This window comes from Cynocephalus volans, chromosome X (assembly GCF_027409185.1).
Source record: "Cynocephalus volans isolate mCynVol1 chromosome X, mCynVol1.pri, whole genome shotgun sequence".
Lineage (NCBI taxonomy): Eukaryota > Metazoa > Chordata > Mammalia > Dermoptera > Cynocephalidae > Cynocephalus > Cynocephalus volans.
In genome coordinates, this window is record NC_084478.1 from 111,675,148 (window position 1) to 111,747,236 (window position 72,089).

The 72,089-nt window shown below is 41.2% G+C and overlaps 4 protein-coding genes across 4 annotated transcripts; 2 read left to right on the top strand and 2 right to left on the bottom strand.

Annotated features, from left to right (window-relative positions):
* Nucleotides 1–11,074: 11,074 nt before the first annotated feature.
* Nucleotides 11,075–13,728, bottom strand: LOC134368196 (melanoma antigen preferentially expressed in tumors-like). Its single transcript, XM_063084740.1, has 3 exons — nt 13,439–13,728; nt 12,374–12,655; nt 11,075–11,588 (listed from the first exon to the last, which is right to left on the bottom strand). The coding sequence occupies exons 1-3, from the start codon at nt 13,726–13,728 to the stop codon at nt 11,075–11,077; spliced, it is 1,086 nt and encodes a 361-aa protein (XP_062940810.1).
* A 13,102-nt stretch (nt 13,729–26,830) lies between these two features.
* Nucleotides 26,831–27,463, top strand: LOC134367715 (igE-binding protein-like; the record flags this gene model as incomplete). Its single annotated transcript, XM_063084450.1, has 1 exon — nt 26,831–27,463. A coding segment is annotated over one exon (633 nt), but the record flags the coding sequence as incomplete, so codon positions are not given.
* Nucleotides 27,464–27,945: 482 nt separating this feature from the next.
* LOC134368197 (endogenous retrovirus group K member 7 Pro protein-like) lies at nt 27,946–28,698 on the top strand. Its single transcript, XM_063084741.1, has one exon. It carries the CDS (start codon nt 27,946–27,948, stop codon nt 28,696–28,698), a length of 753 nt encoding a protein of 250 aa, XP_062940811.1.
* A 12,910-nt stretch (nt 28,699–41,608) lies between these two features.
* LOC134368199 (melanoma antigen preferentially expressed in tumors-like) lies at nt 41,609–44,282 on the bottom strand. The gene is made up of 3 exons (XM_063084742.1): nt 43,993–44,282; nt 42,931–43,530; nt 41,609–42,122 (listed from the first exon to the last, which is right to left on the bottom strand). The coding sequence occupies exons 1-3, from the start codon at nt 44,280–44,282 to the stop codon at nt 41,609–41,611; spliced, it is 1,404 nt and encodes a 467-aa protein (XP_062940812.1).
* Between the last annotated feature and the right edge of the window lie 27,807 nt (nt 44,283–72,089).

The window sequence follows — 72,089 nt, forward strand, 5'->3', positions numbered from 1 at the left end:
ATTTCAACCAGCCCATCTTCAACTTCAGAGGTTCTCTCTTCAACTTCGACAAGCCTGCTGGTTAAACTCTCCGTTGTGTTTTTTATTTCGCTGAATAACTTCTTCAGTTCAGCAAGTTCTGCTACATTTTTTTTCAGGACATTGATTTCCTTGTACATTTCCTCTTTCAGATCCTGTATACTTTTCCTCATTTCATCATGATGTCTAGCTGCGTTTTCTTGTATCTCATTCAGTGTCCTTAGAATTATCACTCGAAATTCCTTGTCAGTCATTTCAAGGCCTTCTTGTTCTATAGGATCTAGAGTTTGAGATTTATTAACTTTTGGTGGTGTACTTTCTTGATTTTTTGTATTTCTGGTATCTTGTTTTTGATGTTTATTCATTGTGGCAGGGGGTTTCACAGTCCACTGGTTTGAGACTAATGACTAACTAGGATGTTGCTGTGGTTGCCAATTTCGTATGGCTCCCTCCGTGACTGCTCAGTTGGCATCTAGTGCCTTGTGTGTGTGGTTGCCTCAGGTCTTGGGCTTCTCCGGGGAGCCACCTTTCTGGTCAGCTTGGACTCTGTTGGGCTGGTGGGTCACGTACCACAGGGTGTGTGATCTCTGTTGAGCTTTCACTTCCTGTGCAGGACTTCTCCCTGTTCCTGTGCTCTGGCCCAGGCTGTTGGATCGTGCAGTGGCGACCCCACCGGGTGTGTGGTTTCTGTCGAGTCTCCGTCTCCCTGGCCGCACGTCTCCCCACTGTGTGTGCACTGTGCTGGGCTGGGGCGTGTCTTCTGCACCCCTCGTCTATCAGCTGGGCCTTCAAGGCCCTGCTCGGCACCGCCTCGCCCAGGAAGTCTACCAGGTTTCTGGTAGGCACAGACGACCGGTCACTCTGGGTGCCTTTGTAGCACTGTGTAGATCTTTTTCGGGGCTTGTTCACCTTTGTATCCCCCCGGCATAGACCGAATCTAGCGCCCACCTGCAGCCAGCTCTCTGGCAGGTTCAAGCGGACCTGGGAACTCTCCTACCACACTATTCCCAACCAGAAATTGGTTAGGCTTTTTTCCGAACTGGTGGCTGCAGAGATGGTATCTGCCTCCCAGTAACAGGAAGTTTACCGGGGGCCGGAGTCCAGGGTGTGGTGGATTGACAGTCAGCCCCGCCCGTAATTCCTTGCCCTCCAGACACTGGCCGGGGACGCCCCATGCCCCCAGCCCCGCCAGAGAACCGTGGAGGGAGTGGGAGGGGAGTCCGGCCCGCAGGCTCCGGAAAGTCCTGCGCCGCGCCAAGCAAGTGGGAAGGCTCAGTGACGGCCGAGACGGGGGGAGCTGCCAGCACCTGGGACAATGGAGGCAGCCCCTGGGCAATGAGTGAACCGGTGATGCAGGCAGGCGCCAGGTGGGCGTCAGCCCCCCGAACAGAGCTGGGCCAGTGGTCACTCACAGTGCTGTGCCACGTTGGGTGCTCACTCTCTGCCTCTGGTTTGTCACCTTTCCCTTTCTCGGCCGCTGCCACCTTGGGCTGTTCAGTTGCGGCGCGGCTCGGGCGCTCCCGGGAATCTTCTTTAATGTTGGCTTGAAACCTCGAATCCTGAATAAGGCAGCTGGCCGCCTTCAGCGCCGCCCCGGCCTCCGGGATCCTGTCTGCATCCACAGCAGCCCTGGCACCGTGTTCCCTTTTTCGAGACTCGCTTTTGCAGCTAAGAAACATTTCTTTTCCTGATCCACACTTCAAAGCTGTTGCCTGTAAATGAGGCAGCCTCTCCTGCCGGGGGCAAAGTGGTGGTCACCCCCACGACCGGCCAGCAGCTGTGGTCCTCCCTTAAGAGATGGTGAGAGGAAGGTCCACAAGTTTCCCGGCTGCCTGAGGCCCAGTGGCCGCCTTTTCCACCTCAGCTACTCCGCGCCAACCACCACAGCCACCGCCATCTTGAAAGTCCCTTCCCGTATTTATAATAATTTCTAAGTCCTATTCTTATAGAATGTAGATTCAATAGATTTGGATTCAAGCATTTAGTAATTAAAAGTACACTGACTCTAATGAGATCTGACACTTGGTTTTTCTAAAATCGAGCCTGAGCCATTTTGCTAGAGAACTTGCTAGCACTCTCTGATGTGGTCCACTGGGTTCATGGTAAGTGTAGAGCTAGGGCTAGGGTCTGGAGCTCCCAGACCCCTCGAGCCCATTCACAAACCCTTCACACATAGGTCTATGAGCTAGGCAACTGGCAAAAAGGTCCTTGGAGCCTTGGTTGAAGAAGGAATAGTCTTTATTCAGCACACACACATCTAGGAGCTAGGCAGTAGGAAGACAAACTCAGAAACTCAACTGCTACTGGCGAAGTCCAAAGAGAAACTGAGCAGCTGCCAGCAGAGTAAACATGCTCTATTTGTAGACATGAGCTCTGCCAGCCAGCCTGCTTCAAGCTGCAGAACACACAATAGCTACAAAACTAAGAAGATACATTGGCACACATTTGCACTAACTCCACCCACACACATCTTGTTTACAAGAAATGTGCTGCTTGACCCCTGCAGCCAAACATGAGCTGAGGGAGCCTGACTAAATTATCCTATTTTTCCCACAATCCACCCCTTCAGGGTCCCTCGCCATGCAATCTATGCATTCAAAATCTTCTGCAATGTTCCCTTAGCAAGGATAAATGACCCTTTTATTTATACAACCTATCCTCTGTTCAATATGGCTTAAGGCTTGTCCTGTAGTTTTGTCCTTTAGCCACACATGTCCGGTTAGTAGTCATCATTGGTGTGATTTTCCATGGGAATCTTGTAGTCATATTGATGTGAAGTTCAATGCACATTCAGCAGATGATCACGCCAATGTATTTATGTACTCAGTCGACTCCGGTGCAGTTCCTGCAGCCAGAACACTATGGGCAAAAAGACAGAAGGGTTATCTCGCCCCTCTGGTAAGATACATGCCAGTTTGCATCCTGAGAAATGATGGTTGCAGGAATAGGTATTTTACGTGGTTTGGGGCCCCACAAGTCCATACAAACAGAAGACTGGTAACTCTCTGACTTTGGCAGTGGTCCCACAAGATCCACCTGCCACCGTGTAAGGGGCACTCTCACACGAGTTATCTGCCCATCAGAGCACTTGTCTGCTCATCAGGAGCATATCTGCCCATCAGAGGCATTCTTTCTCCAGTTTATGCAGCACCCAGCGAGCCATCGACCACCCGGTCTTGCAGCCAGCATGCTGCATTCTCCAATGTAGCCACCCAGCTACATCAGCTGCTGGAGCTCTCTCCAGCCACCTTACCTTAGCCAGTGCATCTGTTTCACCATTGCCAATTCAACATGAGGCCTCCAGACCTCGCCTGCCCCCAAAAGACAAGCACCTTGGCTTGCTCCCTGATCAGAATGGAACAGTTCATCTGCCTCTTCAGGAGCAATCATAAAGTCCTATAAATCCACCAATCGTACCTTGCTACCTGTTTCCAGACGTTTATTGAAACGTTCAGGGCGCAATTGCTGCCACAAGGCAAACAGAACTGCATTTGGCTGCCAGTCAATTTTCTTTTTATCAACCCCTGCTGCAAGCAAGTAAAGCCATATCTGCTTACAGCTAGTCTTGCTTGGTCCCTTTGGGATAAAACCCTAACTTTTCTTGGGCGTTTGGTCTTAGCCACCTTTTGGACCCCTTTTGCTTGTCTTCTATCCTCTACTTCACCCAGGCTGGCTATCATGGTCGTTACCTTATGTATAGGATGACCAATGTATGGGTCCAGTATGGCCATCAGTGACCCGAAGGATGTTGACAGGGCATTTTGTAGCACTGTGCTTCTCATGCTGCCTGTAAAATTTTCATCGTCTGGGCCCCGAGTGTTCACATCAAACATGGACTGCCGCATCCCCAGCTCTCAAATTAATTGGGCCAATTCAGCATGTTTGCCTTTTTCTAACAATCTTGGGCATTTCTCCAGAATTTGCCCACATGGTTCAGGCAGCTGTACTCACCCATTCCATTAAGGAGTGATTACCAGGCCCTTGTGCACGCGTGCGGCTATTTTGCAACCGCTGCCTCAGGGATGGGTGCGTGCTGATGGAGGCCAAATTCTCCATTTCCTCACCACAGCATATCACACTATCCACCCCTAGGTCCCATAACCACAACAGCCAAGCAGCCAGGGGCTCCCCTTGTTTCTGCCAAAACTGTCTCCCCAAGTCAACTAACTCAACCTGGGTATATGGGACATCGGTGGTAAATTGGGTCACCTGTGAATTGCCCACTGGTTGTCTGCCCAGTCCCATAGGCTGCTTGAGTTTTACTTTCTGTTGCACGACAGGTCATAGCTGGGGACGCATGGTCTCTCCCAACTCACCACTGGGTTCGTCGTCTTCCCTGGTGTGAGAAGCTGGAGTGGCCAGTTGCCGCATGTCATCCTCCAGGTCATCTATCCGTGCTTCCAACAACTCCACTTTCTGCTTCAAATCTTGATCAGTTTGCAGCGGAGTGAGCAAAAGCCAGGCTCCGTTCAGCAGAAAAGTGGCCACTGTGCACCACACGCTCAAAGACAGCCACGTTTCCTTCCCCTCCCAAGGGGCTTTCTGCTTCAGGGCCTGATCCATGCTGCCTTGCAATACAGTGAGCAGCAACCAGATCCCGGTCAACAGGAAGGTAGCCGTAGGGAACAACATGTTCAAAAGCAGCCACATCTCCTCCTTCTCCAAGGGCCTCTTGGCACCTGTACCTTCTCAGAATCCTGTCACAGACTATGCCAATTGTAGAGCTAGGGCTAGGGTCTGGAGCTCCCAGACCCCTCGAGCCCATTCACAAACCCTTCACACATAGGTCTATGAGCTAGGCAACTGGCAAAAAGGTCCTTGGAGCCTTGGTTGAAGAAGGAATAGTCTTTATTCAGCACACACACATCTAGGAGCTAGGCAGTAGGAAGACAAACTCAGAAACTCAACTGCTACTGGCGAAGTCCAAAGAGAAACTGAGCAGCTGCCAGCAGAGTAAACATGCTCTATTTGTAGACATGAGCTCTGCCAGCCAGCCTGCTTCAAGCTGCAGAACACACAATAGCTACAAAACTAAGAAGATACATTGGCACACATTTGCACTAACTCCACCCACACACATCTTGTTTACAAGAAATGTGCTGCTGGACCCCTGCAGCCAGACCTGAGCTGAGGGAGCCTGACTAAATTATCCTATTTTCCCCACAGTAAGTCTGGCCATCAGGGCCCACAAACAACATGGGAAATACTGAAGAGACTACATCTTCCCATAAAATACTCAGATCTTCAGGCTGCAGACGAGGACAGTCCACAGTGTCACTTGAGATGACGCCCCATAAGACACATGCTAAGGCATATTGGGTGTTCTACCTGCTCTGTCACTCGATGGCAGATAGACTACATTGGACCACTGCCAAAATCAGACGGGCACAAGTACATTTTCACTTGTGCAGACGCTGCCATTGGACTTGTTCAGGCATTTGCCTGTAAAAGGGCAAATCAGGCTACTACTATAAAGGGACTGACCAAGTTAGAACACATGTATGGGACCCTGCCCAAGTAGACAGTAATCAAAGGACTCTTTTCACCAGACATGATGTGCAGGAGTGGGCCGAGGCCCACAACATATTGTAGACTTTTCATCTGCTTTATCACCCTACCACCACCAGACTCATTGAACAGATGAATGGCAGATCAAAGCCACACTGAAAATTTTGTCACTGAAGGGGACCTTGAAGTGATGGTCTCCCCAACTGACTGTAGCCATCAGAGTCATAAATGCTGCACCCACAATGCACATGTCTGCATACAACTGGTTTGCAGAATGCACACTAGTAACCAGAACTCTAAAGGTACATGTACAAGAAGGAGAACTGTGGCTCATCCAGCGGGAGGAGGGACTTGTTCTGCATTTGCCACAGGGCCTCCCTAAAATGGTATCTCTCTCAGGTGGCTTGGTATTCTCTGTCACCTCTCCGAGGGAGACAGAGATATTACTCAAAGCCCATTTGTCCTGAGCAGGGAGAGGCCCAAAAGGGTTAATTCCAGAACCTTCAAGAGAGAAGCATTCCTCAGAAATAACCCTGAATCAGATTTTCTCTCTGTCCGGGCAAGAAAGTTACAGAAAAGGAACACAGGTGGTTACAAAAATAACAGTAAGATAATTTTCATGGCAGCACTTAGTTCCCTAAGAATCTCAAAGAAGCAGCTGAAGACTTTCCCATCATTAGGTTTAGCTACACCAAGGACATCTGCCCTTAGAGCAAGCATTTTTGCTGCTGTGTTACAATTTTTTTTAATCTACAACAAAGACTTCAGCCCTGGGAAAGTTTTCTGTCTTTCCCAGGCTTACCATTTCTATGTGCTAGGCCCTGTGAAATACATTTGCTTTATTAATGTTGGTATCCTCCACAATTCTCATTCCACGTGGGGATGGCCTTACCTCTGGCATCACACTCAATCCCCCTTTTTATTCAAATGGGAGCCCTGCATTGGCCACTATAGCCTCCTCAGGATTCATAAAGAAGGGGACAGAAGTTAGCTTACTGTCATGGGTTCTAACTGAGGCCCCCATCTATATGATATGCTTGTACTTACTGATAATATCAAAGGCCAAAATGTATGGTATTGCCCACTCAGGGAAATGCCCAAACCAGGGGTGCTGTTGGCCAATGGTGATCAAACAGCAACTATGTTATTATCAGATAGAGACTTACCTTGTCTAATACCTTTAAGAACATTTGTCTTATCGCCCTTAGCTTCCTCATTTCCTGGTTCCCTTCTGCAACATCAGGGAATGACTTTCTGTCCTGGGCTGCCATCTTTGCTGAAGCTCACAACCTATCGGACTGCTGGGTGTGTGGTTTGCTGCCAATGTCCAGTTCAGAAGGGATGCCATGGAAGGTTATCCCCTTTAACAGAACTGAATGGGAACTCTGGGTGGAAATGTTGACTACTCACCCTAAGGACCCTTTAAGAACCTTAAATACTAATACAAAATCCACCACACTGTTTAATCTGAATGACACAAAATAATATGTATATTCTTTAGTTAGACAGAGAGCTAGTGTTTCAAAGGTACGTAGAACCTATCATGTTTGGGATGGACTAGGATTGATATGAGCTGAACATGGAATTTTGGGTTCCATAGCCAATTTCTACATTGAAAGAATAAATCACCTCCAGATACCTGGTCCTAGGGCCCTCACAGAGATTGGCAGATAAGATTGTGCAGGCCACTTGGGTGTTGGGAGGTGGAGTGTAGGCATGCTGGTCAGAACTCACTCTATTCTCATGGCCTTCAGAGCTCTGGCTTCAATAGTTGCCATCTTTCCCAATAGTTGCTTAGAAATTGAGGAAAGGAAAGTAACAGAAATGCTATCCTTGTGTAAGATAAGGGGAATGATGCTAGCAACCCCAAGGATAAGGAACAGGAGGCTGTGAGGCAGCTGGGAATCTTCCACCTCCACAGCGTTTCTCTCTTTGGCAGAGCTCCACTTTTATCCCAAAGTCCTTTATAAGCTTCAACTGCTCCCCCGTGGGGTTGTGGAGAAAGCAGCTGCACAGCATTCAGATGGATCGATATTCCTCCTGATCCCTGTAAGTAACCACCCGTCGAATAATAATGACAACAATAATAAACTTGTAAACTGTATGGAGTCGCCTGTTTCATTCTTTGGTCTCAGGATACCTCCTCAGTTTGGTGGGCATTATACAGGTGGCTCACACTCAGACATAAGTCTTTGAAATGCCATCTGTTATTTCACCAAGAAAACAATACACACAAATCCTGCTTTGGTTTTTTTTAACATGCTTTTCTTTCTAAGTTGGAAATGCAGTGTGTTATCATTACACAATGGAAGCAATAAAAACATTATTAACTATTTTTATTAATTATTAATTTTTACATTCTTTTCTCTAAGTCTTTGTAATACAGTATGTTATTCCAACATGTAAGCAATAAGAACAAAATTTATTTAATATTAATTATTTTTTTACTGAGTATGAAAAGCAGTATGTTATCATTTTAACAGGGAGACAGTATAAACACATTAACTACTTCTACATTCTTCTTTCTTACTAAGTCTTTAAAATGCAGTCTGTTCGACATGATGATTTCCATTCCTCTGGATATATACCCAGAAGAGGGATTGCTGGATCATATGGAAGATCTATCTGTAGTTGTATGAGAAACCTCCAAATTGTTTTCCAAAATGGTTGTACTAATTTACAGTTCCACCAACAGTGCAGTAGTGTTCCCTTCTCTCCACACCTTTGCCAGCATTTGTTATTCACCATCTTTTTGATCATAGCCAGGCTAACTGGAGTGAGGTGGTATCTCAATGAGGTTTTAATTTCCATTTCCCTGATGACTAGTGATGTTGAGCATTTTTTCTTGTACCTGTTGGCCATATGTATTCCTTCCTTTGAAAAATGTCTATTCAGTTCCTTTGCCCATTTGTTAATTGGGTCATTTTTTTTTTTTTTTTGCTGTATAATTGCTTGAGTTCTATGTATATTCTGGATGTTAGTCCTTTGTCGGAAGCATAGTTGGCAAAAATTTTCTCCCACTCTATAGGTTGTCTTTTCACTCTTGATTGTTTCTTTTGCTGTGCAGAAACTTTTTAGTTTGATATTTGTTTATTTTTTCTTTTGCTCCTTGGCTTTTGGGCTCATGTTCATAAAGCCGATGCTTTGACCTAACTGCTTAAGTGTTTCACCTATATTTTCCCTTAGTAATTTTACAGTTTGGGGTCTTATACCTAGGTCTTTAATCCATTTGGAGTTGATTTTAGTGTATGGTGAGAAATGAAAATCTAGTTTCATTCTTATGCATATGGATATCCAGTTTTCCCAGCGCCAATTGTTGAAGAGGTAATCTTTTCCCCAATGTCCATTTTTGTTGCCTTTGTCTAATATCAGATGGCTATAAGTCTGAGGAGTGATTTCTGGGTTCTCTATTCTACTCCACTGGTCTGAATGTCTATTTTTATACCAGCACCATGCTGTTTGGGTTACAACAGCTTTGTAGTATAATTTGAAGTCAGGCAGAGTTATGCCTTTGGCTTTGTTTTTTTTTTTTTTTTTGCTCAGGATTGCTTTGGCTATTCGGGGTCTCTTGTTTTTCCACATGAAAGGTAAGATTTTTTTTTCCATTTCTGTGAAGAACGTCATTGGTATTTTGATGGGGATTGCATTCGAAGAGATAACTGCACTCCCGTGTTTATTGCAGCTCTGTTTACAATAGCCAAGATATGGAAGCAACCTAAATGTCCATTAATAGATGATCAGATAAGGAAACTGTTGTATATATACACTATGGAATACTACTCTGCCATAAAAAAGAATGAAATACTCCCATTTGCAATAACATGGATAAACCTGGAGAAACTTAAGTTGAGTGAAACAAGCAAAGCACAGAGGGATAAATACCTCATGTGATCACTCATATGTGGGAGCTAAGAGAGAAAGGAAGGCAAGAAAGAAAGACCACAGTAGTCCCATGATCCAATAGAGGGAGGGAACATTCCTAGGGCTACAAATTGAAGTTGAGGGGAGAGGGGGACGGGGAGGGAGGTTGGGGGATAATTGGAAGGGGACAAAGGGTACAAAAGCAATTTCTGGTAATGGGTATGTCCCTAATAGGAATCTGGTCACAACATCATGGGCAGGATGGGGGACAATCATCTTTGTACCTCACAAATATTTGAAATTAATTAACTAATTAATTAATTAACTAATTAAAAAATAAATAAAATGCAGTCTGATTTCATTTCAACGAGGGAACACTATACATTAATTTTTAATTTGTTACTTTACATTCATTTCTCTTATTAAGTCACTGACATTCAGTCTCTTGACATTTCAGCATGTAAACAATTAGAAAAAATTATTGACTTTACATTTTTCTTACTAAGTCTTTGAAACACAATGTTTTACCATTTTAATGTGTAATCATACAAACAGATATTTAATTAGTTATTTTAACATTCTATTCTCTTACTAAGTCTTTGAAGGGCAGTGCTTTCACTTCAACGGGTAAACGATATGCACAAATTATTGCTGTAAGAGCAGAGGGAGCAAATGCATATGGAGCGATGGGTACCATGAAGGGAACATACATGGTACATTGAGAGAGAGCTACAACATGGTAAAGTAAGGGAAGCAAAGGAAGTAAGGGAAGTACAATAAGTAAAGGGAAGTAAGAGAAAACCTCTCCGAGGAGGTAACATTAAAGCCATGACCTGAGTGTTGAGGAGCTATCCAACAGCATAAAGAGGCCAGCGTGGATTGAACAGAGTGTGTGAAAAAAAAAACCCTGGGGTCCAGGGGGTTTAAATAACTTTCCCAAACGCCCTAAGAAAGAGTAGGGGAACAGACAAATCATAGGAACAGCTGTATTCTGAGTGGCTGGAAGTAGGGGCTTTGTCTTATTTGCCTTTTTATTCTCAGCACCTGGAACAGTACTGAACTAATAAGAGATCCTTGGTGAATGGGTGTGATATAAGGAACGACTGAGCCACAGGGTACTAAGACCTAAGAAAGGAGGTAGCAACGGACTGATAAAGACATCAGTAGATATGGACATAGGTTTTTGTTTTGTTTTTTTCCTTTTAGATGCAAATAGTTTCTCATAAGCAGCCTAAGGCCATCATAAATATGAGAAGTTTAAAGGACCTTGGAGGGTAAAATTATTGGCTTCAATAACCACCAGCTATTCCAAAATATCATCAAGAAAAGGTTTCAACTCTTTTGACCTGTGTCAAGTACCCACAAGTGAACCAATTAGTCTGGACAGGGAAATGGTATACCATGACTAGGTCAGCCAATGTCACATACCCAACACTGTGGTCAGGAGCAAGGAGGAGGATTTGGAGGACAATGGGTAAGAGACCCATAGGAACTCTCAAAGCCCTCTGTTTTCTTTAGAGTTCTTTATTTTTATAGAGGTCAGTTACACATGGAATCTTCCTAACACCAGTTTCCTGGAACTATAAATTTTTACATATGTGTCTCTAAAGCTTGGGCATCAGGTGAGAACACTACGTGCTTTAACGGCCACACGTCAGTGTTAAAAGAAGTCCTTGTACCGCAAAAATCACTCAGGAGAAGTGGTCCAGCGCATGTCATGCCTCTTTACCGCCTGCAGCATCGCCTTCAATTGGGCCTGCACTTCAGAAAGCTTCTGTTGGTTCAAACTGCTAAGATCATGTAATTGTTCATAGCAATGGACAGGGACAGAATAAATTACACGCTTCAACTCCATCAGGTTTGTTAAGTGCTGCAGAAGACTGGTGAGCACACGCATTGTAATGGGGTTGGAGGCGAAGCTAAAGACACGGAGGTGGGAACAGCGGCTCAGGGCCGGAATGACAGCAGTGAGAGTAGAATCAGTTATCAGGCAACTAGTTATCTGTAGATACTCCAGGGTGCCTGAGACACTTGCCAGCAGAGTCTGGAAGGACTCAGAAAGTTCCCAGGATATCTCGACGTTGCTGAGACTCAGCAATCTTAGATGGGTGGCTGCAGGGCTCTGGGACAGGACAGTGATGTCTCTGTTAGAAAGTCGACAGAAAGAGAGATACAATGCATCCAACTGAGGTGGCAGGCATCTGTAGACAGAAAACAGAAAGTTATTTCTGCTCAATGAGGATTGGACCAGGACAAAGAGTCCTGAGTTAGAGGTATCTACGGCTCTAGAATAAACTAACTTGCACATATGTTGCAACAGCAGTTAACAATGTAGGCTTTGGAATCAGACTCTAAGAAAGTTACTTTTCTATTTGGAGATACAGTTTTTAAAATCTTTAAAACATGCACAATAGCAACTATTATGCAGAGTTGTTTGAAAGATTAAGTGGAAAAAATTTTAGTGCACTTAATACTTACAATGTAATCAATGGTGGATTTAGTTGCGGGGATGGATCTGGGAAAGCAGTCAACTAAGGATTCCCTTTGACCAAAACCCAAATGACAAGTTCTCTATTCAGGACCTAACGCTTGGGTAAAATATAGGAGCAAAATGATCTGGCAGTGTTAACTATTGTGGCCAGACCACAAGGAAATGCATCAGTGCTAGAGCATAAATCATTTCCCCATCTGAATGCCACCCCTTCCTCCCTAAAAGGCTGTAAACTCCAAGGGGAGAAGGACTGTGTCCTTTTTACCAATGTATCTACAGACTTATCATGGTGTCTGCACATGGTCGACTGACTGAATGAATAAGCACAGCTTACTTTTCTAGTTTCTCTAGCCTGGCCAGTTTCATATTCCCAGCAGTGGCCATGTTGAGGTGGAAGAAGAAATGTGTTACGAGGAGATTAGGAATATCCCAGAATGGTTGCTTGAGGGACATTGGCGTGGTTGAGGGAACCCAGGTGTTCCCCCAGCTCCTCACCTGAGCAGTTTGTGAAGGCGATGTGTGTGGCAGTAAGACAAGCTGATCTCCTGAAGGGTGTCCATCTGCACAAGATGGTTGAGAAACATCTCAAAGCTTCTCCTCATAAAAGATGTAAAAGGGATGTGAGACATACTAAGCCTGTGGAGGTGGGTCATCTGAGCCAAAAATGTGGTGATTTCATTCAGATAAATCTCATCCACTTCCAGGTGATCAATGCATCCCATATCCAGAAACTGCAGGACACATTCACAAACAGGCATTTTATCAATTTGCCTATATCTGCAGCAGAGGTGCAAAGTCCCAAAGCTCTGCTCAACTTTACTCCGAAGTAAAGAAAGAAATCGCGCCGTTCTCCAGGTACCATCAAGGGAAACATCCACTAATAATTCCATGGATTTCCTGGATGACTGAGGCTCAGACTCTGAATTTACAGTTCCGGGGCACCTAACACTGTGCTGGGCTTCTTCTATTTTCGTGATAGAGTGCTGAGAGTAAGCACATGAATGAAAACAGAAAGGGAATGTGGTCCTGATCTCAGAGCATGTGGTCCTGCAGCCTGGATCCTGCCTTAAATCTAGAATCCTCAGTTTCGGCCCCCTGTAAGAAGAGGAGGAGACAGAATATCTGAGAGGCAGTTGATTTTAATACAAACCAACAGGATCAATCAGGGGAAGCAGAAACAAAATCCCTTTATCCCTGGTCTTCATTCCATACACCATTTACCAACAAGTCTTTTTCCACAAAAATTTAGCATCTTTCTGTCTTTTCCCCACCTTTTTTCTCTTCTGATAATCCCCAGCCTCAATGCCCATTTCCTTCTTCTGTGTAATCATATCCGATAGGTAAATCTATTAATAGTATCCTCAGTTCCTTATATACCATAATCAACTCGGTAAGACATTAGAGTCCTTAATGTGACCCCAAATGTTCCACTGACTGCTTCACAGAGATCCTCAGGATTCACCAATAACTACTTTTCAAAGACGGTTAAGCCCTCTCCTACTCCAGGCTCCAGCATACCCTCCTGCTGACTCACTGTGTCTCTATTATACATAGTCTTACCTGAAAGAAGAGATCTGGGCAGGAAGGATCTGCAGGCCATCAATCATGGCTTCCAAATTATCATATTGTGACTCGCATACTCTCAATGTTCCTACGTGGAGACAGGGAAAGGGCCAAATCCTCACCATTGCCTTCAGTACCTTCTTATGACCACCCAAGAACGCAGCAGTGAGAAACTGAACGAACGTGTCTCTTGGGAGCTCTTCAAGGGCATGGATAGCTGCAGGCTCATTACTCAGCAGACTTTTTGTAGCAAGCTCTAGTAGTGCGGCTGGGGTCTTTTGGTCCATCTTTATGAACCTGCTTCAGAGTGAAGAGGAGAATAAAACATGTATTTTGGCCACAAATGCATAACTTCAATCTAATTATAAGAAAACATCAGACGACCCCAAGTTGAGAGACATTCTACAAAATACCTGACCGGTATCTTCAAAAGTGTCAGGCTTCTGAAAGACCAGTGAAGACTGAGGAACTGTGAACCTGGAGGAGAGTAAGGAGAAATGACAGAAAAATACAACGAGGTATCCTGAATGGGATCCTAGGATAGAAAAGGACATTATGGGATAACTGGTGAAATTCAAATAAATTCTGTATATTAGATATAGTAATATTGCACTGATATTAATTTTTTTAGTTTCAGTAGTTTTTCTATGGCTATATGAGATGTTAACATTAGGGAAATCTGGACGAACGCTCCCTGTACAATTTCTTTTGCAACTGTTCTGTAAGTTTAAAATTATTTCAAAACAAAGAATTAAAAATGGACCAAATCTGTGGCTAAAGGGATGGTTTTCTATAAACCACACTGTTTAATAGTTTAACCAATTGAAACAAAGTTAGAGGGATGGATAGAAAGATGGATAAAGGCTCACTACATATCGTTCATTTCCACAAATTGTGATTATACCCCGTGCCCCCCACCTATAATTACAAAATCAAATTGCTTTAGAGAGGCCATTATAGCAAAGAAATGAAACCAGTCATCTTCAACATGCAGCTGCTCTTCAGATGAGAAAATCATTTTTAAGCATAAAAGAAATGAAATACAATAGAAAGGGAAATATCTCACATTTAAAACGCTAACATATCAAAATTAACCACAAACAAAACCAAGGTGCAAAGGAGAAGCTTAACTTTTTGAAGAAGACAAAGGCTGTTTGAAGAATTTTAGAGCGCGCATGAACTGATTATCCATGCAATTGGAGCTAATCACACATGAGGACTCATAGAGGGTGGAGTGGAAAGTGGACCACTGAACAGCTGGACGGCCTTTCCTTTTAATCCGTAAACCTTGACCATAGGTAATTTACGCCAAAATGGGTTTAATTTACAAAAAAAATATTGCTGTAATTAACCTAATTGGATGAAGAAGAGTCAGAAAAAACTTGGGAAGCATCCAGGACCGCAGCAGTTGGAGTCCCCAGGAACTTGCCGCAAACAAGGCCCCAGCCTTGGTGGCCCCCACGTTTTAACCGTCAGTTTCTTCTCCAGGCTAAAGCATCCTGGAGAGGACTTCCATTGGCTAACCCTGGGTCACGTGACCTGCCTCGACCAATCAGTTCCATACAGGGAAGCGGGGGGGCCAAGCTCGTGGCCTGCGGTAAGGAGCCGCGTTCCCTTCAGCTCAGAGCTGGTGGAAAGATTCTGAGCACGTGCCTGCCCCACCGGCTAAGATCTTCCGGGAAAAGTGTCACTGCCTGTGGTCTGCGCACTGCCTGGCCAGGGCTTCTACCAGGCAGGGTCTCAAGCCCAGACAACTAACGCCCAAATTTAGTGGACGTGTAGCAGGGGGTGATAACTTCAAAATGAGTAGGCACTCGATGACAAAAGGCTATCAGGCAGTGGTGTCCCTGGTTCTCTGGTGTATTAAGAAGGGAATCGAGACCAGACCAAAGACAGGAAAAGTGTGTTCTGACCTCTGTGCAGTGAAGCCAGCATAGCATTTACACTTGCGCCTGACAAAGACAGCACAAAGGAGAAAACTTCCACCCGTCTAATAATGGTACTATCAGTTGCAGGATATTTGTTTACATGTCCAATCCTCACCTCTCACTCCTGGTTCCACTTCTTCCCTATCTGGTTTTTATTTCTCTTAAACAGAATTTACCACCTTTGGGATACCATTTATTTTACTCATATGCTGTCTTTGTTTTTTATTATCTTGTCTCCCGTGCTGGAAAATACAAATTCCAGGAGGGCAATAATCTTTGTCCATTGCTCATTAATGTATTCTAAGTGCCCAGAGCAGTCCCTGGTTCAATGGATACTTGAATATTTGTGAAATGAATGAATGATTTTTTTCTCCAGCCACACTAGCTTCCTTTGTTCCTCTAACACATACTCACCAAGCATACCCCTATCCCATTACGAGTTTTCCTGTAACACTCTGCCCCCACAGGTCCCTATAGCCACCTTCCTTATTTAATTCACACCTCTGGTCACCTTATCAGATGTGTCTTACGTTTCCTCGTGGCAATTACAATGCGATTGATAAGTGGATGATTATAATAATTGTCATTGGTCAAGTTATCAGGATTGAGGGTCAGGAGGTCTGGGTTTCTTCCCAGTCTCTATCTCTTGAACGTATTTTGCGAATTCCAAGAAGTTGCCGTAAGCCTTAAACCACACTGCGCTTTAAATTGTGCTTCAGTGGAAAGGAACAGTAAGCCTTGTCAATACTATTTATCAGAAGAATGTTAAAGACAATATAAATCTTTAACTCACTGTGAACTCGGTATTACTTTTTAAATGATACAGAGTTGAAGTGCTTAGGGTGTCAAGAAGAAAAAAAAAAAACCCTTGGAATGGATGATTAGAAAGCCTGTTCTCCTTCCCTCGAAGGACAGGACACCAGCCCAACCTAATGTCAGATACTGCCTGGGGAACCCTGAACAGAAAGCAATTTTGAAAGGTGAGATTAGAGTGCCCCTTGTACTGAGGGCAGCCAGGCAGGGTAGGATGAGAAAGCACTTAACCCTGTCTCTAGGTGAATCATTGGTTGGTCAGAACAGCACAGAGACTTTTTCAAAGTAGAGCTTTGGGCCAACCCGGTGGCTCACTCGGGAGAGTGCGCTGCTGGGAGCACAGCGGCGCTGGGAGCGCCGAGGCCGAGGGTTCGGATCCTATGTAGGGATACTGGTGCGGTGACAAGAAAAAAAATAAAGAAAGAAATAAAATAAAGAAATATAATTCGAATTTTAAGGTAGTGTTGTTTTTTTATGTTTCCTTCTCTCTTATAACCCCTAAAAGAATTTTTAAGACAGACTTCTCATTTTTTTTTAAAGGATGTAATTTATGGCATCTTGTATATTTATATGTGCTAAAATTACACTTTTTCTAAACCTTGGTGCTGCAAATATAGTTTAATCAATTTATGGAAAATGTTCAGCAGACGACTTATTTGGAAATTTAGGCCTCACTGAAAAAACAATATTAAATCTAATCAGAATTACTCTTTGTAAGAAAAGCTCTAATTTCATTTTTCAGTTTAATTAAATTGTGTGAATGACTCCTTATGACATCTTCCTTCTGAATCGTAATTCTAAGGTTAGTAGTGAGATAATAAGAAAGAAAGAAATTTAAATAAAGGAAATTTACTTTTCTGCCGCAAAACTTTATCTCAGGATCCATGCAATTTCAATAGGAAAGGAATGCACCATAGATTCCAGGTGGATGAGGAGATTTTTTAACTTTTTATTTCAAAATAACCGTAGATTTACATGCAATTGCAAGAAATATTGCATCGGGATCCAAGGTACATTTTATCCAATTTCCGCCAATGCTAGCATATTGTAAAGTTATAGTATAATATCAGAACCAGGATACTGACACCAATGATATCCATTGATCTTATTCAGATCTTCCCAGTTTTACTTGAGTGTGTGTCTGTATGTGTGCGTGTATTTAGTTCTATGAAGTTCTATCACATGCACAGGTCCATGTATACACCACAATAGACAAGGTAATAAACAGTTTTATGACCGAAAAAGTCCCTCGACTGGTGCCATTTTATTACCACACCCATCTCCTTCCCAGAACAATTCCCCATACCTACCGCCTGGAAACTACAAACTGTCTCCATTTCCAATATTTTGCCATTACAAAAATAAATAAATGGAATTGCATGTAATTTGGGGGATAGGCTTTTTTTTTTTTTTTCTCACCTTAATTCCCAGGTGATCCATCAAAATTTCTGCATTTGTCAAGAGTCTGTCACTTTTTATTGTTGAGGGGTATTCCATGGTACACATGCAACACAGTTTGTTTTGCCATTCATCCGTTCAAGGACATTTGGGTTATTTCCACTTGTTAGCTATTTACAAATAAAGCTGCCGTGAACAATCATGTACAAGTTTCTGTACGAAATTAAGCTTTCAATTCTCTGGTCTAAAAGCCCACAAGACAGATTTCTGGCTGGCATATTAAGTTCATGTTTAATTTTTAAAGTAATTGCCATGCTGCTTTCCAAAGTGGCTGAAACATTTTACATTTCCACCGGCAATGTATGAGTGATCTAATTTCCCCAAATCTTCAACAGTATTTGGTGTTATCACTATTTTTTTTTAGCTGTTCTAATATGTGCGTAGTGATATCTCACCATTCTATTAAATTGTATTTCTCTGATGTCTAATGATATTGGAGACATTTTCGTGTGCTTATTTGCCACCTGTATAACTTCTTCCGTGAAAAAAAAAAAATGTTTTCGTGTCTTCTGCCCATTACTAAGATCTGAACGTTTGTCCCCTCCAAAGCTCACATGGGAACTTGATTCCCCCAATTTGGCAGTGTTGAAAGGTGGAGCCTCTAAGAGGTGATAAGCTTGTGAGGACTGTGATCTCATGAATGGTTTAACCCATTTATGAAATAATGGATTAATGGTTTAATGGGTTCTCATGGGTGTGGACTGGTGATTGCCTATGCTGCCGCAGGACTCCGTAGATAGTTTCCACCAGGAAGAAGGCCCTCACCAGTTGTGCCCCCTAGACCTTAGGCTTCCCAGCCTTCAAAACTGAAAGAAATAAATTCCGTTTCTTTCTACATTAACCAGTTTTAGGTATTCTCTTACAAGCAACAGAAATTGGACTGAGACACCCATTTTCTACTTGGATTCTTTGACTGTTTATTGTTGAGTTTTGGGAGTTATTTTAACTTTCTAGATACTACTCTTTTGTTGGATAAGTGGCTTGCAAATACTTTTCCCAGCCTGTAGCTTTTATTTTCATCCCTTTCACAAGGTCTTTAACAGTGCCAAAGTTTTTAATTTCAGTGAGGTCTAATTTATTGATTTTTTTTTATTGTGCTTTTGATGTCAAGTCAAAGAACTCTGCCTAGCCCTAGATCCCAAAGAGTTTCTCCTTTGATGTTTTCAAAACTATTACAGTGTTACATTTTACATTTAAGCCTGTGGCCCATTGTGTGTTAAATTTTGTATAAGTTGTGAGGTTTCGATAAAGGCTCATTTTTACTTTTTTATTAAAGGCTCATTTTACTTTTGCCTATGGATGTCCAAGCACTTCGGCATCATTTGTGCAATAGTCTATCTTTCCTGCATTAAATTGCTTATGTGTTCTTCTCAAAAATCAGTTGAACGTATTTGAGTAGGTTTATTTCTGGGTTCTACATTCTGTTCTGTTGATGTATGTGTTCACTCCTCTGCCAGTGCCACACTGTCTAGATTGCTGTAGCTATGCAGTACGATCAACATAAAACGGAGTAATTTCTTTCACTTTATTATTTTTCATCAAGCATGTTTCTAGCTATTCTAGGGTTTGCGTATTTCCATATAAAGTTTAGAATAAGCTTCTCTATGTCTGAAATACCTTGCTGGAATTTTGATAGAAATTACATTAGACTTATAGCTCTGCTTGGGGAGAATTGACATCTTTGCTGTATTGAGTCTTCTAATCCACAACCACATATGTGTCTACATTTATTTAGGTCTCTGATTTTTTTCATCGGTGTTTTGGAATGTGCAGGATATAGGGCCTATACATGTTTTGTTACATTTATAAACCACAATTTTATTTTCTCTAGAGCATTTGTAAATGGTATTGTGCTTTACATTGCAGTTTCCACAGTTTCGTTGTTACTGTATACAAATGCAATTGATTTGTGTGTGTGAACCTTGTATCCCACCAATTTGCTGAACTTACATACTAGTTCTAGAATTTTGTTTTTGAAGAGTCTTTAGAATATATAGCATGTCATCTGAAAATAGGGATATTTTTATTTCTTTCTTTCCAATCATTATGCCTTATCTGGGAAGTTTTCAACCGTTATTTCTTCCAATACTTTTTTTATTCCTCGCTCTCTCTCTCTCTCTCTCTCTCTCTCTTCTCCTTCTACAAATCAGACAGTATGAATGTGAGCTTTTTTGTTATGTTTCCACAATTCTCTGAGGCCATGATATTTTTGTTCAGTCTATTCTTCCTGTGTTGTTTACATTAGGTACATTCTAATGACATGTCCTCAATTTCACTGGTTCTATCTTCTGTCATCTCCACTCTACGATTGATCCCATCTGGCAACATTTCTTTCTTTCTTTTTTTTCGTTTTTGTATTTTTTGAGTTTTGTAATTTCCACTCGTTTCTTTTTTATAACTTCAATTTTTTTTGGCTGAGGTTTCCAGTTTTGTCACTCATTTCAAGAGAATTTGTAATTGCTTGCTGAGGAATTATTTCAAGGTCACTTCCAAAGCTTGTCAGATAATTCCAACATCTTATTCACTTTAGTGTTGTCATCTGTAGGTTGTCTTTTATTATTCAGCATGTCATTTTCTTGCTTCTTGGTGTGGTGAATTTCTATTGCATCCTGGATATTTGGAAACCACTTTGTGAGACCCTGGATCCTAAGTTTAATCTCCACTTTTGGCATGAGTCTTTGGTGTAACACAGAGATTTGTGTTCTGATACCACACTGAAAAAATGGATTTCTGAGTTTCCTTACCTCTTTGCAGTTGGCTAGGGTGAGAGATGAACTGTTACCCCAGTTGCAGTGACATCTTTCCAATGAAAGAGGGGCACCAATTCACAACACATTGGTTGCCTCAATGTAGGGAACGTAAGCTCCATCTCCACAGGGCCTGCTGGCACTCGGAAAGGGGGAACTGGGTTGCTGACTCAATAATTTGTTGCTATAGGGTGCGAGTCAGAAACCTAGTTCCCCACTGGTCTCTGAGGACATCAGGGGAAGAAGGGGGAAAGCAGAGTGTCAACCTACCCTGCCTGCTGTCACCTCATTCCACCCTGATGAGAGGTGGAGGAAGAAAGAAGCTCAGCTCTGAATCAGGCCTAGCTCACACAGGAGTGGTAAGAGGGAAGGTGGAGTGTTGACTAGCCCCACCTCATACCACCTCATTGATGTTGGATGGGTGTGGAGGTTCAACTTTCTACTGGCCATCACTGACACCAGAGATGGGGATAAATGGAATGCATACTAGTCCCAACTTGCACTGCCTTGTTCAGGATCATTGATGTTGGGTGGAGGTAAAGGCTCAGCTTGTTGCTGGACCTCACTGACAATACCCTGACAGGGGAATGGGATCATGACCACTGGCGTCAGAGAGGCTGGTTAGGGCAGAAGATCAGCTTCCCTTTTGGTCTCTAAAACCTCAGGAGTTAGAGCTGAGGCTTTCCACTGGAGTTTGTCTGCAGTGGAGGAGGGATATTTGCCAAAAACAGGGTTTTTGGTTTTTAGAACACCCTTTTTCTGTCTTTGCTTTTGTTTTTGTTTTGTGTAAGGGAATGGGCTTTACTTAGAGGTTCATGTCTGTGAGTGTTGGTGGTTCTTGGTTGGAGACTTCCGTAGTGCCCTGTCTGGGACATTTGGTAGGAGATAAGAAAAACAAAAGAAATCACTGCTGTGTCCTTACTCAAGTCTTGAGTGCACTAGCCGGTCTGCCTCCTCTTTCCCACACTCTGGAGTTCCATTTGCTTGTCTGCTCTGTTGTATCCAGAGTGTTTTGACGTAGAGGGACCACCTAGGAGGAGTGGACATACTCTAGCTTGGCCAGAACTGGAGGTCTCTGGGACACTGATTTTTTTAAAATTATAGTTTGATGTCTCTCGTGGACCTACCAAGATCTGCTCATCTCTTGATCATCCACTGAATTGGAGAGCAGTTACTTGATTAGTAAATTTAATGAGCAGCTTGCCTTTGTGATTGTTTGCACTTCTCCCTGAACTCCCTGATTCCTGAGCTATTATGACTCATGAGGCATTCTCAGCAAGATGTAGAGGACTAAATTCAATTTCTATGCTTTCATGTTTCCGAGTATGGTGCCTACTCAACGCTCTCAGGCACATATATATATACATATTTTTTTTGACTGTTTTTCTCAGTGGTGACAAAACACTGGCTGCAAACTGGTAAGTTTGGCTTATTCAAGTTTTTTTTTTTTCAAGTTGGATTCTGAAAGGCCTGGTCTGGTTTTCTGATGGAATTCATGAATAAAATTTTCATCTCCAGGGAAGAGACTGGTAAACTTCTCTCTCGGTTCAGTGATTGTTTTTCTAGCTTTGCTAACAAGGCTCAACAGAGAAACCCTGTGATACCTTCAGAATGTGAAATAGTGTGTTGGAAATGTATCTTTTGTTTAATTAATTCAGTGGTTTGGGGTGAGGGAATTCCAAAGTGAATGGGAAAGGACACGATTACCTGAAGAATGGAGAAAACTCCAAATAAAATGATGAAAGTGACCCAGTACCCATTCTCAGTCATCTCCATACAATGATTCACCTTTTTTTCCCCACAAGGCTTGTTTGCATATGTACTTGTGTCTGTATTTGCATTTGACTCCTTGCTCAGATTGTAGAACTGAAGTTCAAAGTTCTCTGTATGTCTATGGGTGAGAAAGTGAAAAAGTATTTTTTCCTAAGGCTATGAAGGTATAATATTTTTTCTGCACCTGAAAGGGTTTAATAAATTTGGTAAATTTTTATAATAAAATTTATAAATTTAATAAATTTTCTTACATACAAATTCATATTGTAGTCGGTTTAATTTATTACACCTGAAAATGCTTACATAATTCTCACAACAGGGAACACAGGAATTCCCAGAGAAGAGCTTGATCTTCCACTATACACACACATATAAATACACACATAAGCACACACTCAAACAAAAACCCTTCTCAAATAAACTTCACCTCAGAAGCATTTTTAATAAGAATCCTTGCGTATGTGAATCCTTAGGCGAATAAGAACAGGTATTTGTCTTCTCTCTGATGATAATGTAGAATATAATAAAAATATACATTTTATTTTTTGAATTTGTATTCTCAGGTGGAGCCTAGTTGATCTAAGTGTTTTAAATTACCTATACCAGTTTTACTGGTTATATAACCTCACATTACACCCACATAATACTACATCCAGAAAAACTATCTCAAAAATGAAGGTGAAATAAAGACATTCCCACAAAAAACGAAAACTGAGAAAATTTATTGCTAGTAGGCCACTCTCACAAGAAATATACTCAACATCACTCAGCATTTGGGAAATGCAAATCCAAACCACCTTGAGATATCATCTCATTCCAGTTAGGGTGGCTAATATCCAGAGTGAGAATGATAAATCCTGATGAGGTTGCAGAGAAAAAGGAACACTCTCACACTGTTGGTGGGACTGTGAAATGGTGCAGCCTTTATGGAAAATGGTATGGAGATTCCTCAAACAATTACAGATAGATCTACCATATGACCCAGCTATTCCGCTGCTGGGAATATACCCAGAGGAGTGGAAATCATCATGTTCAAAGGATACCTATACCCTCATGTTTATTGCAGTGCTATTTACAATAGCCAAGAGTTGGAACAAGCCTAAATGCCCATCGTCGGACAAGTGGATAAGGAAAATGTGGCATACCTACACAGTGGAATACTACTCTGCTATTAAAAAAAAATGAAATACTACCGTTCACAGCACCATGGATTGACTTAGAGAAAATTATATTAAGTGAAATAAGCCAGGCAAAGAAAGAGAAATGCTGCATATTGTCACTTATTTGTAGGAGTTAATAAAAATAAATCCATAAATATACAAACAAATCAATGGGAGGGAGGGCGGTGGGGAAGAGTGTACAACAATCAACAATTCCTTAAACATGTTAGGACATGTAAACAGATATGATGTTGATTGAGGGGGTAGCGGGAAGAGGGAAAAGGAGGAATTGATAAAGGGACATGAAAATCAACTACACTGAATATTGATAAGTTAAAATTTAAAAAAAAAAGAAAGAAAGAAAAAAAGAAGAGCCATCAGGAATGGAAGGGAAGTAGTAAAACTGTCTCTATCTAAAGATGACGTAAACTTGTACATAAAAAATCTGAAGAAATCCACTAAAAAACTGTTAGAACTAATAAACAAGCTCAGCAAAATAGGCAGATACGAGATCAGTATACAACAATCATTTGTCTCTCTAAACACTTGATTTCTAAATACTATACTTAAAAATAAAAATTAAGAAAATAAGTCCATTTACAATTGCACCAAAAAGAGGAAAATGTTTACAAGTAAATTTAACAAAAGGGTTGCAAACTTTACATCTGAAAACCATAAAAGACTTTTGAAAGAAATTAAACAAGATCTAAGTAGATGGTAAAACATCCTGTGATCATGGATCAGAAGACAAATTATTAAGATGGCAATACCCCCCAAGTCAACCTCCAGATTCAATGCAATATCTATCACAAACCCAGCAGATTTTTCTGTAGAAATTGACAAGCTTATTTTAAAATGCATACATAATTGCAAGAGACCCAGATTAGCCAGAATAATCTTGAGAAAGCACAGAGCAGGAAGATTTGCAGTTCCCTACTTCAAAACTTAACACAAAGCAACAGTAATCAAGAAACTGTGGTTCGACCATAGGGATATGCATATAAATCAATGAAATGGAGCTGAGAGGGCAGAAAAAAAAACAAGTATATACAGCCAGTTGATATTTGACAAGGGTTCCAAGGCCATTCAGTGGTGAAAAAGAATATTCTTTTTTACAAATTTTTTAGGGACAATTAGAAAGCCACAAGGAAGAAAATGAACTTGCAACTTTACTTCACATCATATAAAAAAATTAACACCAAATGGATAAAAAACTAAATGTAAGAGCTAAAGCTATAAATTCTTATAAGAAAATATAAGAATAAATCTTTGTGACCTCAGATTTGTCAAAGGATTCTCAGATGGTGACAACAAAAACATGAGCAACAAATGAAAAAATAGATAATTAGGACTTTACCAACAGTGAAAAGGTTCATGCTCTCAAAGAACACCGTCAATAAAGTGAAAATACAATCTACACAATGGGAAAAATATTTACAAGACATATATGTGATAAGGGACTTGTGCCTAGAATATGTGAAGAATAAAAGGATGAATAACTATTAAAAAATGGGCAAATGATCTGAATTGACATTACTCTGAAGAAGATATAAAACTAGGCAATAATCGTATGAAAAGATGGTCAACATCATTAATCACTGAGAAAATTCAAATGAAAAACAATAAGATACTACTTCAAACCCAACATGGTGGCTGAAATGAAAACATCGTTTAATACCAAGTACTGGCAGGGATGTGGGGAAATCAGAACGCTCAAACACTGCTGGTCGCTTTGAACAACTGTATGGAACTTCCTAAAAGAAAAAAACACAGAGTTGCCATATGACCCAACAATTCCACTCTATGTTTATGCCTAAGAGAAAGGAAAACACATGCTCACACAAAAATTATAGTTGGATATTTATAGCAGCATTAGTCATTATAGCCAAAAGTGGAAATAATCCCAACATTCATCAACTAACAGATAAACCAAGTGTGGTATATGTATTGAATATTATTCATGGATCAACTTTGAAAACACCATGCTAAGTGAAAGAAGCCAGTCGCAAAAGATCATGTATTATATGATTTTGTTCTAACAAAATGTCCCACATAGGGAAATCTAACAAGACGATGTAGATGAGTAGTTGCTTAAGGCTTGTGGAATGGGAGTATAGGAGGCGATTGCTCAAAGGTAAGAGATTTCTTTTTGAGGGAATAAAAATATTCTAAAATTGACTAGTGTGAGGAGCTGCCCGAAATCGCCATTACAAGATGGCGCTGATTTCTGGTGGAGGGCAGGGCTGCTCGGTAACACGCCTGGGCCGATTAGGCCGCCACCAATAAGGTAGGAGCACGTCCTAGGCGAGGAGCAGTCTCTATATAAAGGGCGCGGGTTCCCTCGCTCGGGGTCTCCATTTTTGGCAAGCTTATGCTCTCCCTCTCAAGATGCATTAAAGCTGATCTGCAGAAGGATCCTTTGTGTGCCGCGTCGTTCTTGCTGGCGAGACGGTAGCGCGGGACATTTGGTGCCGAAACCCGGGAACTTGTGTCATCGTCAGCACCTTCGGAGACCCCCTGGAGACAGGGAGGATTCAGAACTGCAGGAGGGTAAGTTCGGAGAGGTATGCCTGTTCTTGGTCTGGGGTTAATCCGGTTGGTTTAAAAGGTTTTGAAATCGCCCGTTGGTGTGGTCAGACTGACGTAGATAAGCAGCTGCACCAGAGACCTGTGTGAGCCTCTAGTACGTAAGGGAACGGTGCGTCTCACAGCGCCTCCCACGGAGTGGGGCGCGTTATGGGTTCCACTCAGTCCATGGTTACCGCGTTAGAGGCCGTGCTGAGACAACGTGATATAAAGGTAGGGGGCCGTGTGCTCAAAAATTTTGTAAAAGAGGTAGATCGTGTAGCGCCGTGGTTTGCTTGTTCCGGCTCCTTGACTTTGAGCTCTTGGAACAAACTAGGCAGAGACCTTGACCGCAAGTACGCAGAGGGAGACCTCCGTCAGGGCACCAAGACCATTTGGAAGTTTATTAAAAATTGCTTAGAAGATGAGGGCTGTAAACCGGTAGTGATAGTAGGGCAAAATACATTAGAGGAGGTCCAAGACAGCATGTCAGAAACTGAACGGAGTGAGAGGATGGGTACCCGCAGGAGGAGAGACATCTCCCATAAAAGAAAGGGCCCTCCCGGTAAGTCTACGGACGAGGGAGAGATTATAAAACAACAGGGTGACACTCCCGGCACATCTGCCGGTAAAGGAGGGATTTCAAAACCCAGACAAAAGTTGGAAGGGAAAGAAGGAGGCCTCTACCCTATGCAAGAGCTGGGGGCCTTAAAACAAGAATTAGAAGATTTAAATCTGGATGAGTCCGACTCCGATCCCCTCAGCCCTAGTGAGGAATCCGATTTGGAGGAGGAAGCTGCCAGGTACGAGGAGGAGAGATATCATCCCGACAGGCGGCGGAGACCACTCGGGGAGTGGAAATGCCGGCCGCCCCCAGTGGCCCCCGCACGGCCTGCGCCTTCGGCGCCTCCTCCTTATGTGCAGTCTTCTAATCCCTTCTCATTCCTCTCTGATAAAGTGAGGAAAAAGGTTCAAGCTGCCTTCCCAGTTTTTGAGGTTGAGGGCGGAGGGAGAGTTCATGCCCCCGTCGAGTACACCCAAATTAAGGATCTAGCAGAGGCGGTTAGAAAATATGGTGTAAATGCCAATTTTACTCTAGTAATGCTAGAAAGGTTTGCTGGTGTGGCTATGACACCCGCTGACTGGCAAATGTTGGCTAAGGCAGCGCTCCCTACCATGGGTCAATACATGGAATGGAAGGCGCTATGGCATGAGGCTGCACAAGCTCAAGCCAGGGCAAACGCTGCTGCACTGACCCCCGAGCAGCGAGATTGGACCTTTGATATGTTAACAGGCCAGGGCCCATTTGCCGCTGATCAGACGGCTTTCCCATGGGGTGCTTATGTTCAAGTTTCTAGCACTGCCATTAAGGCTTGGAAGGCACTCCCCCAAAAAGGGGAAGCTTCTGGACAACTTACTAAGATCATTCAGGGACCTCAGGAACCATTCTCAGATTTTGTGGCTCGAATGACAGAAGCAGCGGGGCGCATCTTTGGGGACCCTGATCAGGCTGCGCCTCTTGTTGAACAACTGATTTTTGAGCAGGCGACCCAGGAATGCCGCGCGGCCATAGCGCCCAGAAAAGGTAAAGGTGTACAGGATTGGCTCAGAGTTTGTCGAGAACTCGGGGGACCCCTGACCAATGCAGGGCTGGCAGCTGCCATCCTCCAGTCGCAGAGACTGCCTAGACAGGGACAGCCAAGACAGGGGCGGAACCAGAGAGTTTGTTTTAAATGCGGTCAACCGGGACATTTAAAAAAGGACTGCCAAGCCCCGGACAGGGATAAGGGCCCCCAGAGTACAGACTCCCTCTGTTCCCGCTGTTCCAAGGGATATCATAAGGCTGCTCTCTGCCGTTCCATTAGAGATATCAAAGGGCGACTCCTTCCGCCACTCACAGAACAACACCAAGTGGTTCAAAAAAACGTGAAGATGGGCCCCCGTTCCCAGGGCCCCCACAAGTATGGGGACAAGGCCAACCAGAGTCGAGGAGAAAGGGAGGAGAGCCTGTCGGAAGACACACAGGATTGGACCTGCACGCCTCCTCCGACTTCTTATTAATGCCACAAATGGGCGTCCAGCCGGTTCCTGTGCAGCCTATTCGACCCCTACTGCCTGGAACCGTGGGCCTTATAATTGGCAGAGGATCGTTAACTTTAAACGGTCTTATTGTCTACCCTGGGGTAGTTGACTGTCAACATAGCCCCGAGATCCAAGTCCTGTGCACATGCCCAGGAGGAGTTTTTTCTATTACCAAAGGAGACAGGATAGCTCAATTGCTGCTCCTCCCAGAGGTCGCCGGACCTTCAGAGCCTGGGCGAGAAAAAATGGGCTCCTCGGGCATGGATTCCGCCTACCTGATGGTCTCCCTAAATGAGAGACCTAAGCTAAAGTTGTGGGTTGAGGGAAAATTGTTTGAAGGCATTATGGATACTGGTGCAGATAAGAGTATTATTTCCACCCATTGGTGGCCAAAGTCTTGGCCTGTCATTAAGTCCTCACATTCTCTACAAGGCCTCGGTTATCAGGCCAGTCCTACTATTAGTTCCGCTACCTTGTCCTGGAAAACGACAGAGGGACAAGAGGGACATTTTACTCCCTACGTGCTTCCGCTCCCCGTTAACCTCTGGGGGCGTGATATTTTACAAAAGATGGGAGTTAAGTTGTCTAATGAATACTCCTCTCAAGCTAAGGAGATAATGGCCAAGATGGGTCATAAACAGGGAAGGGGTTTAGGAGCCAGGGAACAGGGCCGGGTTGAACCCATTCTCCCTGAAGGCAACCCAGGTAGACAGGGTCTGGGTTTTTCCTAGGCGCCATTGAGGCAGCACGACCCATTCCGTGGAAAACGGAGGATCCGGTGTGGGTTCCTCAATGACCATTGTCCTCTGAGAAATTGAGGGCAGCAACACAGATAGTACAGGAGCAGCTAAGGCTTGGACATCTTGAACCGTCCACCTCTCCCTGGAATACCCCGATATTTGTAATCAAAAAAAGGTCGGGAAAATGGAGATTGCTCCACGACCTGAGAGCCATTAATAAACAGATGAACTCTTTTGGCCCCGTACAAAGGGGTCTTCCGCTTCTCTCTGCCTTACCTAAAGGTTGGCCTTTAGTTATTATAGATATTAAGGATTGCTTTTTTTCCATCCCCTTATGTCCCCTAGATAAGCCCCGCTTTGCATTTACTCTCCCTTCACTTAATCATATGGAACCTGATAAGAGGTTCCAATGGAAGGTTTTGCCTCAGGGTATGGCAAATAGCCCCACCATGTGTCAACTATATGTTCAAGAAGCTCTGAGCCCTTTAAGGCACCGGTTTCCCTCCCTAATCCTGATTCATTATATGGATGATGTCCTGTTATGCCACAAAGATTTGACAGTTTTACAAAAGGCATATCCTTGCTTACAGTCCATCTTGTTACACTGGGGCCTACAAATTGCTGCTGATAAAGTTCAGATTGCAAATACTGGACATTTTTTGGGGTCTATTATCTTTCCTGATAAGATTGTCCCACAAAAGGTGGAGATAAGAAGGGACCACTTACAAACTCTAAATGATTTTCAAAAATTGTTGGGAGACATCAACTGGCTCAGACCCTTTCTAAAAATCCCCTCTGCGGCCCTGAAGCCGCTGTTTGACATTCTTGAGGGTGATAGCCATCTGACTTCTCCCAGGTCCCTCACTCCGCCAGCAGAACAGGCCTTGCGGTTGGTAGAACAGGCCATACGGGGAGCTCAATTGACACGTCTTGATGACACATTGCCCTTTTCCTTGTGCCTTTGTAAAACAAAGGGACTGCCAACTGCCGTGCTTTGGCAAAATGGCCCCCTTTTGTGGGTCCATCCCAATGCTTCACCAGGGAAAATCATTGATTGGTATCCCGATGCTGTGGCCCGGCTTGCCTTACGTGGACTTAAGGCCTCTCTCACTCACTTTGGCAAATATCCAGAAATGATGATAGTTCCCTATACTTTGCCTCAGGTTCAAGCCCTGACGGCTGCCTCCAATGAATGGGCCATATTGGTCGCCTCGTTTCCAGGGCAGATAGACAATCATTATCCCCAACACCCTCTTTTGCATTTTGCCTTGTCCCAAGCAGTGGTTTTTCCCCGGGTAACATCCTCTGTGCCCTTAATAGATGGCTTGGTAGTCTATACTGATGGCTCCAAGACGGGGATTGGAGCCTATGTGATTGACGGTCAGGTTGTCTCCAAAAGGTATATTGAAACCTCCCCCCAGGTTGTTGAATGTTTGGTAGTCCTAGAGGTTTTACAGACCTTTTCTGGCCCTGTAAATGTTGTCTCTGATTCTAATTATGTAGTAAATGCAGTTAATCATCTTGAGCTTGCTGGTATCATCAAGCCATCCAGTAGGGTGGCTTGCGTCTTTCAACAAATTCAAAATTGCTTGTTAGCTCGGCGACACCCATTTTATATAACTCATATACGGGCACATTCAGGTCTCCCTGGCCCTATGGCACTAGGAAATGACCTGGCCGACAAAGCTACAAAGCTGATTGCTGTTGCCATGTCTTCCAATCTGGAAGCTGCTAAAAGCTTCCATGAACGGTTTCATGTAACGGCCGAAACCTTGCGCCGTCAGTTTTCCTTAACTAGAAAAGAAGCTAGAGAAATAGTGACCCAATGTCAAAACTGTTGCCAATTTTTGCCTATATCTCATGTGGGGGTCAACCCAAGAGGCGTAAGACCGCTGCAGGTTTGGCAAATGGATGTTACCCATGTTGCCTCTTTTGGAAAACTCCAGTATTTACATGTGTCCATTGACACTTGTTCTGGTATTTTACATGCTTCTCCCCTATCGGGAGAGAAGGCTTCCCATGTAATCCAACATTGTCTCGAGGCCTGGAGTGCCTGGGGCAAGCCCAGGGTCCTTAAAACAGATAATGGACCTGCCTACACTTCCCAAAAATTCAGACAGTTCTGCCATTATATGGAAGTAACCCATTTGACTGGCCTACCCTATAACCCCCAAGGACAAGGTATCGTAGAACGTGCCCATCGCACATTAAAATCATACTTACAAAAACAAAAAGGGGGAATTATGAAGGAACTTCCTCCAGTACCAAGGACAGTGATTTCCCTGGCATTATTTACTTTAAATTACCTGAATTTAGATGAGCATGGACAAACAGCGGCCGAGCGTCATTGCTCAGAGCCAGACAGGCCAAAAGAAATGGTAAAATGGAAAGATGTGTTGTCTAACGAATGGAAAGGACCGGATCCTATTCTTATAAGATCCAGGGGAGCTGTGTGTGTTTTCCCACAGAATGAAGATAACCCTTTCTGGGTCCCTGAGAGGCTTACCAGGACGGTCCCAGAACGGAAGGATGGCGCCAAGACCCCATCTGAGCTGGAAGATCTGGCTGTTCCTCCCTATTCTGATGGTGATGATCAAGACCCCAACGGCCTTGGGCGAGCCGCGCTGGGGGATACTGTCGACCTTCCCCCTCCCGATGCCAGTTCATCATGATACTAGGTTGTTTCCTCGGTTTTTCAGTTCTAATAAGACTTTGGATCTACCTTATCTACCTGAAGACACGGAGATAGCGGGTATTGGAAAAAGTCGAAATTTTTCTTTAACAGGCAGTCTATGTTTTTGGATGGTTTCTAATCGGTCCTGGTCTGAGATTCCATGCATAAAGCTTTATAATCAAACCGCGGCGTGGTTTGATAGGCCAGAACATCCAGGTTCGGCCAATGCTTCTTGGCTGTCTGGAGTGTGGCCTGCTTTTGATCCAAAGAACAATACCAGTATTCCCTCTCAGGCAAAATGGGCCCCGTATTGCCTGAGCCCCAGAAGGGAGGGAGATACCCCGCCCTGGACGGGCTGCCAGTCTAAAAAGGCGGGGTGGGCACTAAAAAATTACTTTACCTTTTCGCCTTATATGGGTACCCAGTATAATGCTACCTCTTCAGGCCTAAATTGGACATATCAAAACCCCACGATGGCGATCCGTTCCAACCCATTTGATGTTTGGCTGTTGTGTGGGGTAAATGGCAGCTGCACGGACCTTTCACCGTTTGCCTTTTCAAAAGGCGGTGGTTGGGGAAATGCCTCTTTTGAGTGGAATGTGACTGAGTCCTTTGAATCCACTGTGTCCATAAAACAGCTTGGAACAAATTACTCTGTCCCGCCAACACCAGTTTGCCTTTATCCTCCTTTCATGTTTATTTTAACTAATATTAGTGATGAGAGGAGTCAGATTGCTTGTGATAACTATACTTGCTTTTATGCACAGTGCTGGAATGCTACGCTGTTCAATTTGGCCATAGTTGCTCGAATGCCTAGATGGATTCCTGTCCCAGTAGAAGCTCCCAATACTATGGTCTTGTTCAGGCAGAGGAGGGATTTTGGTCTCACTGCGGCAATAGTCGCCGCCGTATCCCTGGCGGCAGGTGCAGCCACAGCTGCTGCCGTCTCCTTGACTACCACGGTACAGACTGCCACCACGTTGAATAATTTGTCCTCCGCGGTAACACAGGCCCTAGAAACACAGACTGCGCTAAACGCTCAGCTGAAGGGAGGATTAATGGTGGTTAACCAGCGGGTAGATCTTGTGCAGGAACAAATAGACGTTTTATGGCAAATTGCTCAATTGGGGTGTCAATGGAAATATTCAGGATTGTGTGTCACTAGTGTCCAATATGAAAATTTTACCAAGGCTGCAAATTTGTCTAACAGATTATCTCAGTATCTTTTAGGAAATTGGACGGGACAATTTGACGATCTGATGACCTTGCTGCGCACGGCCATTGTGTCCGTGAATTCAACAAGAGTGGATGTCTCCTTCGCAGTCGGACTGTCCTCATGGATTAAAACGGCCGTGTCCCACTTCAAGGAGTGGGCAGGAGTGATTGGGGTTGGCATGTTCTTATGTGGGGGAACTGTGCTCCTACTATGGTTGGTCTGCAGATTAAAAGCCCAGACCCAGAGAGACAGGGTAGTCATTGCCCAGGCATTTCTAGCCCTGGAACAGGGGGCCAACCCTGACGTTTGGCTGTCCATGCTTAAGGATTAGCCTGCTCTGACTCCCCTTCCCCCTTCCTGTTGGCTGGCCTCCCTGAAGCTTGTTCAGAGGAGTTCGCCCTTGCTCAAACAGGTCTATGTGTAACAACAGGCTCCAGTGTGTCCAGAGACGGGCAACTTCCCCCAGACTTGAACCAACCTAAGACATGGTGCCCGGTGGCGATAGGGTCAACCTATGACGGGTAAGGTCAAAGTCTGTGGAGGGACGACCTAGGAGAGGAACGCTGGCTAATTTGTCCGCGACCGCCGAGCTTGTACCAGCCGCTTTAAATGATAAAAAAGGGGGAGATGTGAGGAGCTGCCCGAAATCGCCATTACAAGATGGCGCTGATTTCCGGTGGAGGGCAGGGCTGCTCGGTAACACGCCTGGGCCGATTAGGCAGCCACCAATAAGGTAGGAGCACGTCCTAGGCGAGGAGCAGTCTCTATATAAAGGGCGCGGGTTCCCTCGCTCGGGGTCTCCATTTTTGGCAAGCTTATGCTCTCCCTCTCAAGATGCATTAAAGCTGATCTGCAGAAGGATCCTTTGTGTGCCGCGTCGTTCTTGCTGGCGAGACGGTAGCGCGGGACAGACTAGGGTGGTCATTGCACATATATGTGAATACCCTAAAAGCCACTAAATTGTACAATTTAAATTTGTAAATATATCTCAATCAAGCAATTAAATACACAAAACACAAAACAATAAAAGATCATAAACCCATCTATTTCACAACTTAAAATCCATTTTGAATAGACAATCTTAATAAGCCTACATTTATTTCAAATGAATCTATAATTAATAACCTTCTGAAGCAGAAAGCACCAGGCCCAGATGGGTTCAATTGTGTATTCTGCCAAACATAGAAGAAATTATACCAATTCTGTACAATCTCTTCCAGACGATAGAAGAAGCAGAGGGAATAGAGATTGAGTATCTTTTATCCAAAATGCTTGGGGCCTGAAGTGTTTTGGATTTGGGATTTCTTTTTTCATATTTTGGAATATTTGCAGAACACATACAATTTGAACATCCCTAATTCAAAAATCCAAAATCTGGAATGCTCCAGTGAGCACTTGCTTTGAGTGTCATGTCAGCACTCAAAAAGTTTTAGGTTTTGGTGCATTTGGGGTTTGAATTTTTTGGATTAGGGATGCTTAATCTGTTCTTCCTGACTCATTCTATGTAGCCAGCATTAAATAGCAAAACCAGGCAAAGACATAAAAAGAAAATAAAACTACATACCAATATCTCTCGTGAACATAGATGCAAACATCCTCAACAAAATACTGGCAAATCAAATCCACCAATGTGTAAAAATAATTCTACACCCAGACCAAGTGGAATTTATTCCAGGTATGCAAGGCTGATGTGACATTTGAAAATCAATTAATGTAATCTACCACAACAACAGGCTGTTGAAGGAAAACCACACGATCATATCAATGGATGCATAAAAAACATTAGAGAAAATCCAACAGCCACTCATGACTTTAAAAAAAAGAAAGAAAAACCTCAGAGCACCTCTGTTTGCAACAGCCAAGATATGGAGCAAAAGGAAATGTCCATCAATGGATGACTGGTCAGGAAACTGGGGTATATATACACTGTGGAATACTACCCTGACGTAAAAAAGAATGAAACACTCCCGATAGCAACAACATGGATGAACCTGGAGTAACTTATTTTGACTGAAATAAGCAAAGCACATAGGGATATGAACACATACCACATGTGTTCACTCATATGTGGGAGCTAAGAGAGAAGGAAAGAAGGAAAGAAAGACCACAATAGTGTGCTGGTCTTACAGATGGAGGGAACATTCCTAAGGCCACAAAGTGGAGTGGGGGTCGGGGGGGGAGATGGGGAGGAAAGTTGGGGCATAATTGGGTGGGGTAAAAACACAAAACAAAACAAAACTCCTCAAATTACAGTTTTACAATGGACACATTTTATGTATAGATTATGACTCAATAAAGTTGATTTAAAATAAAAAACCAAAAAAACAAAAACCAAACTTGAAATAGAGGGGTACATGTACAAAACCCCTACAGCTAACATCATACCTAATGGTTAAAAACTGGAAGCTTTCCTGCTAAGATGAGGAACAAAACAAAGATGTTCCTGCTCGCCAATTTTTTTCATCATCATACTAGAAATCCTGGGTAACACAATATCACAAGAAGGGGACATAAAAAGTATACGGATTGGGAGGGAAAAAATAAAACTGTCTTTGCTCAGAGATGACATGTTTGTCTGTGTAGAAAATCAGAAGGATTAAATAAACATATTTAAAAAATGCTCATGGAACTAATAAGCAATTAAATCAAGGTTGCAGGTTACAAGGTTAATATAAAGAAGTTAATCGTTCTCCTTCATACCAGAAACGAACAATTGGAATTTGAAATTAAAAACACAATATAATTTACATTAGCACCCCACAATGCAAAAGACTTAGGGATCACCTAGATATACACACTTATACTGACACTCTCACACACACACACACACACACACACAGACACACACGCACACGCACACGCACACATGCACACCCATAAGATCTGTATGAGGAAATCTACAAAACTCCAAAGAAAGAAGTCAAAGAACTGAATAAATGACATATTCTGTGTTTTTGGGTACAAACTCAAGATGTTATCAGGATATCAGTTCTTCCCAACGGACCTATAGATTCATCACCATCAAAGCAAGTTATTTTGTGAATATGATCAAATGGATTCTAATGCTTACATGGAGAAGCAAAGACCCAGAATACCCAATACCATACTGAAGAGGAAGAAGAAAGTCAAATGACTGACACTACCCAATGTCAAGACTCACTTTAAAGCAACGGTGTTCCAGACACTGTGGTATTGGTGAAAGAATAAGCAGATCGAGCATTGGAATATAATTGAGAGGCCAGAAACAGATCCACACAAATATAGTCAACTGAACTTTGAAAAAGGGACAAAGGCAATGCAATGGAGAAAAGATAGTCTCTAAAACAAATGGTGCTGAAACAACTGCACACCCAAATGCAACAACCTGAATCTAGACACAGACCCGTTAAGTCTTTGTAAATAATAGCTCAAACTGGATCACAGACCCAGCAAAAGGCAAGTTATAGAACATAGGAGAAAACCCAGATGATTTGGGGTTTTTATATATAACGCCGAAGGCACAATCTATGAAAGAAGTCTTTAATAACTTGGACTTCATTAAAATTGAAAACGTCTACTTTGCAAAAGACACTGTCTTTCTTTTTTGGTACCTGAATAATAACTGCCACTGCCATAAAAACTCAAGAAAATTCAAAACCCACTAGTTAAATAAAAATGCTAACAATGAGGAAAAAAAAAAGTTTATCTACAACCCAGGAAACCAACAAAAACAGAAGACAAACATTAAATCAGAAAGAAATGAACAAAAGACACTTAAGACATCCAAACAAAAATCAATAAAATGCTAGGAGTAAATCAACACTTTTCAATAACAACTCTTAATGTAAAAGGATTAAATTCCTCACTCAAAAGACAGACACTGACTGACTGGAGTAAAAGTATGGACCCAACTGTTTGCTGCCTTCAAGAGACTCACCTCACCCATAAAGACACACATAGACTGAGAGTGAAAGGATGGAAAAAGATATACCATGCAAATAGAAATGAAAAATGAGCCAGAGTAGCTATTCTTATATCTGATAAAATAGACTTTAAACTAAAAACCATAAAAAGAGATAAAGAGGGCCACTACATAAGGATAAAAGGATTCATCCATCAAGAAGACATAACAACCATAACTATATATGCACCCAATGTTGGAGCAGCCAGATTTATAAAGCAAACTCTAATTGGCCTAAAGAAGGAGATAGACAATAATACCATAACAGCAGGGGACCTGAGCACCCTACTATCAATATTGGGCAGATCATCTAGGCAAAGAATCAGCAGAGAAACACAAGATCTAAACAACACTCTAGACCAATTGGACTTGGCAGATATCTACAGAACATTCCATCCAGAAACCTCAGAATATTCATTCTCCTCATCAGCACATGGATCATTCTCCAGGATAGATCACATGTTAGGTCAAAATCAAGTCTCAGCAAATTCAAAAAAATTGGAATTATCCCATGTATTTTTTCAGATCACAATGGATTAAAACTAGAAATCAATAACAAACGAAATTCTGGAAACAATACAAACACATGGAAATTAAAGAGCATTCTACTTAATGACATATGGGTCCAAGAAGAAATCAAACAGGAAATCAAAAATTTATTGAAACTAATCAAAACAATGATACATCATACCAAAACCTGTGGGATACTGCAAAAGCAGTACTAACTGGGAAATTTCTCACATTAAATGCTTACTTCAGAAGAATGGAAAGATGGCAAGTAAACAATCGAATACTTCAACTTAAAGAACTAGAAAAACAAGAACCATCCAAACCCAGATTTAGCAGATGGACAGAAATCATTAAGATCAGAGGAGAACTAAATGAAATAGAAATCTGAAAAATGATACAAAAGATCCATGAAACAAAAAGTTGGTTTTTTGAAAAGATAAATAAAATTGACAAACCACTAGCATGGCTAACTAAAAGGAGATGACAGAAGCCCCAAATAACAAAAATTAGAAATGAAAAAGGTGGTATTACAACTGATACTGCAGAAATACAAGAAATCATTATTGACTACTATAAACCACTATATGCCAACAAATTTGAAAATCTGGAGGAAATGGCTAAATTTCGGGACCCACGCAAACTGCCAAAACTGAGCCATGATGATGTAGAAAATCTGAACAGACCAATAACACTAAAAGAGATTGAAGCTGTTATCAGAAGGCTCCCAACAAAGAAAAGCCCAGGACCAGATGGGTTCACTGCAGAATTCTACCAAATATTCAAAGAGCAATTGACACCAGTTCTCTACAAACTATTCCAAAAGGTTGAAACAGAGGCAATTCTCCCAAACTCATTCTATGAAGCAAACATCACCCTGATACCAAAACCAGACAAAGATATAATAAGAAAAGAAAACTGCAGGCCAATATCTTTGATGAATATAGATGCAAAAATCCTCCATAAAATACTAGCTAACAGAGTACAGCAGCACATACGCAAAATTATACAACGTGATCAAGTGGGATTCGTCCCAGGGATGCAAGGTTGGTTCAACATATGCAAAGCAATAAATGTGATACACCACATCAACCAAATCAAACACGAGGACCATATGATCATCTCTATTGATGCTGAAAAAGCATTTGACAAAATTCAACACTCGTTCGTGATAAAGACTCTCTACAATTTAGGTAGAGACGGAAAGTATCTCAACATAATTAAAGCCATTTATGATAAACCCACTGCCAATATCATTCTGAATGGGGAAAAGCTTTCCCTTAAGAACAGGAACTAGACAAGGATGCCCACTCTCACCTCTCCTATTGAACATAGTGTTGGAAGTACTAGCCAGATCAATCAGAGAAGAGAAGGAAATAAAGGGCATCCAGATTGGAAAAGATGAAGTCAAACTGTCCCTGTTTGCAGATGACATGAAACAGCCTAAAGCCTCTACAAAAAAACTCTTGGAGTTGATAAATGATTTCAGCAAAGTTGCAGGATACAAAATCAACACAGAAAAATCGGTAGCATTTCTATTCTCCAGTAGTGAACATGCAGAAAGAGAAATCAAGAAAGCTTGCCCATTTACGATAGCCACCCATAAAATAAAATACTTAGGAATAGAGTTAACCAAGGATGTGAAAAAGCTCTATACTGAGAATTACAAACCACTGTTGAGAGAAATTAAAGAGGACACAAGAAGATGGAAAGATATCCCATGCACTTGGATTGGAAGAATCAACATTGTGAAAATGTCCATACTACCCAAAGTGCTATACAAATTCAATGCAATCCCCACGAAAATTCCAATTACATTTTTCTCAGAAAAGGAAAAAGCTATCTAGACATTTATACGGAATAACAAAAGACCATTCATAGTCAAAGCAGTTCTGAGCAAAAAGAAAGAAAGAAGGAAGGAAGGAAGGAAGGAAGGAAGGAAGGAAGGAAGGAAGGAAGGAAGGAAGGAAGGAAGGAAGGAAGGAAGGAAGGAAGGAAGGAGGGAGGGAAAGAAAGAAAGAAAGAAAGAAAGAAAGAAAGAAAGAAAGAAAGAAAGAAAGAAAGAAAGAAAGAAAGAAAGAAAGAAAGAACGAACGAAAGAAAGAAAGAAAGAAAGAAAGAAATATAAAAATAAAGCTGGAGTCATAACACTACCTGACTTCAAGCTATAATACAAAGCTATAATAACCAAAACAGCATGGGACTGGCATAAAAACAGACAGAGTGATCAATGGAATAGAATAGAGAATCCGGAAATCAACCCACCCACCTACAGCCATCTGATCTTTGACAAAGACACCAAGCCTATACATTCGGGAAGAGACTGCCTCTTCAGCAAATGGTGCTGGGATAACTGGATATCCATATGCAGGAGAACGAAACTAGACCCATATCTCTCATCATATACCAATATCAACTCAAAATGGATTAAAGAATTAAATATACACCCTGAAACAATAAGACTACTTAAAGAAAACATAGGAGAAGCACTCCAGGAAGTGCGACTGGGCACTGACGTCGTGAATACAACCCCCAAAGCATGGGCTACTAAAGGAAAAATAAACAAGTGGGATTATATCAAACTAAAAAGGCTCTGCACAGCAAAAGAAACAATTAACAGAGTTAAAGACAACCAACATAGTGGGAGAAAACATTTGCAAAATATACATTGGACAAAGGATCAATATCCAGAATACACAATGAACTCAAACAACTTTGCAACAGAAAAACAAGTAACCCAATTAAAAAATGGGCAAAGGAGCTGAATAGGCATTTTTCAAAGGAAGACCCACAAATGGCCAACAGATACATGAAAAAATGCCCAACATCACTTATCATCAGGGAAATGCAAACTAAAACCACATCTGTTATTCCACCAAGAAAAAAACACATACAAATTCTGTTTTGGTTATTTTAACATGTTTTACTTTCTAAGTTGGAAATGCAGTATGTTGTCATTACACAATGAAAGCAATAAAAACATTATTAACTATTTTTATTAATTATTATTTTTTACATTCTTTTCTCTAAGTCTTTGGAATACAGTATGTTATTCCAACATGTAACCAACAAGAACAAAATTATTTAATTTTAATTATTTTTTTAACTGAGTCTGAAAAAAGTATGTTATCATTTTAACATGGAAACAGTATAAACACATTAACTACCTTGCAACTTGTTTCTTACTAAGTCTTTAAATTGTGGTCTGATTTCATTTCAACAGGGAATGCTGTACATTAATTTTTAATTAGTAACTTTTCATTCATTTTTGTTACTGACTCATTGACATTCAGTCTGTTGGCATTTCAGCATGTAAACGATTAGAAAAAGTTATTAATTAATATTACATCTTTTTCTTACTAAGTCGTTGAAATGCAATGTTTTACCATTTTAATGTGTAATCATACAAACAGATATTTAATTAGTTATTTTAACATTCTATTCTCTTACTAAGTCTTTGAAGTGCAGTGCTTTCACTTCAACGGGTAAACGATATGCACAAATTATTGCTGTAAGAGCAGAGGGAGCAAATGCATATGGAACGATGGGTACCATGAAGGGAACATACATGGTACATTGAGAGAGAGCTACAACATGGTAAAGTAAGGGAAGCAAAGGAAGTAAGGGAAGTACAATAAGTAAAGGGAAGTAAGAGAAAACCTCTCCGAGGAGGTAACATTAAAGCCATGACCTGAGTGTTGAGGAGCTATCCAACAGCATAAAGAGGCCAGCGTGGATTGAACAGAGTGTGTGGAAAAAAAAAAAAAAACCTGGGGTACAGGGGGTTTAAATAACTTTCCCAAACGCCCTAAGAAAGAGTAGGGGAACAGACAAATCATAGGAACAGCTGTATTCTGAGTGGCTGGAAGTAGGGGCTTTGTCTTATTTGCCTTTTTATTCTTAGCACCTGGAACAGTACTGAACTAATAAGAGATCCTTGGTGAATGGGTGTGATATAAGGAACGACTGAGCCACAGGTTTCTAAGACCTAAGAAAGGAGGTAGCAACGGACTGATAAAGACACCAGTAGGTAGTGGACATAGGTTTGGCTTGTTTGTTTTGGTTTGGTTTTTTTCCTTTTAGATGCAAATAGTTTCTCATAAGCAGCCTAAGGCCGTCATAAATATGAGAAGTTTAAAGGACCTTGGAGGGTAAAATTATTGGCTTCAATAACCACCAACTATTCCAAAATATCATCAAGAAAAGGTTTCAACTCTTTTGACTTGTGTCAAGTACCTGTAAGTGAACCAATTAGTCTGGACAGGGAAATGGTATACCATGACTAGGTCAGCCAATGTCACATACCCAACACTGTGGTCAGGAGCAAGGAGGAGGATTTGGAGGACAATGGGTAAGAGACCCATAGGACCTCTCAAAGCCCTCTGTTTTCTTTAGAGTTCTTTATTTTTATAGAGGTCAGTTACACATGGAATCTTCCTAACGCGAGGTTCCTGGAACTATAAAATTTTACATATGTGTCTCTAAAACTTGGGCTACAGGTGAGAACACTACGTGCTTTAATGGCCGCACGTCAGTGTTAAATCAAGTCCTTGTACCATGAAAATCACTCAGGAGAACTGGTCCAGCGCATGTCATTCCGCTTTACCACCTGCAGCATCGCCTTCAATTGGGCCTGCACTTCAGAAAGCTTCTGTCGGTTCAAACTGCGAGGATTATGCAATTGTTCATAGCAATGGACAGGGACAGGATAAATTACACGCTTCAGCTCCGTCAGGTTTGTTAAGTGCTGCAGAAGACTGGTGAGCACACGCATTGTAATGGGGTTGGAGGCGAAGCTAAAGACACAGAGGTGGGAACAGCGGCTCAGGGCCGGAATGACAGCAGTGAGAGTAGAATCAGTTATCAGGCAACTAGTTATCTGTAGATACTCCAGGGTGCCTGAGACACTTGCCAGCAGAGTCTGGAAGGACTCAGAAAGTTCCCGGGATATCTCGACGTTGCTGAGACTCAGCAATCTTAGATGGGTGGCTGCAGGGCTCTGGGACAGGACAGTGATGCCTCTGTTAGAAAGTCCACAGAAAGAGAGATACAATGCATCCAACTGAGGTGGCAGGTATCTGTAGACAGAAAAAAGAAAGTTATTTCTGCACAATGAGGATTGGACCAGGACAAGGAGTCCTGAGTTAGAGGTATCTACGGCTCTAGAATAAACTAATTTGCACATATGTTGCAACAGCAGTTAACAATGTGGGCTTTGGAATCAGACTCTAAGAAAATTACTTTTCCACTCTCAGATACAGTTTCTTAAATCTTTAAAACATGCACAATAGCAACTATTATGTAGAGTTGTGGGAAAGATTAAGTGGAAAAAAATTTAATGCACTTAGTACTTACAATGAAATCAATGGTGGATTTAGTTTACTTATTTGGTGGGGAGGGAACTGGGAAAGCAGTCAACTAAGGATTCCCTTTGACCAAAACCCAAATGACAAGCTCTCTACTCAGGGCCTAACGCTTGGGTAAAATACAGGAGCAAAATGATCTGGCAGTATTAACTGTTCTAGCCAGACCATGATGAGGTGCATCAGTGCCACAGCATAAAACATTTCTCCATCTGAACGTCTCCCCTTCCTCCCTAAAAGGCTGTAAACTCCAAGGGGAGAAAGACTGGGTCTTTTTCACCAATGTATCTACAGACTTATCATGGTGTCTGCACATGGTCGACTGACTGACTGAAAGAATGAATGATCACATCATAATTTTCTAGCTTCTCTAGCCTGGCCAGTTTCATACACCCAGCAGTGCCCATATTGAGGTGGAAGGAGGAATGGGTTACAAGGAGATTAGGAATATCCAAGAATGGTTGCTCTCCTGTCTTAACAACGGGGTGGTTCAGGGAACCCAGGTCTTTCCGCAGCTCCTCACCTGAGCAGTTCCTGAAGCGGATGCGTGCGGCAGGAATACAAACGGATCTGCTGAAGGGTGTTCATCTGCCCAAGATGGGTGAGAAAAGTCCCAAAGCGTCTCCTCACACAAGATGTAAAACGGATGTGAGACATACTAAGGCTGTGGAGGTGGGTCATCTGAGCCAAAAGGGTGGTGACTTGACTCAGATAAATGTCATCCACTTTCAGGTGACCAATGCATCCCATATCCAGAAGCTGCAGGATGTGTTCGTGGGCAAGCCTTCCATCAAATTGCAAAACTCTGCAGCAGAGGTGCAAGGACCCAAAGCTCTGCTCTACTTTATTTCGAAGTAAAGAAAGAAATCGCCCTGTTCTCCAGGTACTATCTAGGGAAATGTTCACTAATAATTCCACAGGTTCCCTGGATGACTGAGGCTCAGACTCTGAATTTACAGTTCCGGGGCACCTAACTCTTTGTGGGGCTTCTTCTGTTTTCACGATAGAGTGCTGAGAGTGAACACATGAACGAAAACAGAAAGGGAATGTGGTCCTGATCTCAGAGCATGTGGTCCTGCAGCCTGGATTCTGACTTAAATCTAGAATCCTCAGTTTTGGCTCCCTGTAAGGAGAGGAGAAGACAGAATATCTGAGAGGTAGCTGATTTTAATACAACCCAGCAGGATCAATGATGGGAAGCTGAAACAAAATCCCTTTATCCCTGGTCTTCAGTCCATACACCATTTACCAACAAAGCCTTTTCCATAAAAATTTAGCGCCTTTCTTTCTTTTCCCCATCTTTTCTTCTCTTCTGATGATCCCAGTCTCAATGCCCATGTCCTTTTTCCATGTAATCATACCCAGGAGGCATAATCTATTAATAGTATCCTCAATCCCTTCTGTTCCATAATCAACTCTGTAAGACATCAGAGTCCTTAAAGTGACCCCAAATGTTCCACCAACAGCCTCACAGAGATCCTCAGCATTCACCATTAACTACCTTTGAAAGACTGTTAGGCCGTCTCCTACGCCCGTCTCATACCCTCCTGCTGACTCACTATGTCTCTATTATACATAGTCTTACCAAGAAGAAGAGTTCTGGGCAGGAAGGATCTGTAGACCGTCAATCATAGCTTCGAAATTGTCATATTGTGACTCCCGTACTCTCAATGTCCCGACGTGGAGACAGGGATAGGGCCAAATCCTCACCATTTCCCTCAGTACCTTCTTATGACCACCCAAGAAGGCGGCAGTGAAAAACGGAGCGAACATGACTCTTGGGAGCTCTTCAAGGGCATGGATAGCTACACGTTCATTACTCAGCAGACTTCGTACAGCAAGGTCTAGTAGTGTGGCTGGGGCGTTTTTGTCCATCTTTATGAACCTGCTTCAGAGTGAAGAATATTTACAAATCCTGAGAAGACATCCACAGTCCCTTATCTGCCACCAAGGTTAGCAGTGGAGAAAATATTTATTGAATAAATACTTGGGTATTTCAGACAGTTCATGAAAAGATCCGTATTATCTTTTAATTCTGTTTTTCCATGAACTTTTTGAAGTACCCTTGTAGATGGTGAATCAGGCATCCACCTCAGGAGACCTCCACTGTAGACATAGAATAGGAATAGACTCGAGTGTGTGTGTAAGTGTTTACGTTTGTGTGTGCCTTCATACATATACATATTGGCATAAGATAAAATGTCAGTAGAAATCAGGGGTAAGTGAGCAGAAGACAACATTGACCATCTATCTACCTGCCTCTCAATACTTCCTTCCAAAATGATGCAAATCACCAAGAAAAAACAAATGTAAATCTGTCCAAAAGCACATACTCATCATCACTTAGAAACAGATGACAAAACTTCAAAATAATTGTGAGTAAAACGAGAAAAAGCACGATATTCCAGCACATGATCTGTCACACGCTCATCAGTGGGCTTAGTGGCAAGCAAAGACAGACCAAGAAGAGCTGCAAGAGATACTGAGGAAGAAAGATGGCAAGCTTAAAGTTGATCTAAAAGTACGGCCAGAATGACTAGGCCCATGATAAGTCTGAAAATACCAAAAAGATATCCTGGAAGATAAGAGCAGGGTCTATAGAGAAGAGACTTCAAAATATGTGACATTTAAAGAGGTAGGGAAGACTTACAAGACTTAAAAATAGCTTCACAGTGTTATAACACCAAAGTCAAGGGTTTGGATCCCCATATCAGCCCACCACAAAAAAAAAAAAAAAAATGGAAGAAGAAGAGAAACGGCAAAGAGGAAGGGTGAAGCATCCTTTGGCATTTAGTAATGATGGGGAAAAGAAACAAAAGGGGGAAAAAACAAAAATGGAAAAGAAAAATGCTCTTGCAGGACATGAGAGAACCACAGAATCAGAGCACTCAAAACTTCTCCCTCTGCCACCAAAACAAGCAAAGAAAAAGGCTTAAAGGCCTGGACTTTGCTATCCCGACAAAAATTGGCATCGTTAAAGTAGGATTTTTGTAAAACAAACCAATATCATACAAATACACCAAAGGAAGAAAGAAATTCCATACAAAAACATTCTTAAAAAAAGATGAGGAAACAAAACTTCTCACAAAGCAAACAACCATAAAGCGGAAAGAAACTAAGTGAACAGTTCAAACAGAATTAATCATATTCAAACAAGCATTTGAGGATATGAGACCTACCTCGGATCAGAATATTTATAAAAATATAAAAATAGAAATGGACTAAAAAGCTTCTGCACAGCCAAAGAAACAATTAACAGAGTGAAAAGACAACCGACAGAATGGGAGAAAATATTCACAAACTATGAATCCCACAAGGGATTAATATCTAGAATATACAAGGAACTCAAACAACAGTAAAAACAAACAAACAAACAAACAAACAAACAAACAAACAAATCCAAGCAGACTAATAGGGCACCACTTAGTGGCAAGTTGACTATGTTGGATGCTTTTCATCCTGGAAAGGTCAGTGGTTCATGCTTACAGGGATACATGCCTATTCTGGGTATGGGTTTGCCTTTTTGCCTGAACAGCCTCATTAAGAACCATTATCTGGGGGCTTTTGGGGTGCCTGATCCACAAGCATAGAATCTCACACAGCAGAGCATTGGAACATGGTAGCCGTTTCACCATAGAGAAGGTGCAGAAATGGGTCCATGAAGAGGGGATCCACTGATCACATCACATACTGAACCATCTGGAAGCAACTGACCTCACAGAACAAAGCTAAAGCACCAATCAAAGACAACACTGTGATGTGGTACATCTACACAATGGAATACTACTCAGCTATAAAAACGAATGAAATACTGCCATTTGCAACAACATGGATGGACCTCGAGAGAATTATATTAAGTGAAACAAGTCAGGCACAGAAAGAGAAATACCACATGTTCTCACTTATTGGAGGGAGCTAAAAATTAATATATAAATTCACACACACATACACACATACACACACAAACCGGGGGGGGGGAAGAAGATATAACAACCACAATTATTTGAAGTTGATACAACAAACAAACAGAAAGGACATGGTTGGGGGGGAGGGGGGGAGGGAGAAGGGAGGGAGGTTTTGGTGATGGGGAGCATTAATCAGCTACAATGTATATCGACAAAATAAAATTAAAAAAAAAAAAAAAGACAACACTGTGAAAATCGGGTGCCATTGTTACACTTCCCCCTGCATAACGGAGACAAAAAAAAAAAGAATTATGCAATTACTCAAAGCCCTATGTATGCATCAAGAGGCCCGGAAGGACTGCACTTCAGTAATTTCCCCATTAGGAAGAGAAAACTGAATGTGACAGCGGCAATTCAAAGTTAGCCTCTCGCTTCTATTGTAAACACAAGGAAGTTTCACAAGAAAATTCAGTTGATTTAATCATTACAAAGAACACAAGGATATGGGCAGAATTATGGCTAAGTATCGTTTTAACAAATGGAAACTAGTTATATCAGTGAAATAAACAAAGTGACATTCCATAATGCAATTTGCAAAAGGTTAAGTCAATCCACCGACAAAAGCTTGTTTTTAGCAAACACTGTCTTTTCTTACAGCAATTTACTTAGCATTTTTACACAAAAATCAAGCAACTTTCTTAACATATCAATCACTAGGTTAACCAAGGACATCTGTTGTTGAGCCAGCAATTTTGTGTGTTGCAATTCTTTATCTACAACAGAGACTTTAGCCTAGGGAAAGTTTCCTGTATTTTGCAAGCTTGACATTTCTATATGTAAATTTTAAAAATTAGGCTATACCTGAAACTACAGGGCTTTGGAAGCTAGGCCCTGTGAAATACATTTGCTTTATTAATGTTACTACACTCCACATGCCATCGTCCATGATACAGTATGTGTATTAAACCAAAGACCTCTCTATTGGGCTTTGGACCTAAGTGGAAAAATGAGATCGGGAATCAAGGGTGGAAGAAGGAAAGTGCCTACTTTCCATCACAATGGCCCACAAGGTTTACAGCAGGGGTTTGAACAACCAGCATTGAACTACAAGCATTGGCATTCATAACAACTTATGAACAACGAGCACTGGCGTTTAGAAACCAGCAGGCAAGAAGAGGAATGCACATTGTGCCAGAAATTACTGACTATGATCAGTAGGAGAAGGTAGAACTGCATTCATACAATGGATCAGGGAGAAATACACGTGGAACCAGGTAATCTACCTGGGTGCCTCCTGGTACTCTCTTGCTCCATTTACCTGTGAATGGATAATGTCATTGCCAAGGGTTCGAACCCCTCAGGAATAAAGGTTGGGTTCACATGACAAGGTAAGCCTTCAAGACCTGTTGAGATAATAAGTGAGGATGAGGGAAATTTAAAATGGGTAGTGGAAAAGAAAGAGAATAATTACCAGTTCTGGCCCAAAGACCAAATGCGGCAACAGGGGCTGCAGTTCGTCCCCTGTCCTTCCCCTGTTAAGTTTCCCTTCGTGAACAGCGGCCCACAGGAATGAGGGAGGAGCTGTTCTCTGGACCTGCATGGAGAAGTAGATCCATGCAGTACAAAGACGGACTGTGGTGACTATGAAAATGTGCCACTTGAATATCCTGCTATGGGGAGCACAGTTGACTGACAGCCCCAGCTGCTGCCCCTCTGAATCTACCATTGCATTTGCACCAAAGCCATGGTTCCCTCAGACTGCTTCCAGATAATCACTGACTGGGGGGTACTAGTGCAGTTAGTGGGTACCAGTGCAGGTCTGTTCTTTTGGGATGGGGGACTCTTCTAACAGGCAACTTTGGCTCATAGTATCTCCATCAACCTGTCAGAAACCTTAGAACTGTGGGACAGTTTGAAAGTCTTCCCATCTAATCCTTCTTTCTTCCCCCTCTGCTTTCAAAAACATCCTTCTTGTGGGTAGTCTGAGGGCTCTTCCTGTCTTCTGCTGCTCCTTCCACTTTATCCTTCCCAAGCTTTTCCCATGGTTAATCTTTTCTACAGAAGTCTTTTCTTGGTATCTGCTTCTCATAGAACCTGAACTAACATAGGTACTAATAACAGTATTGCTTGTAATCAGGTGATTACACATTGAGAAATGTGGAATCAAAAAAAAAAAAAAAATCACCGAATATCAGAGCTATATCGAAAATGAAGCAGTAATCGGTGTTTATTTTGTTCAAAAGATTACTGAAAAGGTTTTAAGTTTTTTTGATTAGTTTCAAAATGTAATCTCCTGTTTTGTAAGGAAAGTTCCAATCAGGATACGTAAACTCAGGAAAATAGCATACAATTTCACTAGCTGTAAGGCAATCTTTTGGGGGAAATATTTCTGGAGATGATAATTGGATATCAAATGTGGTGTAGTTAATATTTCTGGCATATTTAGTTTACAAAGGTTAGAGCTAGAGGAGTATGAAAACTACATTTCAATATGTAAATTATTTTTAGGAGCTATAGCCAACAAATCTTAAAATTAATGGCTCTAGGTAATAGGTTCCCAATCTTGTTGCAACATATTTATGTGAACATTATTAAAAAATATAGTTTTTTTAAAAAAAATTGGGGGAGTAACTTTTACTTTCTTAAAAAAATTATTAATTGTTATTATTATTATTTTAATTCTAAGATGTGTTTGCAGAGCAGTTGGGGGGAAAGGGGGAGAGGGGAAGGGGGAGGGGGATAGGATAGGAAGAGAAGGAAGGAGGAGGTTGTGATCAAGACCTGTGGCACCCCCATCATTCTGGCAGGGGAGCCCAGGGGACATCCAGCAGCGGTGGTGGCTCAGTGGTCACTTGACTGGGTGCGGACGTCGGGAGCACGTGACTGAGGCCCTGGGCTGCCACCACCCCATCTCAGGAGCCCAGGGCACTTCGGCAGGGGCTATGTGGTTGTTGCTGGTCTGGGCATGTCTGAGGCCCTTGGCAATCCCCCATCCTGGCTCGAGAGCCTGAGTCGCTTCCGGTGGTGGCCCGGTGGTCATAGCTGGATGCGGTCATTGTGGTGTATGGCTGAGGTCCTTGGCCCTCTCCCCATCCCAGCTTGGGAGCCAGGGGGCTTCCGGCCATTCTAGGTTTTATAGGTGTTCTTTGGTGGTGTTAGTCCTTTACTGGTTCATATCAGAAATTTGTCTCTGATCTGTGGGTTTTTTGTTTTTTCTTTCAGTCCTGCTTTGGATGATTCGCTGTTCCCATCACTTCAGCTCTGCACTTAAACTAATTTGTTGTCCTTTGTTTACTTCTAAAACGGGGGAACTTCCTAAGGGAACCAGCACTGGAGCCCTGTGGTTGACCTAAATTGCTGCTTTGCTGCTGATTCCCTGGGGAAGGCTATTTGTATGGCTCAGGTTTTAATTGTTGACCTTGCAAGTACTTCTGGGTCTTGTGAGGTCTGGTACACCCGGGTTGTGTGGAAACTCCAGTCTGGGCCTGAGTCCCTTCAGCAAACTGCATCCCCTGCAGTCTACACTCCAGGCCAGTCTCCACTGAGTCGTCCTGTGCTGATTGGAGGGCAAGTCAGCTGTCCGTGCTGTGCCCCAGTGTTCCCCTGATGGGACTGTCTCCCTGACCACCCGCACTCCAAACACTTCCCATGGAACGGCCCATGTGCTGGTCCCTTGCGATGACTCACTGGCCTCTGAGTGGCTCCTTTTTTCAGCTGTCTATGGCTCTTCTCTCCTATGTGCATCCATGGGAACCCTGCTAGTGGTCTGGCTGGCCTGGAGGCCATCAAGACCCTCTTCTCCCATGCGGCCTCCAAGCAACTTCATCTGAAGGGCACATCTGCGGCTTTTGCCAGCTCCCACTCCATGTGTTCACCAGGGCCAGCCTTGAAGAAGTCAATAAATACAGTTTAAATGAAATAAAATTAAATATATAGTAACAACTCACTTTTATGTTTTAGTTTTTTGTCTCAATGGAACTCCCAGACAGAAAGTCAGTCAGTTAGTTTCAGTAGTGTTGCCCTAGCTCCCATCATTCACTTAGTAAAATCAATAAATAGAGACCCTATCTGGACCGATCTTTCCTGTCCATTCTTGGCTCTTCTCTGATGCAGCTGAAACATGTTGTGTAGAAATCCTTGAATCTCATTCATTGATTCATTCATTCACCAAATTTTGGTTGAGCACCTACTATGTGAAATGGATCATGCATCTACGATATGGGAGACCCTGTAGTAGGCAGTAGGGACACAGCGAAAGGCTTTGTTCTCAAACAGCTTATGCCTGACCATAACCTGTAGTTAGGGGTGAGGGGTTTTCTCACGCCTGTGTCGGGGCAGCATTTCCCATTGTGCATGCAGGCAGGGGCAGGGCCTACACAATAAGCCCTTGTTCATATTTGTGCCATCCGTTGACAATTCCTAGCCTTCAGAGATTCAGCCTTCTGAATCTTAAGATCTGGTGCCTGAATCCCTAAGGCTGTAGAGTATTCGTGACCAAGGCCTCTCAACCCCCAAATTGACCCTAGTCTGAGGAGAGTGCTTTGACTGTCTCTGCTCTTATTTTTCTGCCCTGTTGCTACCATAACTGACTGTACATCTCTAGGCCCACATGCCTCCCAAATCTCCTGAAAGACGGCTGGGATATTTACTTCTTTGCTAACTGCTCTATCCCCAGTGTCTACAAGTGACTGAAGTGATAGAATACCACTTCTGAAATTTGGTTATAGAAGAGCTTGCAGTTTCCACATCAGTTGCTCTCTCTCATTCTCTTGGATCATTCATTCTGGGAAAAGCCAGCTTCCCTGTCATGAGAAGCCCTAGGGAAAGGCCCATGTAGTGAGGAGATGAGGTCTCTGGCTAACAGCCAGCAAGGGCTTGATTAAGGTATTTTACTAACAGCTATGTGAGTGAACTTGAAAACAGATCCTCCAGCCCATCAAGCCTTCAAATGACTGCAGCCCTGGCAGACAACTTAATAGCAAGCTCATGAGAGAATCTCAGCCAGAGCCACCCAGCACAGCTGCTCCCGGATTCTTAACCCTTATAAACTTCATGAGATAATGAATGTATGGCATTGAAGACTGATAAATTTTAGAGTAATCTGTCAGGCAGCAGTAGATTGCTAGCATATCAGTTCCACAAGGGCATGGATCTGTGTTTTGTTGTTTGTTTTCTAATTGATGTATCTCAATTACCTAGAATAGTGTCTGGCACATAGAAGGCATGCAATAAATATGTATTAAATGAATAAAGGAATATAAGTCAAAGCTGCTTTACTACATCTGACACAACTAATTCAAACTTCCAACTCGCTGGCACAATCTTTTATCTTTCCAACTGGCTTGATCTCGTGCCTACTCGTAATTATATCTTAATACCATTGGGACTTCTAGCCCATTGGCCTTTGGCCCCTCCACTATCTCAACATTCTTTGAAAATATTTCTTCTTATCTTCACACCTTGTTTCCATAATTTCATATTTTCCCTTAGAAATACTCAAGCTCTCATCATCTCACCTGGCCCCTAATTTCATACTTTTATTTGAAATATCCCGAACTTCTTTTCCATTTGTGAATATAATTTAACGTCTCTTGTCTCCAATTTTTGTTTTGTTCAGTTTTGATGAAGAGATCTCAAAGGTTAAGTTGGGCAATGTATTTTTAATGAACTTTATATTTTAGAGAAGTTTTGGTTTCACAGCAAAGTTGAGCAGAAAGTATAGAGAGTTCTCATAAATCTCCTGTTTCTTCTTTCCCATCCCCAATACACACAGCCTCTCCCACTATCAATGTCCCATACAAGAGTGTACATTTGTTACACTTGATGACCCTGTGTTGACACATTATTATCACCAAAGTCCATAAGCTGCATTAGAGTTCACTCCATGTTGTGCATTCTAGGGGTTTTGACAAATATATAATGACATGTATCTACCATTACAGTATTATACAGAACAGTTTCACTGTCCTAAAACTCCTCTGTGCTCTGCTTATTCAACTCTCTCTCCCCTCAAAGCCTGGCAACCACTGATTTTTGTTTGTTTGTTTGTTTTTCTATTTTTACTGTCTCCATAGTTTTGCTTTTCAGAATGTCATATACTTGGAATCACGCAGTTTTTAGCCATTTAATATTGACTTCTTTCACTTAGTAATATGCCCTTATGGCCTCTTCATGTCTTTTAATGGCTTGATAGCTCGCTTCTTTTTAATGCCAAATAATATTCCACTGCATAGATGTACCATAGTTGATTCATCCACTCACTTACTAAAGGACATCTTGGTTGCTTCCCAGTTTCAGCAATTATGAATAAAGCTGTTATAAACTTTCACGTACAGGCTTTTTGGATCAATCTAAGTTTTTCAATTTTGAGTCAATACCGAGGAGCACAATTGCTGGATCGTAAGGTAAGAGTATGTTTAGTTTTGAAGGAAACTGACAAGCTGTCTTTCAAAGTGGCTGTGCCATTTTGTATCCCCACTAGCAACAAATGAGAGGTCCTCCCATTGCTCCACATCCTTGACAGCACTTGGTGGTGTCATTGTTTTGGATTTTCACCCTTCTAGTAGATGTGTAGTGCTATCTTACTGTTTAAAATTGTAGTGCCCTAATGGCATATGATGATGAGGATATTTTAATATGCTTATTTGCCATATGTACATCGTCTTTGAAGGGGTTTCTTTCTTTTTTTATTGAGTATACAATTCAATCCATCACCTCTATTTAATTCGAGAACTTTTCGTCACCACACTGGAAGAAACCCCATGCCCATTATCAGTCATCTTCATTCCCTTCTTCTCTAGCATCTGTCAAACACTAACATACTTTCGGTCTCTGGGGATTTGCCTATCTGGACATTTTCATATAAATAGCATCATAGTATGTGGTATTTTGTAAGTGGCTTCTTTCATTTAGCATATTTGAAGGTTCATGCAGGTTGTAGCATGAACCAGTACTTCATTCTTTTTTATGGATGAATAATATTCCATTGTATGGATATACCACATTTTGTTTATTGATCAGTTTGATGGACATTTGGATTATTTCCAACTTTTTTCTATTACAAATAATGTTGCTATGAACATTTGTGTGCAAGTTTTTGTGTGGCTATATGTTTTCACGTCTCTTAGGTATATACCTAGGAGTGGAACTGCTGGGTCATATGGAAACTGTAAGTTTTAACTTTTGAGTGACTACTAATCACTCTAGTCTAGTGACTGTTTGACTCTTTTCCAAAGTGTTGGCAACATCTTACATTCCCTGCAACAGCGTATGAGAGATCCAGTTTCTCCACATCTTCACCCACATTTGTTATTGTTCATCTCTTCGACTATAGCCACTTCAGTGGGTGTGTATAATGACATCTCATTGTAGTTTTGATTTGCATTTCTCTGATGGCTAACGATGTTGAGCATCGTTCATGTGCTTACTGGCCATTTGTACAAGTATATATTCCTTGGATAAATGCCTATGCAGATCGTTCGCTCATTTAAAAATTGGGTTATTTGTCTTTTTATTGTTGAATTGCAAGAGTTATTTATATACTCTAGATACTAGACCCTTATCAAATATATGATTTTCAAATATTTTCTCCCACTCTCTAGTTGTCTTTTTGCTCTCTTGGTAGTGTCCTTTAAGCACAAAGATTTTTTAAAATTTATTTACTTTTATTATTTTTTAAAATTTTATCAGTATACAATGTGGTTGATTATTGTGGCCCATTACTGAAACCTCCCTTCCCCCTCCCTCGCCCCCTCCCTCGCCTCCTCCCTCTCCCCCATCCCTCCTAACAACCTCATATCTGTTCGTTTGTCGTAACAACTTCAAGGAATTGTGATTGTTGTGTCTTCTTCCCTCCCGCCCCGACCCCTGTATATTTGTGTATTTATTTGTTTATTTTTAGCTCCCACAAATAAGTGAGAACATGTGAAGTTTCTCTTTCTGTGCCTGACTCATTTCACTTAAAATAATTTTCTATAGGTCCATCCATGTTGTTGCAAATGGTAGTATTTCATGCAATTGTGTGAGGAACCTCCAGACCATTTTCCATAGAGGATGCACCATTTTGCAGTATGGCCAACAGTGTATGAGAGTTTCATTTTCTCCGCAACCTCATTGAATGAGTTTGGGAGAATTGCCTCTGTTTTAACCTTTTGGAATAGTTTGAACTGATACCTTTACCCCTAGGATCCCTGCCTATAGCTCCTGCCCTCAGCCCTGGCACATAACTGCTGCTTATCTTTGTAAATATGGATTCCATTAACCCTATTTGGCTGCTCATAAAGCTTTAATGAGATTATTCTCTTAATGATCACAGAATTCCACTCCAAGCACCGTCCCTTGTGATCCCAACCTCCTGTAACCCTTGTGCTGGAGAAAGCTAGTGTGTGAATGCAAACACTTCACCTCCTCAGTGGCCATATCCAAGTGTAGAAACCTCAAACCTGGAGCAGGCAAGGTTAGAAACTGTCCCCTACTCCCACCAAAATAAGCCCGCATCTATGGAACATACTGACATAATGCTAAGAGGGCACACTTTCTGGGAGTTGCAGAGGGTGAGTGTCTGTGGCAGGGCTTTAAAATCTGCATTTGTAACAGGATCCCAGTTGTGACAGGTAATTTTTTGTGTCAACTTGGCTAGACCACAGTACCCAGATATGTGGTCAAACATTATTCCAAATATTTCTGTGAAGGCATTTTTAGATGTAATTATTATCTAAATCAGTAGACTTTGAGTAAAATAGATTATCCTCCATAATGTGGGTGAGTCTCATGCAATCAGTTGAAAGCCTTAACAGAAAAAAGACTGACCTCTCCTGAGGAAGGGGGAATTCTACCAGCAGACTGCCTTCAGACTCAAACTGCAGCTTTTCGTTGATTTTCCAGCCTGCTGGCTTTCCCTAAAGATTTTGGACTTTCAAGATTTCACATTCATATGAACCAATTCCTTAAAAAAAAAAAATGCACACTTGCAAATGCACACAAACATCCTAATGGTTCTGTTTCTATGGAGAACCCTGACTAAAACACCAGGTAATGTTCAAATTGTTATTTCATGGATTACACTTTAAATAGCAAGAAACTAGAGAATATCTGGCATATTGGCACATGGCCTCATCTATAATAATGCTCCTTTCAGCATTGTTTGTGGAAGCAAAACTGTAGAAAAACCCAAAATGTCCATCTACAGTAGTCCAGAAAATACATTGCGGTCCATTCTTACAATGGAGCATTATATAGCAGTGAATATAAATGCTCTAGACCTATAGGAATCAGGCCATATACAGTATACATCTGAAAAAGGTAATGTTAAATCAAAGTGTCAAATGGAGGATAAGGGCACCTACAGTAAGAAATATATATATATATATATATATTTTAAGGATGCTTTCATTCACATTAATAAGTATAAAGCAATTTATGAAGAGTATGGTGAGGGTTAATTCTAGATGTCAACTTGGTTAGATGAAGGAATGCTGAGAAACCTGGTAAAGCAATTTTTTCAGGTGTGTCCATGAGAGTGTTTCCAGCGGAGATTAGTATGAGAGTCTGAGCGGCCTGGGTGTGAAAAACCCACCCTCAATGTGGATGGGAGCCATCCAATCCACTGGGGATCCAGAGAGAACAAAAGACAGAGGGAAGAGGTGAAGCTCTCTCTTGATCCTCTGGAGCTGGGATACACTCTTCTCTCCTGTCCATGGACATCAGAGCTCGAGACGCTTCAGCTTTTGGGTTCCAGGATTTACACCAAGAACACCATCATCTTCCCTGGTTTTGAGGCCTTAGGACTTGGACTGAGCCACGCTACCAGCATCCAGTTTGCAGATGGCCTAACGTGGGACTTTTCTTCATAGTCGCGTGAGCTATGAGACTCTTCAGCTTTTGGGTTCCAGGACTGAGCCACACTACCGGCATCCAGTTTATAGATGGCCTGTTGTGGGACTTTTCTTCATAGTCACGTGAGCTAATTCCCCTAATAAGTCCCTCTCATATAATTATAACATATCCTACTGATTCTATCTCTAGAGAACCCTTACTAATACAAATATGAACACCTCATTCCGGTTATAAGTTACATCTGAAGGGTGAAGGAACGACAAGGTACAATTAAGTGGATGGGCTCAAGGCATTTATCAAGTTTGTTGCTTAACCTGGGTAGCTGGGTATACAAGTGTTCATTTTACAGCACTCTGTAACATTTTGTATATTTGATATGTTTAATAAGTAACAAACAAAGCTTTTAAGGGCTGAAGGTTTTTTTATCGTAAATGTAATATGTACTCATTTTACCAAGTGACTAAAAGACAGTTAATTACAGAGATGAAAATATCAATAACCACCAATCCCACCATCATGGGGAAAAAAAAATTGTTAACATTTTGTTGTGTTTCATTCCATTATTTTTGTTTGCTTGTATATGTCCAAATAGATTGTGTATACATTTCATAGAGCTGTGATATATGTAGTTTTTATGCTATTATTGTATTGTCGACTTTTAATTAATATTAAATCACTTATGTTATGGGGAAACTATTGAACTTTGATTTTTATTGAACCTTTTACAGCTTCATTTGTCCCATTTCTCGAACCATGCATCTGAAGGCACTGATTGCAAGTGCCACATCTATTTCACATTAAATGCTGTTATACGTCTAGGTCTGTTCACGAGTTTTCTATAGCCTTCCTTTAGTCTGTATGTCAACCAATCTGTTCTCAACAATAACATTGCAGCACCACAGAACAATCACACTACCTGGCAATGCAAACCCCACCTACATGACTCTCCTTTTGGATAGTTAGGAGGAGTAATGATGATCACAATGAATGATGCAAACATGTATTCGGTGCTAGAAGATGCCGGACATTGCTCTGAGTGCTTTCAATATAGCAATTCATTTAATCTTCACTACAACCTTAAAGGGCAGGAACCATCCCAATTTCCATTCAGCACAAGAGAAAAGGTGAGACTCAGAGAAAGGAAATTGCTTACTCAAGATCATGCATCCCACACTAAAGGAGCCCAAGATCAAATCCACATGTATCTCATCCCAAAGCCCATGCCCCTAAACACTATTTCTGTATTGAGTGTTCCTCTGTGTTAGGGATGAGGTCAACACAGAGGGGACTCACCCAATGTCTTGTGGTCCAGCATGGGCGCAGATACTACTCTTTGTTCAAGTTTATGCTCTTTTTTTTTTAAAGCTTAGTTGGAAACTGCTCCTCCAGTATCAAACTAGAAGGAAAATAAGGAGATAGGAAATCACCTGAAATAATAGCAAATTATCCTTTTCTTTTTCTCAAAACTCCTTGCTTAATTCATCCCGCAACATGAAAATAACCCGAAATCTCATGCATTAGGTAAATATCTGTAGGTTTCTCTTTTGTGGCTACATTTCCAGATGTTCTCTATGAGAGATATACTCTTCGGTTTATTTAAAAGTCATCTCTTTCTTGGGAGTGAGGAGGCAGACTGGGCAGTTTGTCCAAGTCATACAATGAGCCAGACATTTCTATAGGTTTTCTCCTTTTCTCCCACCCGAGCTCTCTGAGGAAGGTATTGATGACTTGTAGCTGACTCATACACAAACAGTTCTAAAAATATTAATTGCCTTGAAGGGGACCTCATGACTTGGGTGAGACATCCTGTTCTCAGAAACGCTTTTTGTAAATTTCCAGAATTACTGACAACAAAGACCTCAACCCAGAATTACAGGCATCATAGAAAGTTATCAATTTATCTAAAAATTGCCTAGAATTTATCTTGTAACTATGTTATAGATTTAAGACTGTATGTTGTAACTTAGAACCAATCAATCACAGCCAAGTGACAGTGAGACCTACTTTGTACTTTTATGATATGTAACAGCCCCTCTTATGAAATGTAATAGCCAATGAAAATGAGAAAACTATGTTGAAGGAAAGCTCCCCTCTCTCATTCTTTGTTCTCCTTTCTCAATGAAGTCTTCAAACTGGTGGAAAAGCCCCACGGCACTTCCCAACTCTGTTGGCTTGTGTTTCCAGGGTCAATCCTCAAATTTGGCTCATAAATGACATAATAAATTTTCAAATTTGCCTCTGCAGCCTCAATTCGGTTAACAGTATCATTTTTCCCATTTTACAGATTATCAAGGACAGGACCATTGGGTACTACACTTTTCCAGGGTCACACATCAAGTCAGGAGTGAAAACTGGCTTCTCCTTTATTCTCTCCTCACAATATGCCCATCAGCCTCCCTTTCAGATGATGGGTTTCCAAAGCTTAATGACTGATTGTTTTAAGCTCTCCTAGAATTGTGTCCACATGGGTATTCCTTCAACATAATATTAATTATAGAGATGAAATCTTGTGCCTGGAAGCCTGGGTGTAGGAACCACATGGTTGAGCTGGTCTCTGAGGTGTTAAGCAAGGTTTATTTGAAAGCTTTCTCTGGAAGGTGACTTGCAAAAAGGTTATTGACATTTCACAGGACTTTATTTTTTTATTTTTTTATTTTTTTTGGTCTTTTTCGTGACCGGCACTCAGCCAGTGAGTGCACTGGCCATTCCTATATAGGATCCGAACCCGGGGCGGGAGCGTCTCTGCACTCCCAGCGCTGCACTCTCACGAGTGTGCCAGGGGCTCGGCCCCACAAGGACTTTAATCAATAGGTACTTTATACTTTATCTAACTTAATCCTCAGAGCTATTCAAGGTATTGTTCATTGCTGGCATTATTCAGATCAGCGTGCAGGCATTATGAGAAGTTAAATAACTTTACCCAAAGAAAGAACCTTGTAAATTAATGCTCAGAAACTCAAAACTTGTAATTAGACAGAGTGCCAATATTTTTCTTGCCTGTTATCGGAGCAGACAGTCAATAAACCTAAGTGTATTGTTTAGATTTTCTCTTTAACAATGAGCTTTACTGCTTTTATATCTATATAAATAGATAAATGTATAGAAAGATACTAAAACACCATTTGTACAGCAAAATTTAAAAGTACAAAGTAGGTCTCACTGTCACTTGGCTGTGAGTGGCAGAGGCGGATCCTGCTCCTCAGGGTGTCAGTGGCAGGTCTCCGGCTCAGAGTTCAGGAGTTGGTGGCTTGGACTGCCTTGAGCAGAGCTGCAGGGACAGGAGACAAGTGGGATGCAGGCATGGACTGGTGATGATGGGCTCAGGTGGCTATGGACTCGGCATAGTGACTCTCGAGAAAGGAGACCATCTTCCTTCATGGTGGACTGACCCAGGGCACCGAACTGGCTGCACTGCCCATCAAGATCCTCAGGGCCAGGGAGGTTGCTGATGCCAACTCGGAGCGAGGCATGAGCGAGGCATGAGCGAGGCATGAGCGAGGCATGAGCGAGGCATGAGCGAGGCATGAGCGAGGCATGAGCGAGGCAGCCCTGCGCCTGCCCCCGCCATCAGATTGGCCCACACTCCTGGCACCCCGGAGTGGGCCCCCATGTGCCTGAAGGAAGTGAGGGAGTGAAAGAAGAACTCGAGGAAGTGAGGGAGTATTCCATATGGCTACTGGGGAAAGAGCATCCCAGAGAGGAAGGCAAGAGCCCAGTCCCTGAGAGGGAAGCACCCTCAGCATGTCTGAAACTCCCAGCCCAGTAAACCAAAGGGGAGAGGAGAGATGAGGAGCAGCAGATGCAGATCAAGTGCGCCCTTGTAGGTAAGGCAAGGTCTTTGAACCTAATTCTGAGTGAATTAAGAATGCAGAGCAAGGCTTTATTCTTGTTGTTTAAAAAAGCTATTTGTATTTGTTTTAGTTTTATGTTGCTGGCAGAAAGCAAAAGCATATGAGAAATTTTAAGTGATTTTTAACTGTGGTAATAAATATAGATTTAAGTGAATAAAAACCAATATCTCAAATAATAAAAAAAAGTGCAAAGTATATAAAAAGCTGGGAGGAAATATATGCAACCTGTATTGCAGCTATGAGGTTAATATCCTGATCTCTTAATAAACAGAGAAATTAAGATTAAACAGAGAACGCAGATTTAAAATAATATATTAACCCAATGAAACATTTGAAATCATGCCCAAGAGGGAAGTTTATTGCAATAAATGCTTAAATCAAAAGAATAGAAACTTTTCAAATAAAAAACCTAAATGCTACACATCAAAGAACAGAGAAACAAGGACAATCTAATCCCAAAATTACAGACAAAAAGAAATAATTAAATCAGAGCAGAACTAAGTGAAATAGAGACCAAAAAAATGATACAAAAGATCAATGAAACAAAAAGTTAGTTTTTTGAGAAGATAAACAAAATAAACAAACCATTAGCAAGGCTAACTAAAAAAAGAAGAGAGAGGATCCAAATAACAAAAATCAGAAATGAAAAAGGAGACATTACAACTGATACCACAGAAATACAAAGAATCATTAGAGACTATTACAAACAACTATACACCAACAAATTTGAATAAATTTCTCAACACATACAAATTACCAAGACTGAACCAAGAAGACACAGAAAAAACCTGAAAGACATTCCATGCTCTTGGATTGGAAGAATTAACATTGTCTAATGTCCATGTTACTCAAAGCAATCTACATGTTCAATGTAATCCTCATCAAAATACCAATGACATTCTTCACAGAAATAGAAAAAACAATCCTAACATTCATATGGAACAACAAAAGACCCTAAATAGCCAAACCAATCCTGAGCAAAAAAATAAAGCTGGAGGCATAACACTCCCTGACTTCAAAGTATACTACAAAGCTATAGTAAACAAAACAGCATGGCAACTGGCATAAAAACAGACACTCAGACCAGTGGAACAGAATAGAGAACCCAGAAATCAACCCACATACTTACACCCAACTGATCTTTGACAAAGGCAACAAGAACGTACATTGGGGAAAAGACTGCTTCTTCAATAAATGGTGCTGGGAAAACTGGCCATCCATATGCAAAAGAATGAAACTGAACCTGTACCTCTCACCATATACCAAAATCAACTCAAAGTGTATTAAAGACTTAAATATAAGACCTGAAACTATAAAACTCCTCAAAAAAACATAGGGGGAAACACTTCAGGAAGTAGGATTGGGCAAAGACTTTATGAATATGACCCCAAAAGCACAGGCAACAAAAGAAAAAAATAAACAAATGGGAACATATCAAACTAAAAAGCTTTTGCACAGCAAAAGAAACAATTAACAGAGTGAAAAGACAACCTACAGAATGGGAGAAAATATTTGCAAAATATGCATCCAACAAGGGATTAACATCCAGAATATACAAGGAACTCAAACAACTCAACAGTAAGAAAACAAATAACCCAATTAAAAAGTAGGAAAAGGAGCTGAAGAACAGACACATGGGAAAATGCTCAACATCACTCAGTATCAGGGAAATGCAAATCAAAACCACACTGAGGTATCATCTCACCTCAGTTAGACTGGCTACTATCAAAAAGACAGAGAATAACAAATGCTGGCAAGGATGTGGAGAAAGGGGAACCCTCCTACACTGCTGGGGACACTGTAAACTAGTGCAGCCTTTGTGGAAAATAGTATGGAAGTTCCTCAGAAAACTACAGATAGAACTACCGTACGATCCAGCAATGCCACTGCTGGATATATACCCAGAGGAATGGGAATCATTATGTCGAAGGAATACCTGCACTCCCACGTTTATCGCAGCTTTGTTTACAATGGCCAAGAGCTGGAATTAACCTAAATATCCATTAACAGATGACTGGATAAAGAAAATGTGGTATATGTACACAATGGAATACTACTCAGCCATAAAAAAGAATGAAATCCTGCCACTCACAGCAACATGGACGAGCTTAGAGAAAGTTATGTTAAGTGAAATAAGCCAGGTACAGAAATAGAAATACCGCATGTCCTCACTCACAAGTGTGAGCTAAAAGAATGAAAGAAAGAAAAGAAAGAAAGAAAGAAAGAATCACAATAATGCATTAAACTTTCAAAAAAAGGAGAGAACAGAACTGTGATTATTAGAGGTGGGAAAGGGGGTGAGGGTTGGCGAGAAATTAGTTAAGGGTCACAAAGATTGATTACATTTTGTCAACATGAATATACTAATTATCCTCATTTGATCACCACATATTGTACACATGTATTGATATTTGATTCTGTACCCCACAAGTATATATAATCAGTAAAAAAAAAAAAGAAAAGAAAAGAAAGAAATCATGCCCAACAATATAACTGATGAAATGCCAAAAAAGCTTTCATACTACATGAAACAGGTAAATAGCAACACAGTATGAAGAGGACGATCACAAGTTTGTAAAAGAATATGCTTTTACACTTGGATAAATGTCTGTGCATTTTATTAAGATAGAGACAAAAATGAATAGAATATACATCAAATTATTAATGAATATCTTCTGGTTGGGGTGCGAGTGTGAGCAGGACTATTAATATCGTGATGTATTAATTTGGCAAAATGAATAAACCCCAGAAATGTATTTTCAAATACTGGTTATAAAACAGTTCTTTCAATAAAATGATTACCCCTATCTTGAAATGATCGTTTCCTTCTTCTTTCTTACTTTAAAATGTATAATTCATATTAACAGCTATTATATTTAGCTGGCTACAACCCTGTGCTGAGAAAGCTGGTGAATGAAATTGCCTAGAGTCAGAGCAAAGAGGCCACAATGTGCACAGATGTAATGCTCCTAGGGCAGTGGTCAGGATCGCAGAAGTAAGCAGTGGGTGCCAGTATATGTCACCTCCCTCATGCAGAAGGGACAATTTACAGCTCAGCAGTGACAAGTTTAGCGTGGACGCCAGACAACCACTTTCCAGGAGAGCATCCATAAAGTGTCTGCTCATATTAGGACACCAGAGTGAACGTTCTACATTGACAAAACATATTTGCAACATAATTTACAGACATAATATGCCTAACACGTAGGAAAATCTAACTAGCTAAAAGAGTCATGTTCACATTCAGGTAATTCAAAGAAGAAGAGTGAATGACAAATCAGTATATGTAAAATTGCTCAGCCACACCAAAAATTAAAGAAATGTAACCAAAAGCATTGAGATGTATAAATATAAAAGCAACATACAGAACACAATGTACAACTTGATCTGATTTTTGAGGAATGTATATTTTCATAAGAACATACATATATTATTTTTAAATATAAACAAGCAACATAAACATCTGGAAAATATTTACAAATCAATTGAGTGGTTATCTTGAGGCAGGACATAGTAAGAAGGTAGATACAAGATAATGCCTCATATAAATGTGTATTTCTCCAGTGTTTTCAAGGGCTGGGGAGAAATGTACATTAATTTTTCGTTAGCAAAATAAAAATAACTAAGATAATATTATGACAGCATAGCAAAAGCCTAGTTGTGATTTAATTTTCAAAACTAATGCTGAAAAAATATATTCCTGGAGATTAGAAGATGTTAAATATATCGTAACATGAAAAGGAGGTTAATACATCTTTATGTGTATAGCCACACACAGCCCTTCACTCAGTTGTGTTTAATTTAAAGAAGGGCCAAGGGAAACATCCTGCCATATGAGTTAATGTCCATGAGCTCTGTCTGCATCACCGCCTAACGCTTCCTTTGGTATGTAACTCCCAGAAAGTTTCTTCTGGTGGGCTTCTGCAAGGGAGACCTTCCTTCCCCCATCCCTGCTTCATTGCAATGCTGCAATTATGGATCTGGTCACTAGATGGCACTGACTGTCAACTTCAATTTTTTTTCCCCAATGAAAAACCATTTGGCAAAATGAACAAATTCTACTTTGAATGAAGGTTATAAAAAAGTATGTGAAATAAAAGCATGATTAATTCCTTAACTCAGAGATTAACACTTTTCATTTACTACATTAGTTTTAAGTTTTGTGGAGTATGATTCTCAAACGGCAGCTTTCATCAGAATCACCTGAGAAGCTTGTTAAACGATTGCTAGAACCCGCCTCAAGAGTTTCTAATTCAGTAGGTCTGGGATGGAGCCTAAGAATCAGCACTTTCTAGCAAGCTCCCAGGTGGTGCCTGGGGGCCAGACTTTGAGAACCACCAATGCAGATCATAGAAACAAAAACAAAACAAAACAGCACTAACCCTTTAGAGAATACCTAGAGAATCACACTGTGCTGAGAGTGCTGGTAGAGTTTTGTGGTTTGGGGATCAGGGCAATAAGATCATTGTGTGTAGTGGAACCACGGACTCAAGCAATGGATGATACAGTGTCACTCCCTCTAAAGTGTGAGGGGACTAATCACTGATCAATAGAACAGCACAGATCCCCCACAATGACACTGGTGATTTCATCACACCTCTCACCCTGGGAGCCCTGTGATTGAGGGATTAAGATCCAGTCTCCCATGATAGAAAGCCTGAGGCACAGGGATCTAAACTAACTACCCAGATCACACTCTATTGCCTCACCCAGCCCTGGCAGGCATGTAACGTGCCTGCTCTTTCCAAGGAAACTCTCAACCTGGTGCTCTTTATCAGTTAAAAATAAAACACATTTTATAGGCTCTGTTTATTATTATAAAAGTAATCCACACTCATTTTGGAGCATGTGGAAAATACTGTCAAATACAGAGAAGAAAATATAATTAACCAGCACTCCCGCCCCCTCATGGTAAACACAGTCAACATTTTGGTGCATTTTGTTACAGTATTTTTCCTATAATTTCATATGCATCCACAAAGATAGATACTTCCATTTCTGGGGAAGTGATGGGATTGCTATCAGGACACAGGTCCCCTGACTGTAGCATTCTGCCAGCACATGTTATTAGGATTGGTTCCTCTGTGCTGTCTCATTCCAAGTCTTAGTGGAAATCTCCTACTCTTACACCTCTTACAGTTTTTCCTCTCTTACAACATAAAAGGCAAAATACCAAGGATGGGAAAGCACATGGATTGGTAGGAAATGGCGTGAGGATTTTCTGTTCTCTTGCCAAGTCTCCCAGTTAACTCATTCTACAGCACTGGACAGTCACCATACCTAATACATCAAGAAATTCTGTACACATTTCTCTCAATACCCTGAGTGTCCTAACTGTTCTAAGAGAAATGCCATTTAGTTTCTATCACAGTTATCTCTGCTGCATGAGATAGAAGGCAGGGTAGGGCTAAGATAGTAACCACTGAAGCTTCCCATGGATTTCTCATTTCCCTAAAACAACTCTGGGAAGAAAGCATCATTATTCTCATTTTACTGATGGTCAGCCCCAGGCCTGCCAAGGATAAACCACATTTCCAGGAAGTGGCAAGAATGAGTTCAGCCTCTGGACCTCCTCAATGCCCAGCAGCCTCCATCATAGATGAGGGCTTCCAGGGATTACAAACTGGCAGTTGTAAACTTTTCTGGTATTATACCTGAACTGTGACATGCCCACATGGGTACATACTATACAACTCCACTTAGTGAGGAAGATGATGATGAAGAGAAAATCCTGCCCCGTGGGCTAGGAGGCATGACGATTGGAAGTTTCTGAAGTGGGGAATAATTCAGACAAAAGCACAGGTTTCAGGCATTGGGAAAGTGACTTGGAGGAAGGAAATTCTTATAGACCAAAGCTTGGATTATATCTGGGGAAATTTATATTTCATCTCCTCTAATCATGATGATAAACATTCAAGGTACGTAATAAGATCCCTTATTAGAAATGAGAAAAACTAAGACTCCATGAGGCTAAGCAAGTTACCCCCAGTGCCAAGCCTGCAAAACACAGGCCAGGGACTCTAAACCCCAGCTTTTTCTGCTGTGTCTCTTCCTGGGCTTTGGATGGTCTTAATCTCAAATCTTCCCATAGAGTGGCAATCTTTAAATTCCTGTGATTCTTCAAATCTTCTACAATGAGCTGTATTGATTTCTTCATCATAAAAATCGAGACAAAAATCTTTAAACGTGTGAAAAATCGGGGAGAAATTATCCATATATACCTCAGAAAACATTTTGTATACCAGGAACTCGCTTTGACCAGGAGAGAGACAAACAAAATGAAAATTTTTAATGTCATAGAAAACTGCAGGAATGCAACTAAGCTTATGAGAAAATATCCAATTACAATGAACACACAAATAAAAGTCTCTGTAACTTTATCCTCAGTCCAAAAAGGTATATTGCATGATAATGTTTGCAGTCATCCCATTTTTACAAAAAATGTGTGTGTGTATGTTTTAGTCCATTCTGTGTTTCTATAACAGAATGCTACAGACTGGGTAACATATAAAGAAAAGAAAATTATTTCTTACAGTTCTGTCAGCTGGGAAGTCAAGATCAAGGGGCTGCATTTGATGAGGGACTTTTGCTTTGTCATAAAACGGCAGAAGGCATCACATGACTAGAGAGTGCCAAATTCACTTTTATTAAAAAAAAAAAAAAAAAACACCCTAGTGATAAATAACCCACTCCCACAATGACGACATTAATGCATTCATGAGGGCCAATCACCTCTAGTTAGGCTCCACCTCCCAACACTGTTGCATTGGGGATTAAGTTCCCAATTCACAAACTTTGGGGGACACATTCAAACCGTGGCAATATGCATGTTGTCTTTGTCTGTTTGGGCTGCTATAACAAAATACCATAGACTGGGTATGTAGCTTATAAACAACAGAAATTTATTTCTCACATTTCTCGGAGGCTGGAAAGTCCGAGATCAAGGTGTTGGCAGATTTAGTGTCTGGTGAGGGCTCTATTCATGGCTTGTAAACAGCCGCTTTCTTATGGTGTGCTCACATGGCCTCTCCTCAGTGCATGTTCCTGGAGAGAGAAAGAGACCTCTCTCTCTCCTCCTCTTCTTATAAGGGCATTATAACTCCATCATGAGAGTTCCACTCTCATGGCATAATCTAAACCTAATTACCTCCCAAGGGCCCCATCTTCAGATACCATCAAGAACCAGGGTGTTAAATCTTCAACTTATGAATTTGGGGGAACACTAACATTCATCTCATGACACTTGTTCATACATATTTTGTATCTTCTTGTAATTTGTGCATATATATTTCCATATAAATATATTCTCAGAAACATTTTCTCTCTATAGAGAAAAAATCATCTGCAGAATATGCTCCACACCATTAAGAAAGGATTCCTCAGCTGGGGAAGAGGAGGTAGACAGGATCATTTCATTTTCCACATGTATATGTCTTTATCATTTGATTTTTTTTCCAATTACAAACACATATAATATGTCTTATGATTTAGGAAAGCAACTGAGATAAAGTTTTTAATACAGGGAAAAAACTTGTAATCTGATTTCAGAAACTGATTTTGTATAGGTCTACCAGCCAGGAAAGGAATTCATAGTGGTATATATAGAGTGGAAAGAAATTCACAGTTAGTGGTGTGTGTGTGTATATATATATATATATATATATATATATATACACACACACACACACACACATATACAGACATACACTTACACACACACACACACACACACACACTCCCAATGGAATGTTCAGCCTTAAGAAGAGATCTTGCCATTTGCCACAACATGAATGAATGTGGACATTATGCTAAATGAAATAAGCCAGACACAGAAAAAAAAAAATTTCATAATTTCACTCATATGTGGAATCGTTTCTTTTCTTTTCTTTTTTTTAAAAAAAGGTCAAATATATAGGGACAGAGAATAAAACAGTGGTTACCAGAGTCGGGATTGGGGTGGAGAGAAGAAATGGGGAGGTGTAGGTCAAAGAATACAAAGTACCAAATACGTAGGATGAACAAATCAAAAGATTTAATGTACAGCACGAGAACTACAGTTAATAACAGTGTGTTGTATTCAGGATTTTTGCTAAATGAGTAGATTATAGCTGCTCTTGCCACGGCGGGGCGGCGGGGAATGAGTAACTATGTGAGATGATGGACATGTTAATTTGTTCCACTACAGTAACTGTTTTACTATATATAAGTATCTTATAACATAATGTTGTGTACTTTAAATATACACAATTAAATTTATTTTAAAAAAAGAATTCAGTTAATGTTTTTTTTAAAAAGCAGATTACACATTTTATGTACAATATGATTAGTTCCATTTATAGTTGAGAACATTCCCATGTGTACGACTGAGAACATGTTATGAAGCAAATGTGCCTAAAAGGATATGACTCAAAATACAAAATATCCACACACGCACACGCACACGCACACACACACTGACACCCACTCATACACCTCATTCAGAGACACTCACACTGGCGGCTTTCTCTTCATCTGAGACAGAGGTGGAACTTCCTGCCAGGAGCTCAGAGAGCCAGGCAGCAATTGATTCTGCAGGAAGGGCTGCCTGTGCCATTCAAGCCTCCAGCGAGCACCGTTTGGTGGGTCAGGCCAGAGGCCCCGCCCTCGCCAAATTCTTGTAGAGCGTCCTCCCAGACATTCAGAGATGTAGTTCAGGATCGGACCAGCAGGTGGCGATTATCTCAATATTCTACCTTTGCGCAACAGAAAGGTATCAATTTTTGCAAAGGGAGACAAAGACAACATGAAATGAATACTCCTAAATACATTTGAAAAATGTATATGAAGATAAAAAAACTGAAAGTATATGTGCAGTTTCATTTGTTGATAATGATTCCCAAAGGTGAGTCTCTCACAACCGTTCATTTTTAGTACACATTTGCGGGGCACTGCCAGGTTGAATTTGTTCGTCCATCCCACTCTTCTCTCCGATGCCCAGACTCTCTTTCCCAACTGCCCACAGGATATATTTGCATGGAGAAAGACGACTACAATTTCTTTCTACATGTGCTGAGTGAGTGTGTGTTTCTGTAACGTTAAACTGAAGAGTAAAGAATCAGACAGGATAACTCATTAAATAATAAAATGATAAGACACAAATATCTTTTCCTCTTTCAAACTCCATCAGGAGACATGCTACAAAAAATAGCACCAAAGCTCATACATTACATAAATGTGTGTACATCGCAGGTCTTGAGTGTGTATTTTCAAATACTCTCTAACACAGTTATGCTATTTATTCTACATCAAAATCCCCTCATTTATTGAAGGAAGGACTCTGGGACTAACATTTCTAGTATTTCTTAAAGGTCTAGTATGTTTCAGACACTTTCTATAGTTTATCTGATCTTCTCTCATACTACTCAGCCATAAAAACGAATGAAAATCTTCCAATTGAAGCAACATGAATGAGCTTGGAGAAAATTATGTTAAGTGAAATAAGCCAGACACAGAAAGAGAAATACCGCATGTCCTCATTCATAACGGGGAGCTATGAAACAAAAGAAAGAAAGACCACAATAAAACATTGAACTTTCAGAAGGAGGGGACAGATCTATAGTTACTAGAGATGGGAAAGGGGGAGGGGGACGGGGTATGGGAGTAATTGAGAAAGGGACACAAAAAGTAATTACCATTTGTAATGATGAACATGCTGATAATACTGATTTGATCATCACATACTGTACACAGATACTGATAGGCAACTCGGTACCCCATAAGTACATATAAATAAAAATAATAAAAAAAATTTAAATCTTGTTAGGCAGGATTTTTGCTACTGAGCAATAATCTATTTCTTTATTATTTTTCATTTATTTCTACATATAATAAAACATTGTATATATATGCATATGATAATTAAAATATAATTTACTATTTATGAAAATGCTGTGCTGATGAAAGGGCTGGGGGCAAAGCAAAAAGGTCATGACCAAGATCTGTCACACCTCAGCAGTCACCAGTGCAGGGAGCAGCCTAGTGCCACAGGGACAAATGAGCTACCACTGCCCCTTGCCTCCCCGACCCCAAAACCACCCATGTGCCCAAAACCTCACGATAAAGAATGGCTGGGTGGAGGACAAAGCCAACCTGAGGGACTGTGAGTATTCTTAACAGAACAGAGTGCAGGTATAGATGGAGACAACGAAGACGTCCAGACCAGTTATACAGAGATAAAGGCACTGCATAACTTTTCACATCTGAGTGCATGATGTGCAACTTGGGCACCACTATGCTAAAAGGTAATTAAATCAGAATTCTCAGTTTATTGTTCAACATACAAGTTCATCATCTTTTCAAGTAGAAAGTCTATTGCCTCTCCATGTATACATTTACCTCTTCACTTTAAAATAACACCCTGTAATTACGCCTTTTGCCAAATCTTTTTTTTTTCCTCCCAGTGGTGAAAATGGATCATGTCAACAGGAGAACAAGGATAAAAGAATTCAGCCATATTTATTTTGAGAATTTAATAGAGTATTTATACTGGAACTGGGGTATTTTGTGTCAAACATCCCTCGAATAGGAATTCAGACAACTTAATTTTGTTCTCAATTTGCATGGTTTGAATTTATATTACCTGTAAATAAATGTTTTCATTCAGTCTTATATTGGTAATTGCACTAAAATAAAAATACTCGATTTCCAGAAACATCATTCAGTAGAAAATTATATTTTCTGTTTGTTTTCTGCCTAGTTTTAACAATAAGATTTTTGCATTGGTGGATATTTTTCTTTTCTTTCTTTCTTTTTTTTTTTTTAAGTTTTATTTTGTCGATATACATTGTGGCTGATTATTGCTCCCCATCACCAAAACCTCCCTCCCTTCTCCCTCCCCCCCTCCCCCCCCAACAATATCCTTTCTGTTTGCTTGTCGTATCAACTTCAAGTAGTTGTGGTTGTTATATCTTCTTCCCCCACACACCCCGGTTTGTGTGTGTGTGTGTGTGTGTGTGTGTGTGTGTGTGTGTGTGTGAATTTATATATTAATTTTTAGCTCCCACCAATAAGTGAGAACGTGGTATTTCTCTTTCTGTGCCTGACTTGTTTCACTTAATATAATTCTCTCAAGGCCCATCCATGTTGTTGCAAATGGCAGTATTTCATTCGTTTTTATAGCTGAGTAGTATTCCATTGTGTAGATGTACCACATTTTCCGTATCCACTCATCTGATGATGGATATTTGGGCTGGTTCCAACTCCCAGCTATTGTAAAGAGTGCTGCGATGAACATTGGGGAACAGGTATACCTTCGACTTGATGATTTCCATTCCTCTGGGTATATTTTTCTCAGAGTCAAATGACAAATAGTTTTTTCTCTCTGTAAACATTGTTCATGCATTAGCAGAAAGAACTTTATAAACGAGGTTAAAAGGAATTCTGAGTCTCACATTTGTAGGATTTTGAAAATAGTGCTCAAGGCTCATCAAAGACTAGTGCTGATTTTCTGTGTTCTAGACACCCGGTTGACATTTCTTCCTTCACTATGTGAACCTGTAACTGAGATTTATATGAATAGAAGGTTACTTATTCCTAGTTGTTTCTCCACAACATGTTTTATGCCATTAATTTCCTGACCTGTGAAATGCAGATTATCACTCTTGGTCAAAAAGGGGATTGTGCTTATCCAACAAGAGTCCACACAAACTAAGAATCCCTGTACAAGTGATATCAACATGGCAGGCCAAAAACAACAGCTGTTCTTATTTTAGGAAGGCTCTTGGGGACCAGCCATAGTGTCCCCATTCTTCTCATTAAATATTATATTTATCCTTGATAGTTCTGACTTTCTGGTAAAGATTTTCATTAATCTCCATAATAACCGAAGCAAAAAAAAAAAAAAAAAAAACTCACCTCCAATGTCTGGATAAAGCATGTAATATCACCTGTGTTCTGCTCATAATTTTATCCCTGTGCTTTTTTTACATCTAATTCTCTAATTAGACATTTCGTTCATATAAAGGTAATTGTGAAATATTAGCTTATCTGCTTTTAGATGTCATATTCATTCAATTAATGTTAGTTTATAGCAGAGGTTAAAATTGGTGATTCAA

Bases quoted from the DNA above. Each gene is read 5' to 3' on its own strand.
- LOC134368199 (XM_063084742.1), bottom strand. From the start codon at position 44,282: ATGGACAAAAACGCCCCAGCCACACTACTAGACCTTGCTGTACGAAGT. The intron at 43,531-43,992 runs GTAAGACTATGT...CTCTCCTTACAG, and splicing joins GCCCAGAACTCTTCTTCTTG to GGAGCCAAAACTGAGGATTC. The intron at 42,123-42,930 runs GTGAGGAGCTGC...TTCTGTCTACAG, and splicing joins CCGCTTCAGGAACTGCTCAG to ATACCTGCCACCTCAGTTGG.
- LOC134368197 (XM_063084741.1), top strand. From the start codon at position 27,946: ATGCCACAAATGGGCGTCCAGCCGGTTCCTGTGCAGCCTATTCGACCC.
- LOC134368196 (XM_063084740.1), bottom strand. From the start codon at position 13,728: ATGGACCAAAAGACCCCAGCCGCACTACTAGAGCTTGCTACAAAAAGT. The intron at 12,656-13,438 runs GTAAGACTATGT...CCTCTGCTGCAG, and splicing joins GCCCAGATCTCTTCTTTCAG to ATATAGGCAAATTGATAAAA. The intron at 11,589-12,373 runs GTGAGGAGCTGG...TTCTGTCTACAG, and splicing joins CGCCTTCACAAACTGCTCAG to ATGCCTGCCACCTCAGTTGG.